Here is a 57,166-nt window from a genome sequence, read left to right as displayed (position 1 = left end):
TAACTAACCTAACCTAACCCTATACCACCCTAACTACCTACCACCTAACCAACACCTAACCTAACCTAAACCTAACCTAACCTAACCTAACCTAACCTACCCTACCAACCTAACCTAACCTAACCTAACCTAATACCTAACCTATCCAACCTAACCTAACCTACCTAACCTACCTAACCTAACCTACCAACCTAACACTAACCTAACTACCTAACCTACCTAACCTAACCTAACATAACTTACCTAACCTAACCAACCTAACCGAACATACCTAACCAACCTAACCTAACCTAACCTAACCTAACCTAACCTAACTCCTACACCTAACCTACCTAACCACCACCTAACCTAACCTAACCTAAACCTAACCTAACCTAACCATCCTAACCTAACCTAACCTTACCTAACCTACCTAACCTAACCTAACCTAACCTCCTAACCTAACCTAACCTAACCTAACTAACCTTCATAACCTAACCTAACCTAACCTAACCTAACCTACCTAACTAACCTAACCTAACCTAACCTACCTACCAACCTAACCTAACTAACCTAACCTAACCTAACCTATCCTAAACCTAACCCTAACCAAACTAACCTAACCTTAACCTAACCTAACCTAACCTAACTAACCTAACCTAACCTAACCTAACCTAACCTAACCTAACTAACTAACCTAACCTAACAACTAACCTACCTAACCTAACCTAACCTAACCTAACCTAACCTAACCTAACCTAACCTAACCTAACCTAACCGAACTACCTAACCTAACCTAACCTAACCTAACCTAACCTAACCTAACCTAACCTAACCTAACCTATCCTAACCTAACCTAACCTAACCTAACTAACCTAACCTAACTAACCTAACCTAACCTACCTAACCTAACCTAACCTAACCTAACCTAACCTAACCTAACCTAACCTAACCTAACCTAACCTAACCTAACCTAACCTAACCTAACCTAACCTAACCTAACCTAACCTAACCTAACCTAACCTAACCTAACCTAACCTAACCTAACCTAACCTAACCTAACCTAACCTAACCTAACCTAACCTAACCTAACCTAACCTAACCTAACCTAACCTAACCTAACCTAACCTAACCTAACCTAACCTAACCTAACCTAACCTAACCTAACCTAACCTAACCTAACCTAACCTAACCTAACCTAACCTAACCTAACCTAACCTAACCTAACCTAACCTAACCTAACCTAACCTAACCTAACCTAACCTAACCTAACCTAACCTAACCTAACCTAACCTTAACCTAACCTAACCTAACCTAACCTAACCTAACCTAACCTAACCTAACCTAACCTAACCTAACCTAACCTAACCTAACCTAACCTAACCTAACCTAACCTAACCTAACCTTTTTTTTTTTTTTTTTTTTTTCTCGCTGGAAAAACGCGTTACGCGCTTCCCCCACGTGATGGAAGGTGGGGGGGTGTGTGGGACTCCCCGGAGCCCTGGACGCCGAGTGCGCCCAGGTACGCCGGGTTTACCCACTAAAAAACCAGCGGTACCCTCTCCGTCTTTCGGTGGGCGCCACGGGATCGCTTGCGCATGCTACCGTGACGCCCTGACGGTCGGCCCGCCTATGCGGGCCTCCAACACCTAGAGGGGGTTCTCGAGGTACTGAGACCCCCCCTAGTCCCTGCGACGCCTATTGAGGCGGGGGGAGAAGGTGCGCGTAGCGCTTCTTCCTCCTCCCCGGTCGTCTTCGGCGGAGCGGGTCTGCAGCGGTATCCTCTTCCCGCTCCCGCTCCGCGGCTTCCTTCTGCGACATCACGTTTTCGCAGAAGGAGCGCATCTCCGACCAACACGTCTCGCTACCGAGCATTTCGTTGACGATGCTCGGCAGCGAGAGGTCTCCGCCCATAGTCGCCGCAAGGGTGTGCCTCTGGGGCCCCCACGCGGCACACTCACTCAGGGTGTGGAGCGCCGTGTCGACTGGCGCACCACACTCGTGGCAGGAGGGTGACACCTCCCGCCGCGCTATCCCGTGCAGGTACTTACCGAAGCATCCGTGCCCGGTAAGTACCTGCGTCATCCTGAAGGTGAGTGTGCCCTTCTTCCTCTCGACCCAGCGACTCAAGTGGGGGCGGATCGCCTCCACTGTCGCCAGGCCCGCCGTGGGTGACCCCAGGTCCTCCTGCCATCGGGCGATCAGGGCTCGCTGGGCTAGAGCCCTGATCCGCCCGACCTCCGCCGACCCTGGACGGTCGCCGCGGTTCCTCGCCTCGACCCGGAACCGGTACACTTCCGCGAGCACCTCCGCCTGGAGCTCCCAGGGCGGATCGCCCGCGAGAAGTGTCGCCGCAGCCCACGACACCGTACGGTACCCTCTGACGCCTCTCACCGCTATGACCCTCTGCGGCTTTCGCAGCAGGGCCCGGTTGTCAGCGGTGAGAGCGTCGACCCAGATCGGGGCACCGTACAGCGCCATCGACCTCACTACGCCGGAGTAGAGACGCCGGCATAGCGATCCCGGCCCCCCCACATTCGGAAGGAGGCGGCCGAGAGCGGCGGCGGCGTTGATGAGCCTCGGGCCGAGATGGACAAAATGCTGCCCGAAGCTCCATCGACCGTCCAGGATGAGGCCCAGGTACTTCATCTGGGCCTGCACCTTGATCACCGTCCCCTGGACGGTGATACTCGCCCCTCGTGGGGGTCCTTTCCGTGGACCGTGGAAGAGGAGGGCCTCCGTTTTGGATATGGAGACCCTCAAGCCCAGCATTCCCATACGGTCCACGGTGAGAGCCGTTCCGACCTCGGCGAGGCGAGCCGCCTCCCGAAAGTCCCGCCCAGTCGCCGTGACGAGGGTGTCGTCAGCGTAGCACAACACCCCCATCCCGGGAAGGACGGGAGCTCGCAGGAGCCAGTCGAAACCGACGTTCCACAGAATTGGGCCGAGAACCGACCCCTGTGGAACGCCGCAGCCTACCCGACGCCGGACCAGCCTCCCATCGACCCCCGCCCAGAGGACCTCCCTGTCCTGGAGGTACGCCTCCAGCAGCCTCCTGAGATAGGTCGGCACCCCATGGTATCGGAGTGCCTCCCGTATCGTCTCGAAAGGGAGACTGTTGAAGGCGTTCGCCACGTCGAGCGACACCGCCAGGACGACTTGCCCCCGGGCCACCGCTTCCGTCGTCCGAGTCTTCAGGGCGTCCAGGGCGTCGACCGTCGACCGGCCCGCCCTGAACCCGTACTGAGCCTCTGAGAGACCCGGACCGACCTCCTCGAGGTGCTGAACGAGACGGGCTGCGAGGACCTTCTCGAAGAGTTTGCCCGTCTCGTTCAGCAGCACTATTGGCCTGTATGCCGAAGGGGAATCCATCGGCCGACCTTCCTTCGGCAACAGGACCAACTTCCCCTCTTTCCAAGGCTTCGGAAACTGCCCGCTGCACAGACACACGTCGAACAGCTCCCGAAGCCTTGCACCCAGGAATTCCAGGGCGTCGCACAGAACACGCCCTGGAACCCCGTCCGGACCCGGCGCCGTGTTCTTGGCCCTCAAGCGGCCGAGGGCCATCTCCATCTCCCGCTCCGTGATCAGTGGTGGAGCCACTGCGTCTTCGATCACGGAGCGGGGGGCCATCTGCGGAGGGACATGCTCGCCTGGATGGGGAAAGAGTTCCCCGACCAGGCGCAGGAGGAGTTCCGGCGGCAGCGTCTCAGTGACGGGGGCGCCTTGGGTGCGGAACTTCCCGCGTACGCCGCGGTACGGGCGCCCCCACGGGTCTCGATTGAGACCCGCCAGAAGCTCCTCCCTGGCCTTTTCCTTGGCCTTGCTTATCGCCAGCTGCAGATCTTTTTTCAGCTGGCGATAAGCGTCCAGCATCTGTCCCTCCAGGTCCGTGTCGAGGCCGTTGCGCCTTCGACAGCGGACATAGGCCCTCCGCGCCCGGCAGCACGTCGCCCGAAGGTCGGCGATTTCGGGCGACCACCAATAGACGTGCCGGCGCGGAACCCTGCGCCGGGTCCGAGGCATGGCCGCATCGCAGACCTCCTTGAGCGAACTGCGCATGCGGCCCGCCAGCTCCTCTGCGCTGGCGCCCTCCGTCCTCCCCGCGGAACCCCACCGCTGCACGATGGCGGCCTCCTTGACCAGCTCTCGATCGACCTGGCCGAGAGACCACCTCGGCAGCGTAGTCGGCACCCTCTGGGGTTCCGCCGGCCTGCGAGAGGTGGAGATCTCGAATCGGATGTACCGGTGATCCGATAGAGTCTCCACCTCTTCCTCCACTCTCCAATCGACCACTCTGCGTGCTACGACAGGGGTGGCGAACGAAACGTCCACCACGGAACCCCCCTGATGTCGCACGCAGGTGTGAACCTGCCCCCTGTTGAGAAGGGACAGGTCGGAGAGCAGGGCCCACACCTGGACGGCCCTCCCTCGCGGATTCGTGGCGGGGTTGCCCCAGGCACGCGACTTCGCGTTTAAGTCGCCGAGAACCATTATCGGTTTCGGCGACTGCCTGGCCACCGCAGCTCTGACTAAGCCGAGATAAGTCTCGAACTCAGCCAGGCTGCGGTTAGGGGAGAAGTACGTACCGACGACGACGTACTCCCCCCACCCCACCACTACGTAGCCCGAGCCCCTCTCGATGAGTGAGAGGGGAGGGCCCGTTCCGCTCCTCGTGAGGACCGCCACGGTGTCGTCCGAGTCCCCCAGCCAGTGAGGTAGGGGAGGGACGAAATAGGGCTCGCAGGCCACCGCCAGGTCTACCTGCCACTCCGCCATGGACTGCAGCAGTAGGTCCTGCGCTCCGGCGGAGTGGTTAACGTTCGTTTGGAGGAAGCTTATTTGTTCTGGCATCCTTGAGTCGAACTAGCTCCCTCCGTAGCCTGGCGGCTTTCCTCGCGCGGGGCGGTCTTGGCTCCTAGAGCCGCCTTACCCTTCGTGATGGGGGGGTTGCAGTCCCTCGCCCCCATCAGATGCCCGGAGGGCTTCCCGGCCTCCGCGCAGACCGCGCAGCGCATCTTGGCCGTGCATACCGCTGACTTGTGGCCGTCCGAGCCACAGCGGTAGCACAGGCCACCCCTCTCCGCCTTCGACGGGCAGAGCGCCCTCGTGTGGCCAAGGCCCATACATTTGTAGCAGCGCATAGGGCGCTGCTCCACGACGGCCACCTTGGCCGAGCTCCACCCGACGAGGAGGCGACCGGCAGCGGCCAGCTTCTTCGCTGCCGTGAGGGGGCAGGTGACGCGGACCATCCCCATGTAGCCGGGTCCGCGCTGCATCACGCCGCACTTCACTGCCTCGGCGGAGCAATCACCTGCGCGCGCGATCGCCGCGGCCAGTTTCTCCGAGGTGACGGAGTCGTCGAGCCCCGTCACCTTCAGGTCGGCCTTTTTAACTGGCCGCACTACGTCTGCGACCCCGTCGAGCACTGTGCGGAGCTTCTCCGCCAACATCTCGGCCTGCTCCGCTTGGGCTCTCGGCAACTCGAGAACCCTGGCCCCGGTCGCCGTGCGTCGCACCTTCAGCCCACCACTGATCCCAAGGTCCTGGAGCTTGACGCCTTGTTCAACCTAACCTAACCTAACCTAACCTAACCTAACCTAACCTAACCTAACCTAACCTAACCTAACCTAACCTAACCTAACCTAACCTAACCTAACCTAACCTAACCTAACCTAACCTAACCTAACCTAACCTAACCTAACCTAACCTAACCTAACCTAACCTAACCTAACCTAACCTAACCTAACCTAACCTAACCTAACCTAACCTAACCTAACCTAACCTAACCTAACCTAACCTAACCTAACCTAACCTAACCTAACCTAACCTAACCTAACCTAACCTAACCTAACCTAACCTAACCTAACCTAACCTAACCTAACCTAACCTAACCTAACCTAACCTAACCTAACCTAACCTAACCTAACCTAACCTAACCTAACCTAACCTAACCTAACCTAACCTAACCTAACCTAACCTAACCTAACCTAACCTAACCTAACCTAACCTAACCTAACCTAACCTAACCTAACCTAACCTAACCTAACCTAACCTAACCTAACCTAACCTAACCTAACCTAACCTAACCTAACCTAACCTAACCTAACCTAACCTAACCTAACCTAACCTAACCTAACCTAACCTAACCTAACCTAACCTAACCTAACCTAACCTAACCTAACCTAACCTAACCTAACCTAACCTAACCTAACCTAACCTAACCTAACCTAACCTAACCTAACCTAACCTAACCTAACCTAACCTAACCTAACCTAACCTAACCTAACCTAACCTAACCTAACCTAACCTAACCTAACCTAACCTAACCTAACCTAACCTAACCTAACCTAACCTAACCTAACCTAACCTAACCTAACCTAACCTAACCTAACCTAACCTAACCTAACCTAACCTAACCTAACCTAACCTAACCTAACCTAACCTAACCTAACCTAACCTAACCTAACCTAACCTAACCTAACCTAACCTAACCTAACCTAACCTAACCTAACCTAACCTAACCTAACCTAACCTAACCTAACCTAACCTAACCTAACCTAACCTAACCTAACCTAACCTAACCTAACCTAACCTAACCTAACCTAACCTAACCTAACCTAACCTAACCTAACCTAACCTAACCTAACCTAACCTAACCTAACCTAACCTAACCTAACCTAACCTAACCTAACCTAACCTAACCTAACCTAACCTAACCTAACCTAACCTAACCTAACCTAACCTAACCTAACCTAACCTAACCTAACCTAACCTAACCTAACCTAACCTAACCTAACCTAACCTAACCTAACCTAACCTAACCTAACCTAACCTAACCTAACCTAACCTAACCTAACCTAACCTAACCTAACCTAACCTAACCTAACCTAACCTAACCTAACCTAACCTAACCTAACCTAACCTAACCTAACCTAACCTAACCTAACCTAACCTAACCTAACCTAACCTAACCTAACCTAACCTAACCTAACCTAACCTAACCTAACCTAACCTAACCTAACCTAACCTAACCTAACCTAACCTAACCTAACCTAACCTAACCTAACCTAACCTAACCTAACCTAACCTAACCTAACCTAACCTAACCTAACCTAACCTAACCTAACCTAACCTAACCTAACCTAACCTAACCTAACCTAACCTAACCTAACCTAACCTAACCTAACCTAACCTAACCTAACCTAACCTAACCTAACCTAACCTAACCTAACCTAACCTAACCTAACCTAACCTAACCTAACCTAACCTAACCTAACCTAACCTAACCTAACCTAACCTAACCTAACCTAACCTAACCTAACCTAACCTAACCTAACCTAACCTAACCTAACCTAACCTAACCTAACCTAACCTAACCTAACCTAACCTAACCTAACCTAACCTAACCTAACCTAACCTAACCTAACCTAACCTAACCTAACCTAACCTAACCTAACCTAACCTAACCTAACCTAACCTAACCTAACCTAACCTAACCTAACCTAACCTAACCTAACCTAACCTAACCTAACCTAACCTAACCTAACCTAACCTAACCTAACCTAACCTAACCTAACCTAACCTAACCTAACCTAACCTAACCTAACCTAACCTAACCTAACCTAACCTAACCTAACCTAACCTAACCTAACCTAACCTAACCTAACCTAACCTAACCTAACCTAACCTAACCTAACCTAACCTAACCTAACCTAACCTAACCTAACCTAACCTAACCTAACCTAACCTAACCTAACCTAACCTAACCTAACCTAACCTAACCTAACCTAACCTAACCTAACCTAACCTAACCTAACCTAACCTAACCTAACCTAACCTAACCTAACCTAACCTAACCTAACCTAACCTAACCTAACCTAACCTAACCTAACCTAACCTAACCTAACCTAACCTAACCTAACCTAACCTAACCTAACCTAACCTAACCTAACCTAACCTAACCTAACCTAACCTAACCTAACCTAACCTAACCTAACCTAACCTAACCTAACCTAACCTAACCTAACCTAACCTAACCTAACCTAACCTAACCTAACCTAACCTAACCTAACCTAACCTAACCTAACCTAACCTAACCTAACCTAACCTAACCTAACCTAACCTAACCTAACCTAACCTAACCTAACCTAACCTAACCTAACCTAACCTAACCTAACCTAACCTAACCTAACCTAACCTAACCTAACCTAACCTAACCTAACCTAACCTAACCTAACCTAACCTAACCTAACCTAACCTAACCTAACCTAACCTAACCTAACCTAACCTAACCTAACCTAACCTAACCTAACCTAACCTAACCTAACCTAACCTAACCTAACCTAACCTAACCTAACCTAACCTAACCTAACCTAACCTAACCTAACCTAACCTAACCTAACCTAACCTAACCTAACCTAACCTAACCTAACCTAACCTAACCTAACCTAACCTAACCTAACCTAACCTAACCTAACCTAACCTAACCTAACCTAACCTAACCTAACCTAACCTAACCTAACCTAACCTAACCTAACCTAACCTAACCTAACCTAACCTAACCTAACCTAACCTAACCTAACCTAACCTAACCTAACCTAACCTAACCTAACCTAACCTAACCTAACCTAACCTAACCTAACCTAACCTAACCTAACCTAACCTAACCTAACCTAACCTAACCTAACCTAACCTAACCTAACCTAACCTAACCTAACCTAACCTAACCTAACCTAACCTAACCTAACCTAACCTAACCTAACCTAACCTAACCTAACCTAACCTAACCTAACCTAACCTAACCTAACCTAACCTAACCTAACCTAACCTAACCTAACCTAACCTAACCTAACCTAACCTAACCTAACCTAACCTAACCTAACCTAACCTAACCTAACCTAACCTAACCTAACCTAACCTAACCTAACCTAACCTAACCTAACCTAACCTAACCTAACCTAACCTAACCTAACCTAACCTAACCTAACCTAACCTAACCTAACCTAACCTAACCTAACCTAACCTAACCTAACCTAACCTAACCTAACCTAACCTAACCTAACCTAACCTAACCTAACCTAACCTAACCTAACCTAACCTAACCTAACCTAACCTAACCTAACCTAACCTAACCTAACCTAACCTAACCTAACCTAACCTAACCTAACCTAACCTAACCTAACCTAACCTAACCTAACCTAACCTAACCTAACCTAACCTAACCTAACCTAACCTAACCTAACCTAACCTAACCTAACCTAACCTAACCTAACCTAACCTAACCTAACCTAACCTAACCTAACCTAACCTAACCTAACCTAACCTAACCTAACCTAACCTAACCTAACCTAACCTAACCTAACCTAACCTAACCTAACCTAACCTAACCTAACCTAACCTAACCTAACCTAACCTAACCTAACCTAACCTAACCTAACCTAACCTAACCTAACCTAACCTAACCTTTTTTTTTTTTTTTTTTTTTTTTTTTCGGTTGGAAAATCCTCGATGGAGTCCCTCCGCCCCGGGGGAGGGGCGAAGGGGACTGTCAGACTCCTACTGACTAAAAACCAACCCGTGTCCTCCAGGTACCCGTGCGTCGGAAGGGCGGGAATCGCCGAAGCATTCGTCGCTACCCCCCCGACGGGTATTGGCTCGCCAGGTGGTCGGGCGAGCCCCGTCACCCACTGCGGCTGTCACCCCGGCCGCAGGACTCCATCACGAGGCGCGCGTGCGGAACACGACGCCGCCGCCTCGAGGCCTGCTGCTGATCGGACGACGAGACGCCCCGAGTCTGTCGTCCGCAGGCCACGCCCTAGGGTGGTCGAAGGTCGGCCACCCTACGACGCCCAGTTCGTCTGCTGCGAGAGGGGAGAGAGGAGGCAGCCTCTCTCTCCCTTTCCGCCGCCTCCTTTGCGAGCATCACGCCCTCGCAGAAGGTGGCGACGGCACTCCACCCTGCCTCGCTCCGAACCATCGTTGAGACGACAGCCGGAAGCGAGAGGTTTCCCGCAGCACCTACGGCCGCGACGAGATCGCGGCGCTGCTCAGCCCAAGCTGGGCACTCCGCCAACGTGTGCAACGCCGTATCGTCGCGACAATCGCCACAATGGTGGCACTGGGACGTCGGCTCCCGGCCTATGCGACACAGGTACTTCCCGAAGCACCCATGTCCGGTAAGCACCTGCGTCAGCCGGAAGCTGAGGGCGCCGTGGCTCCTGTTGAGCCACTCCTTCATAACGGGCCTCACCGCCGCTACGGCGGCGGCTTGCCCCGCCGTGGGTAGCGCCAGACGCGTCTGCCATTCCGCTACTAGGACCTGGCGAAGCTCTGCCCTGCGTGCCTCGATCTGTCGAGGCACCAGGCGCTCGCCTCGCTCGGCCGCCTCCGCGCGCCGCCAATAGAGCGACGCGAGGAGCTTTGCCTCGAGGTCCCAGGGCGGGGATCCGGCCAGGAGACTCGCTGCCTCGAAGGAGATCGTACGGTATCCCCTTATCATCCTGACGGCCATCGCGCGCTGCGGTCTTCTCAGCACGGCGATGTTTCGGGCCGTCAGGGCATCCGTCCACACTGGCGCGGCGTATAGCGCCATCGACCGTACGACCCCCATATAGAGCCTCCTGCACGAGGAGTTGGGTCCCCCGAGGTTGGGCAGCAAGCGCGAGAGCGCTGAAGCGGCGCCCAACAAACGGGGGGCGAGCCGTGTAAAGTGCGGCCCGAAGTTCCACCGACTGTCGAGGACGAGTCCTAGATATTTCATCGTCGACTCTACAGCGATGGATACCCCTCCCACGATGATGCTGGAACCGGGAGGCGGCTTCGTCCTCGGCCCGTGAAAACACAGGGCCTCCGACTTGTGCAATGCCACCTCCAAGCCCAGCCGCCGGATCCTACCCACGACGTGCGCGACACCAGCAGTCGCGCGTATGGCCGCCTGCCGGTACGTTTTCCCTCTCGCTGTGACGAGCGTGTCGTCGGCGTAACAAATGACGCCGACGCCGTGGAGAAACGCACCGCGCAGAGCCCAGTCGTACCCCACGTTCCACAGGAGTGGTCCCAGAACGGAACCCTGCGGAACGCCGCACGACGTCTCTCTCCGACCCCATCCTTCTCGACCCGGGTACACGACCGCTCGCCCCGACAGGTAAGCCGCGACCACGCGTTGGAGGTAGCGCGGCACTCCATGGTACCGGAGTGCCTCCCTGATGGTATTCCAGGGCAAGGTGTTGAAAGCGTTGGCGATGTCGAGCGACACCGCCAAGACCACCTCACCCCGGGCGACTGCCTCCTCCGCGAGGGCCTTCACGCGCATGATCGCGTCCACCGTCGAGCGCCCCTGGCGGAAACCGAATTGGTTATTCGCCAAATCCGGTCCCACCCTGGTCATGTGCTGAACGAGGCGACTGGCGATGATGCGCTCGAAGATCTTGCACACCTCGTCCAGCAACACGATCGGTCGGTATGCAGATGGTGAGTCCGCGGGCCGCCCCTCCTTCCTGATCAAGACCAGTTTCCCCGTCTTCCATCGGCTTGGAAACTGGCCTCGCTCCAGGCAGGCGCTCAGGAGCCCAGATAGACGTGGCCCGAGGTGCCTCATGGCGAGGACCCATGCACGGCCCGGGATGCCGTCGGGGCCTGGGGCGGTGTTTTTGATGCGAGCCGCCGCGACTCTCATCTCCGCCAGGGTCACCTCGGGCACGTCGTCGTTGTCGTCGTCGTCTTCCGCGTCGGGCACGTTCCGAGGCGGAACCATAGCCGGTGGTGTGTGCTCCGGTCTTGTTGGAAATAATACACTCACTACTTCCTCCAGCAGCTGTGGCTGGAGACTCCGGGACAGTGGGGGAGCCCACTGGCGCAACTTGCCCCTCACCATCAGGTAGGGGCGTCCCCATGGATCTAGGTCCAGAGTCTCCAGTAACTCGCCGTTGGCCTGGGCCTTGGCCTGGACGATGGCCAGCTGGAAACCTAACCTAACCTAACCTAACCTAACCTAACCTAACCTAACCTAACCTAACCTAACCTAACCTAACCTAACCTAACCTAACCTAACCTAACCTAACCTAACCTAACCTAACCTAACCTAACCTAACCTAACCTAACCTAACCTAACCTAACCTAACCTAACCTAACCTAACCTAACCTAACCTAACCTAACCTAACCTAACCTAACCTAACCTAACCTAACCTAACCTAACCTAACCTAACCTAACCTAACCTAACCTAACCTAACCTAACCTAACCTAACCTAACCTAACCTAACCTAACCTAACCTAACCTAACCTAACCTAACCTAACCTAACCTAACCTAACCTAACCTAACCTAACCTAACCTAACCTAACCTAACCTAACCTAACCTAACCTAACCTAACCTAACCTAACCTAACCTAACCTAACCTAACCTAACCTAACCTAACCTAACCTAACCTAACCTAACCTAACCTAACCTAACCTAACCTAACCTAACCTAACCTAACCTAACCTAACCTAACCTAACCTAACCTAACCTAACCTAACCTAACCTAACCTAACCTAACCTAACCTTTTTTTTTTTTTTTTTTTTTTTTTTTTTTTTTTTTTTTTTTTTGTTTTACTAGGAGGAAATGCATTTACGCATTCCGCCCGGCCGAAGGGGGACCGGGACGGATATGTGGGACTCCCGGGGCAGAAGGCCCCGTCCTACCCACTAAAACCTCCTAGAATTTCCGCCTCACCGCAGGCGACAGGGCTACGGGAACGCGCGTGGCTCACCACCGCGGCCCTGCCAGCGGCCGTCGCTGTAAAGGGGCGACTCGCCGCGAAAGGCGCGCCAGGTGTTGTGGCGCACCTTCCGTCTCCGCCTCCGTCAGAACCGCGACGGACTCCCCCCGAGTCCGCCGCTGGAGGCTAGGCGGCAGCGGATGTAAAGTTCCGCCGCCGTCCACACTGTGTCACGTCCGGGTTAATGCGTCCGGCCCAGATGGTCACGGCGCCGCCGACCAGGTCTCCGTCGGCGCAGCGGAAGCGAATCGGGATCGTCTTCCCGCCGTCGCTCCGCCTCCTCCTTCGCGGACATTACGGCTTCGCTGAAGACCCGTAATGCCGCCCACGCCTCTTCGCTCGTGACCACCTTTCGAATAAGGGCCGGAAGCGAAATGTCAGGTCCGATTGCCGTGGACAGGGCTGCGCGAGGCTCCGCCCAGGCTGGGCACTCTGCGCGCGTGTGCTCGGCCGTGTCCACGGCTCCGTCGTCGCAGTGAAGACACACCACCGACGGCTCTCTCCCGACCACTTCGCACAGGTATTTTGCGAAGCAGCCGTGCCCGGATATGAGCTGCGTCAGGTGGTACGTCAGTGGGCCGTGCTTACGCTCGACCCACTCTCTCAAGACCGGGCGGATCGCCGCCACGAGTTCCCCACCGGCATCCGGAACTCGTAGCCGATCCTCCCACTTCTCCATGAGGCGGCGTTTTCCCTCCTCCCTCCACTGCTGGACTACTCGCGGGACGAGTCGAGTCCCTCCCGCCCTTGCAGCCTTGGCCCGCCAGTAGACACTCGAGTTGATCTCGGCCTCGAGGTCCCATGGCGGGCTTCCGGACAGCAAGCCGGCCGCGGTGTATGACACCGTCCGGTACGCCCGAGCCGCCCTGAGCGCCATCGCCCGCTGCGGACGTCGCAGCGAGGCGACGTTGCGAGCGCTCAGAGCGTCCGCCCATATCGGCGCACCGTAGAGTGCCATCGAACGCACCACGCCGGAGTACAACCGCCTGCAGGAACTACCCGGTCCCCCGACGTTGGGCAATATGCGGCCCAACGCTCCGGCTGCAGCCACCAGTCTTGGGGCCAAGCGCCGGAAGTGCTCCTCGAACTTCCACCTGCCATCGAGGACGAGTCCCAGGTACTTCATCGTCGACCCGATGGTGATGGAAGTTCCGCCGACAGTGATCGTCAGCCCTTGAGGTGGCGCGTTCCGAGGTCCATGGAAGATCAGGGCCTCGGACTTGTGCAAGGCCACCTCAAGGCCCAGAGCACGAATGCGGTGGACCGCATGCGCCACTCCCGCCGTGGCGAGATACGCCGCCTCACGATGGGTGCTGCCGCGGGCCGACACGAGGGTGTCGTCAGCGTAGCAGGTCACGCTGACCCCCCGCAACGTGGCCCCGCGAAGCACCCAATCGTAGCCGATGTTCCACAGTAACGGCCCCAAAACCGAGCCCTGTGGAACACCGCACGTCATGTCCCTCCTGCTAAATCCCTCCGTCGTCGGGAACGCAACCGCCCTGCCGGAGAAGTAGTCGGCGACGGTTCGCTGCAGATATCCTGGAACGTTGTGGTACTTCAGGCTCTCGAGTACCACTTCCCAGGGCAGAGTGTTGAAGGCGTTGGAAATATCCAACGACACTGCCAGCAACACCCCACCCCGAGAGACCTCCTCCTCTGCTAGCTCCCTCAGCCTGGCGACTGCGTCGAGAGTAGAGCGGCCCCGGCGAAAGCCGAACTGCGACTCGCTCAGGCCCGGCTCCATGCTGTCGACTAGACGGGCTAACCTAACCTAACCTAACCTAACCTAACCTAACCTAACCTAACCTAACCTAACCTAACCTAACCTAACCTAACCTAACCTTTTTTTTTTTTTTTTTTTTTTTTTTTTCGGTTGGAAAATCCTCGATGGAGTCCCTCCGCCCCGGGGGAGGGGCGAAGGGGACTGTCAGACTCCTACTGACTAAAAACCAACCCGTGTCCTCCAGGTACCCGTGCGTCGGAAGGGCGGGAATCGCCGAAGCATTCGTCGCTACCCCCCCGACGGGTATTGGCTCGCCAGGTGGTCGGGCGAGCCCCGTCACCCACTGCGGCTGTCACCCCGGCCGCAGGACTCCATCACGAGGCGCGCGTGCGGAACACGACGACGCCGCCGCCTCGAGGCCTGCTGCTGATCGGACGACGAGACGCCCCGAGTCTGTCGTCCGCAGGCCACGCCCTAGGGTGGTCGAAGGTCGGCCACCCTACGACGCCCAGTTCGTCTGCTGCGAGAGGGGAGAGAGGAGGCAGCCTCTCTCTCCCTTTCCGCCGCCTCCTTTGCGAGCATCACGCCCTCGCAGAAGGTGGCGACGGCACTCCACCCTGCCTCGCTCCGAACCATCGTTGAGACGACAGCCGGAAGCGAGAGGTTTCCCGCAGCACCTACGGCCGCGACGAGATCGCGGCGCTGCTCAGCCCAAGCTGGGCACTCCGCCAACGTGTGCAACGCCGTATCGTCGCGACAATCGCCACAATGGTGGCACTGGGACGTCGGCTCCCGGCCTATGCGACACAGGTACTTCCCGAAGCACCCGTGTCCGGTAAGCACCTGCGTCAGCCGGAAGCTGAGGGCGCCGTGGCTCCTGTTGAGCCACTCCTTCATAACGGGCCTCACCGCCGCTACGGCGGCGGCTTGCCCCGCCGTGGGTAGCGCCAGACGCGTCTGCCACTCCGCTACTAGGACCTGGCGAAGCTCTGCCCTGCGTGCCTCGATCTGTCGAGGCACCAGGCGCTGGCCTCGCTCGGCCGCCTCCGCGCGCCGCCAATAGAGCGACGCGAGGAGCTTTGCCTCGAGGTCCCAGGGCGGGGATCCGGCCAGGAGACTCGCTGCCTCGAAGGAGATCGTACGGTATCCCCTTATCATCCTGACGGCCATCGCGCGCTGCGGTCTTCTCAGCACGGCGATGTTTCGGGCCGTCAGGGCATCCGTCCACACTGGCGCGGCGTATAGCGCCATCGACCGTACGACCCCCATATAGAGCCTCCTGCACGAGGAGTTGGGTCCCCCGAGGTTGGGCAGCAAGCGCGAGAGCGCTGAAGCGGCGCCCAACAAACGGGGGGCGAGCCGTGTAAAGTGCGGCCCGAAGTTCCACCGACTGTCGAGGACGAGTCCTAGATATTTCATCGTCGACTCTACAGCGATGGATACCCCTCCCACGATGATGCTGGAACCGGGAGGCGGCTTCGTCCTCGGCCCGTGAAAACACAGGGCCTCCGACTTGTGCAATGCCACCTCCAAGCCCAGCCGCCGGATCCTACCCACGACGTGCGCGACACCAGCAGTCGCGCGTATGGCCGCCTGCCGGTACGTTTTCCCTCTCGCTGTGACGAGCGTGTCGTCGGCGTAACAAATGACGCCGACGCCGTGGAGAAACGCACCGCGCAGAGCCCAGTCGTACCCCACGTTCCACAGGAGTGGTCCCAGAACGGAACCCTGCGGAACGCCGCACGACGTCTCTCTCCGACCCCATCCTTCTCGACCCGGGTACACGACCGCTCGCCCCGACAGGTAAGCCGCGACCATGCGTTGGAGGTAGCGCGGCACTCCATGGTACCGGAGTGCCTCCCTGATGGTATTCCAGGGCAAGGTGTTGAAAGCGTTGGCGATGTCGAGCGACACCGCCAAGACCACCTCACCCCGGGCGACTGCCTCCTCCGCGAGGGCCTTCACGCGCATGATCGCGTCCACCGTCGAGCGCCCCTGGCGGAAACCGAATTGGTTATTCGCCAAATCCGGTCCCACCCTGGTCATGTGCTGAACGAGGCGACTGGCGATGATGCGCTCGAAGATCTTGCACACCTCGTCCAGCAACACGATCGGTCGGTATGCAGATGGTGAGTCCGCGGGCCGCCCCTCCTTCCTGATCAAGACCAGTTTCCCCGTCTTCCATCGGCTTGGAAACTGGCCTCGCTCCAGACAGGCGCTCAGGAGCCCAGATAGACGTGGCCCGAGGTGCCTCATGGCGAGGACCCATGCACGGCCCGGGATGCCGTCGGGGCCTGGGGCGGTGTTCTTGATGCGAGCCGCCGCGACTCTCATCTCCGCCAGGGTCACCTCGGGCACGTCGTCGTTGTCGTCGTCGTCTTCCGCGTCGGGCACGTTCCGAGGCGGAACCATAGCCGGTGGTGTGTGCTCCGGTCTTGTTGGAAATAATACACTCACTACTTCCTCCAGCAGCTGTGGCTGGAGACTCCGGGACAGTGGGGGAGCCCACTGGCGCAACTTGCCCCTCACCATCAGGTAGGGGCGTCCCCATGGATCTAGGTCCAGAGTCTCCAGTAACTCGCCGTTGGCCTGGGCCTTGGCCTGGACGATGGCCAGCTGGAGTGCGCTCTTCGCCTCCCTGTAGCGAGTGTATAGTTCCGCCTCTTCTCTCTCCTGTTCGACCGCCGCTGTAAAGGGGCGGCGGCGACTTCTTCGTCGTCGGCGGCACCTTGCGTACCGGCGTCGCACCTGTACACAATTGATGCGCAGCTGCGCTATCGACTGCGCCCACCAGTATACTTGGCGCCTGGATGGTATCGGCCGGACTCGGGGCATGCCAGCGTCGCAGATGTGCGACATGCTCTCCTGGAACCACTCCGCCTCCTCGTCGATGTCTGTAGGTCTGCCTGGAGCATCCAGCCAGGCCTTGACGATTGAGGCCTCCAGGAGAGCCTCCCTGTCGAGCCGTTTCAGCGCCCAACGCGGACCGTCTCCGGCGCCTGCCGGGGCCGCTTGAACCGGCCCGATCGAGGTTCGGGCGGAGACGCTTAGTTGGATGTATCGGTGGTCGGATAGCGTCTCGACGTCCTCCAGGACGCGCCAGTCGTGGACGGTGCGCGCGAGAGCGGGGCTAGCGAACGTGAGGTCCACTATTGACCCACCCCGCTGCCGCACGCACGTCTGCACCGAACCTCGATTCAGGAGAAGCAGGCCCTGCTCGACCGCCCACTCCTCCACTAACTCACCCCGCGCGTCCGTAGACGGGGAACCCCAAGCCGCAGACTTGGCGTTGAAGTCCCCCAGGACGATCACGGGACGAGGACAGCTGCGACGGACGACCGTGCTCAACTCCAGGGTGATACTCTCCAGATCTGCGAGAGAAAGGCTGGGGGCGAAATATACCCCCACGACCATGATATCACCCCAGATTGCCGCGACGTAGCCCCGCCCTCGGGTGACGGCCTCGAAGGGAAGGGTGTCGGCGGTAGACCTCCGAATGAGCGCTACCGAGCGGTTGTTGTCGCACACCCAGTCATCCCTGGGTGGCACGAAGAACGGCTCGGCGACGGCGGCCACATCGATCGACCACTGCGCCATGCTCTGGAGCAAGAGATCCTGAGCCCTGGCACAGTGGTTTATGTTGGCTTGGAGGAAACGACGTAGGGCCATTATAAGGTGTCCATGGCCGTCGCCTCCTCCCCAGTCCTCGGCTGATCTTGTGCCGCAGCCGGTGGGTGAACCGGCTGCGAGGAGCTGGTTGCCTTCTTCTTTTCTTTTCTGGCCTTAGCCGGCGGATGAGCCGGCTGTGTCCTGGTAGTGGACCTCGTAGTGGACCTCGCGCAGGCCTTCGACCCGATCTGGTGGTCGGCTGGCTTGTTGGACGCCGCACAGATGACGCAGTGCGGCGATTTGGCAGGACAAGTGCCAGCCTTGTGACCGGGTTGACCGCAGCGGAAGCACATTTGGCTGCGGTCTACCCCAGCGGTGCACCGTGCCCCCGCATGTCCTCCTTCTAGACAGCGGTAACACCGATAGGGTTTGGGTGGTAAAAGCGCGACCTGCGCCGAGACCCAACCGACTAATATCCTGCCGTCCTTCAGCTTGTTGGCCGCCGCTACGGGACAGGTGACGTGTGTCGTCCCGAGACCGGAGACACCCCGACGTATCGTGCCCGCCTTCACTTGATCCGTCGGGCATCCTCCGGTCCTGGAGATGGCAGCGACGACCTCATCCGCCGTCACCGAGTCATCCAGGCCCGAAATACGCAAAACCACGCATTTAGTAGGCCTGGACACTCGGACGTCGTCTGGTCCTAGTGACGCCCTGAGCTTCTCCGCTAGGGCGTCCGCTTTGGGACCGCTGGTGGTCCCCGAGATCTCCAGGAGGCGACCCCCGGTGGCAGTTGTTTTGCACCGGAGGCCCGTTATGCCGAGATCACTCAACGAGATCTCGGCTTTTGCTTTGGCCAGGATGCCAGCGTACGAGAGACCCCGCTCCTCCGCCCCCGGCTGCAGAGTGAGAGCCACTGCGGTAGAGCGAGGGGTCCTGAGCCTCGCTGTCTGGCGCTTGGCCGCCGCTTTCTCCTTCTGGCGCGCCTTCTTCGATTTTCTGGCAGCGCCCGCAACCGTCCACTCCGCCTCTTTCGCCTCACCGGCCTTTCCTCGAGTGCGCGGCGCCCGTGCCGGTTGGGCGGCACGGGGCGCTGCGGCCTGGGCCACATCTGTCTTTTTGGCCACTTTTCCCCTTTTTTTGATGTTCGTAGTTGCTGCAGCAGCCGGTTGTGCCGGTTGGGCGGCACGGGGCGTTGCGACTTGGGCCGCATACGTCGGCGGCGCCGGTGCGCTGCGATGGTCTGCAGCTAGGGGAGGACGTAGAATCCTCCCCTCGAGCACCGAGAAACGGGCGTTGAAGCTCGCCATCTCCTGACGGATCAGGCGAGTCAACTCCGTCTCCTGCGACGACTGTTGCAGTTGCGGTTGTGGCGTGTCCCTCAGAAGGCCCACCTCCCGCCTGAGGTGTTCGCGGCGGAAGTTGGCCATCTCGGCCTTGAGCTCTTCGTGTTCCTTTCTGAGGACATCCACCTGAGCTGCGAGCTTGGTGTTCTGGGCTCGCAGCAACTCCGTCTCCTCCGTGTTGGTGCGGGTGAGTAGCACCTGGGCGCATTCCAGTATCGAGGCCGTGGCCTCTTTGAGCGCCTTCTGGCTGCAGCCGCTAAGGCCCTTCGAGACCTTGCCCACTCTTCTAATGGCCGCAACCGCGTCTGTCATTTTCCTATTGAGGTCAGAGGCAGGAAGCTCATCTGCCTCGACCCCTGAGAGGGCAGCCTCTCTCGACTCCGACAGGGGGGTGGCTCTGCCTTCCACCACCCTTTTCGTCAGAGCCGCGATCTGCCGCTCGTCCTCTTTGAGTTTATCGGCGGCTGCTGCGGCCTTCGTTGCAGCCGCAGCCTCTCGCCTGGATAGGCCGATACCGGCATACTTGCCGGTAGTAGCGGGCCTCTCTTTCCGTCTCCTCTCCGTGTCGCTCAGTGCCGAATCGGACCCTGAGTCTGCGCTCTCTCTCACGCGTTTGCGTGAGCGTTTGTTGATGCTCACCGCGCTCGCCACGCTCATGCGGCTCGACACGCTATCGGTGTCCGAAAGCGCGCCCAGCCTCTCCAGTCGTACCACAGGTACCCTCTTCAGATCGGTGTCCAGTATGCTCGCGGTATGGTCGTCAATGGAAATCGGTAGTGCGACTTTGTCCCCCTCATATTTCGATATGGGACTGCCCGATCCGTGAAGCGGATCGGGGAGGGATTGACACCCTCTTGAGGAATAATTTTTTTCGGTAGCACTCATTTTACAAATTTTGCCGGGGCTGCCGGCGGGATAGAGAAAGGATAGGAGGAGGAAGGAATAAGGATGAGGAAGGGTGGGAAAGGAAATGCAGTCGGGACCGATCTACCCCTCGGCCATGCATCCCATCGCGCTGCGAAGCCACTTGGGATTGGGTGGTTTTTTATCTGAGAGGTGTCCTTCCTCTGGGGCCGGGCGGTTAAGCCCAGCCCCCCGACGGCGGCATTGAATCATGCCTCCGTCCGCTGTCCGGCCAACCCGACTCAGCGGACCCGCCGAAAGGTCTGCTCCTCAGTGAACGAGAAGACAGACGAACGAATCCCGCTTAGATGCGCCTGCATCTAAGCAGGTGCGGTCGCGTTTCGACCCCACTACAGAAGTAGGAACAAGAATATTTACAAAGCAAAATGTACAAACAAAACAAAACACAGCAAACGAAACAAAAGACAAAATAATAACGAAAACAGAACAAAACAAAACAAATAAGTAAAAGCAAACTCAAATAAGAGGAAAACAAAAGAAAATAAAAGAAAATAAAATTTACAAAAGAAAAACTCCCCCTTCTTTGCCACGAAGCCGCTCCACAGTCCACACTCTGTTAATAGAGATGTACCGGGAGCGACCCCTGACCCGCCGCGTCAGTCTTAGCCGTGGCCGGCGAGCAAGCTCAAGCCGGCCCCGTTGCCCAGGGTACGCCACGAGGAGGCGACTGACATGTACCCCAACCTAACCTAACCTAACCTAACCTAACCTAACCTAACCTAACCTAACCTAACCTAACCTAACCTAACCTAACCTAACCTAACCTAACCTAACCTAACCTAACCTAACCTAACCTAACCTAACCTAACCTAACCTAACCTTTTTTTTTTTTTTTTTTTTTTTTTTTTTTTTTTTTTTTTTTTTTTTTTTTTTTTTTTTTTTTTTTTTTTTTTGTTTTACTAGGAGGAAATGCATTTACGCATTCCGCCCGGCCGAAGGGGGACCGGGACGGATATGTGGGGCTCCCGGGGCAGAAGGCCCCGTCCTACCCACTAAAACCTCCTAGAATTTCCGCCTCACCGCAGGCGACAGGGCTACGGGAACGCGCGTGGCTCACCACCGCGGCCCTGCCAGCGGCCGTCGCTGTAAAGGGGCGACTCGCCGCGAAAGGCGCGCCAGGTGTTGCGGCGCACCTTCCGTCTCCGCCTCCGTCAGAACCGCGACGGACTCCCCCCGAGTCCGCCGCTGGAGGCCAGGCGGCAGCGGATGTAAAGTTCCGCCGCCGTCCACTCTGTGTCACGTCCGGGTTAATGCATCCGGCCCAGATGGTCACGGCGCCGCCGACCAGGTCTCCGTCGGCGCAGCGGAAGCGAATCGGGATCGTCCTCCCGCCGTCGCTCCGCCTCCTCCTTCGCGGACATTACGGCTTCGCTGAAGACCCGTAATGCCGCCCACGCCTCTTCGCTCGTGACCACCTTTCGAATGAGGGCCGGAAGCGAGATGTCAAATCCGATTATCGTGGACAGGGCTGCGCGAGGCTCCGCCCAAGCTGGGCACTCTGCGCGCGTGTGCTCGGCCGTGTCCACGGCTCCGTCGTCGCAATGTAAACATACCACCGACGGCTCTCTCCCGACCACTTCGCACAGGTATTTTGCGAAGCAGCCGTGCCCGGATATGAGCTGCGTCAGGTGGTACGTCAGTGGGCCGTGCTTACGCTCGACCCACTCTCTCAAAACCGGGCGGATCGCCGCCACGAGTTCCCCACCGGCATCCGGAACTCGTAGCCGATCCTCCCACTTCTCCATGAGGCGGCGTCTTCCCTCCTCCCTCCACTGCTGGACTACTCGCGGGACGAGTCGAGTCCCTCCCGCCCTTGCAGCCTTGGCCCGCCAGTAGACACTCGAGTTGATCTCGGCCTCGAGGTCCCATGGCGGGCTTCCGGACAGCAAGCCGGCCGCGGTGTATGACACCGTCCGGTACGCCCGAGCCGCCCTGAGCGCCATCGCCCGCTGCGGACGTCGCAGCGAGGCGACGTTGCGAGCGCTCAGAGCGTCCGCCCATATCGGCGCACCGTAGAGTGCCATCGAACGCACCACGCCGGAGTACAACCGCCTGCAGGAACCACCCGGTCCCCCGACGTTGGGCAATATGCGGCCCAACGCTCCGGCTGCAGCCACCAGTCTTGGGGCCAAGCGCCGGAAGTGCTCCTCGAACTTCCACCTGCCATCGAGGACGAGTCCCAGGTACTTCATCGTCGACCCGATGGTGATGGAAGTTCCGCCGACAGTGATCGTCAGCCCTTGAGGTGGCGCGTTCCGAGGTCCGTGGAAGATCAGGGCCTCGGACTTGTGCAAGGCCACCTCAAGGCCCAGAGCACGAATGCGGTGGACCGCATGCGCCACTCCCGCCGTGGCGAGATACGCCGCCTCACGATGGGTGCTGCCGCGGGCCGACACGAGGGTGTCGTCAGCGTAGCAGGTCACGCTGACCCCCCGCAACGTGGCCCCGCGAAGCACCCAATCGTAGCCGATGTTCCACAGTAACGGCCCCAAAACCGAGCCCTGTGGAACACCGCACGTCATGTCCCTCCTGCTAAATCCCTCCATCGTCGGGAACGCAACCGCCCTGCCGGAGAAGTAGTCGGCGACGGTTCGCTGCAGATATTCTGGAACGTTGTGGTATCTCAGACTCTCGAGTACCACTTCCCAGGGCAGAGTGTTGAAGGCGTTGGAAATATCCAACGACACTGCCAGCAACACCCCACCCCGAGAGACCTCCTCCTCTGCTAGCTCCCTCAGCCTGGCGACTGCGTCCAGAGTAGAGCGGCCCCGGCGAAAGCCGAACTGCGACTCGCTCAGGCCCGGCTCCATGCTGTCGACTAGACGGGCTGCGATGATACGCTCAAAGAGCTTGCCCGCTTCGTCGAGCAGCACGATGGGTCGGTAGGCCGACGGCTGATCGGGGGCTCGTCCCTCCTTGCGGATGAGTACGAGCCTTCCCGTTTTCCACCGATTCGGAAACCTACCCTGAGCCAGGCAGGCGGAAAACAGCCGGCACGTGCCATCGCCCAACTCCTCCAACGCGATCGCCAGCGCGCGTCCCGGTATTCCGTCAGGCCCGGGGGCTGTCCTTTTCGAACGGAGCTTCAGGACAGCCGCACCCAACTCCGCCTCGGTAACCGGGGACGCATGACCCGCCACCTCCCCGACGTACTCGGGCTCCATCGCCGGTGGGACGAACGCTTCTCTCTCCGGGAAAAGCTCCTCCGCGATTCGTCCCAGAAGCTGCGGCTGGATGGTCGTGGTGAGCGGGGGTGTCCAGGGTCGGAGCTTCTGTCTCACGACCCGATACGGTCTCCCCCACGGATCTGCCTCGAGTGAGGCGAGCCACTCCACCCACGCCGCTTCCTTCGCCTGTGCGATCGCCGTCCGGAGTGATACGCAAGCCTCCCTGTAGGAGGTGTAAAGAGCCTCCTCCAGGTTGTGGTCGCGTATCCGTCTCCTCCTCGACCTGGCGTATCGGCGGCGGGCCGCAACGCACGCTCTCCGCAGCGTCCGCAGTTCCGGGCGCCACCAGTAGACTCGACGACGTGGAGTCTGAGACTGCACCCTCGGCATCGCCACATCGCAAATGCGGAACAGGGCGGCACCGAGTCGGTCAGCCTCTCGGTCGACCTGGACGACCGGGTCGGAACCGGCGCACCAGGCCTCCACGATGGCCGCCTCTTTCGCCAACTGGCTGTCGAGGCGGCCCAGACTCCACCGCGGACCTTCTGACCGCTCAACAGCGGGCTGGATGACGGGAACCGCGGAGACATCGAATCGGATATATCTATGATCCGACAGAGTCTCCACCCCCGTCTCCACCCTCCAATCCCGAACACGGCGGGCTAGGGCGATGGACGCGAACGTTAAGTCCACGATCGACTCGCCCCGCTGCCGCACGCACGTGCTCTCCGATCCGCTGTTGATCGTCGCGAGCCCCAGTGACACGGCCCACTCCTCTAGCACCTCTCCTCGGGCATCGGTCGCAGGGGAACCCCAAGCCGTGGATTTGGCATTGAAGTCCCCCGCGACTATCACCGGTCTCGGTGAAACCTGCCCGACCAGAGCCCCGACCTCAACCAGAAGTTGTTCGAACTCGGCGAGACTCCGGTTGGGAGAGGCGTAGACTCCCACGAACGCGCTGCCATGGACGATGGCGGCCACGCACCCTCTGCCTTTGGCGACCCAATCGATCGCAGGGGCGCCGGCGATAGCGGGAGCGACGATGGAAATCACTCCCTCGTGGTCGGATACCCAGTCGTCCCGTAAATGAACGACGTAGGGCTCCGCCACCACTGCCACTCCGATTTGCCACTCCGCCATGCTCTGGACTAGGAGGTCCTGGGCTCTGGCGGAGTGGTTCAAGTTGGCCTGGAGACAACGCAGGGCCATTAGTGTGCGGTCTCCATAGGCTCCTCAGTCCTTAGGGACACGGTGACGGGCCCTTTCGTCACCGCACCTCCCGTTCTTTTGACAGGGCGAGCTTTGCTGCCCTGGCACGCCTTACTGCCCAAGGCGTGCGTCGCTGGCTTACCGGCCGCTGAGCACAGGATGCAGTTCGCATCAGCGGCGGTGCATTCGCGGGCCTTGTGGTCGGGTTTGCCGCAGCGGAAGCACAAACGGCTGCGGTCCACGCCCCTATCACAAACGGCCCCCATGTGGCCTCCCTCCAAACATTTATAACAGCGGAGCGGCCTCGGCTCGAGCAAAAGCACCCGCGCCGAGATCCACCCCACTCTGACTCTGCCGGTTACGAGGATTTTCTTGGCCGCCGCGACTGGACAGCTGAGCCACAGCGACCTGCAGCCGTTGGCGCTCCGGACAACCACGCCCGGCCTAATAGCGCCCTCGGAGCATCCTCCTTCTGTGGCCACCGCTGCCACCACCTCCTCCGGCGTCACTGAGTCGTCCAGATCCACGACCCTGACCTCGACGCATTTCGTCGGTCGATGGATCTGGACCTCGTCCGGACTCAGGACGTCGCGGAGCTTCGCCGCAAGGGCATCCGCCGACTTCTCCGCGTCGACGGTGCCCGGCGGGATTTCGAGCATCCGCGCTCCAGTGGCCGCCGTCCTGAACCGCACCGCAGTCAAGCCGACCTCGCTCAGCTTGATGCGGCTCTTCGCTTGTTGCAGGACGGTTTCGTACTTCAAGCCTTTCTCCTCGGCACCGGGCTTCAGGGTGATGGTGATCACCGCGGTGCGAGGAGAGCGGAGTTTCCTTCCTGGACGCTTCTCCTTCTTCCCTTTTTTGGTCGCCGTTGTCAATCCCGCTGCCGCCTTAGGCTTCTTGGGCGGCTTGCTCGGCTGTTGGCGAACAACAGCCGCCCAAGATGTTCCGGAGGTACCCGGCCGCGACGCTGGCGGAGGTGCGGGTTTCTTAGCCGCAGCCGCTGCCGCCTCCTGGGCAGCCATGCTGGGCCGTTTTCCCTTCTTTTGGCGTCGGGCCGTGGCAGAGCTCGCAACCGTGTCCGCGGCTTTGGCAGTGGGCGGCTCGACCGGTGCCGTCGCCCGTGCTGCCGCAGTCGCAGCTTCTGCCGCCTTGCGGTCTGCAGCCAGCGGAGGCCGCAGCTGAGGCTCCGGAAGGAGGCGACGCTCGATGCCCTCCATCCGGGCGTTCAGCATGTTGCTGAACTGCTCCCGGCTGCACCGCAGCGCCTCCTCCATTATGCGCTTAAGGCCTTCCTCGTTCGTGTCCTGTGGCTTCCTGCGCATCTCGGTCACCTCCCTGCGGAGTTCGGCCAACTGGCCCGAAAGCTGTGCGTTGGCAGCTTCCAGGCGGGCCACCTCCTCAGACATGGTCAGAGCCCTGAGTTCCGCCACCGCACCTTTGATGGTGTCGGCGGCAGTCTTCAGAGCCTTGACGAACGTACCCTTCAGGTTGCCCGATTTGTCGGCAACCTGGAGCACCACGTCGAGCGCCTGCTGGACGGTCGCGTCCAAAGCGGCGGACGTCTTCGGTGCATCCTCGGTATGTGTTTCTGCCTGTCGGTTCCTAGAGCGGGCCGCTCTCTCCTCTAACGCCAGCTTGGCCGCCTCATTATAAGCGGCCAACGCGTCCTCCGTTTGGAAGCGATCCGTCTTAGTCTGCAACTTCGCTTTGCGGAGCTCCTCCTGCGACTTCCCTATGCCCACGTATCTTCCGTGGGTGGGCGGTCGGCCACGCCCCCTCTTAGTGGCGGGTTTCAGCCACCTCGCTGAGGATTCTGAGTTTTCACTCAGCTGCCCGCTCGCGTCACTCTCGGAGCCAGAGCAGCTTTCCCCAGCGTGGGTCCGCTTCTCACCCTTCCTCTTCTTCTGTGTCGCCTCCTTAGGTGGTATGTCTCCCGACTCCACCGTCATCATGCTGCAGACCGACGAGTCCGACTCGGAGAGTCGCACAGGCCGGGCAGCCAGTCCTTCGTTCAAGCCAGGGTCATCGGTTTCAGCGCGCGCCATCGGGGCGCCCACCTCCACCGCCATATCGTCAGTTTCCAATCGTTGAGCACTTCGTTGTCCGTTGTGAGTTTTTGATTTTTGAGCTTCCATATAAAATCCCACGAGTATGGGGGAAGTGAAGGTCCGTCCAGGTGGTGCCCCCTGCACCTGGATAAGCCTAGCGTAACTCGTCGAGGGTGTCGGCCGGTACCCTGACGAGGATCGCAGTCACGACTGAACCTCCCATCAGCCATGCATCCCCTCGCGCTGCGTCGCCACTTGGGATTCGGGGTAATTTTTATAGAGGTTTTCTTCCTCGCAGTCCGGCCGGTTAAGGCAAGACCCGCGGTCCTGCACGAAGCCGCGAGACATGTCCACGACACCTCACTGTGCAGGATTACGCGCTACTCCTTCGGTCTCCGAAGGCCAAAAGACCTCGAAGACTCAGCACAAACAATGCTATGTACACGATATTTACAAATTTTAAAATAAAATTACCCTACACCACAACAAACTTACTCCCTAATATATACAAATTAAAATGTATTTACACCAAAACACGTAACGAAAAGTATCAAAATCAAAATAAAACGAAACAAGACGTTACAACACTAACCCCCCCTTTGCCACGAAGCCGCTCGCACAGTCCACTCTGCCAAACAGAGAAGCACCAGGAGCGGTCCGTGGCATCCCTCCGCGTCAGTCTTAGCCGTGGCCGACGAGCAAGCTCAAGCCGGCCCCGTTGCCCAGGGTACGCCACGAGGAGGCGACTGACATGTACCCCAACCTAACCTAACCTAACCTAACCTAACCTAACCTAACCTAACCTAACCTAACCTAACCTAACCTAACCTAACCTAACCTTTTTTTTTTTTTTTTTTTTTTTTTTTTTTTTTTTTTTTTTTTTCTCGCTGGAAAAACGCGTTACGCGCTTCCCCCACGTGATGGAAGGTGGGGGGGTGTGTGGGACTCCCCGGAGCCCTGGACGCCGAGTGCGCCCAGGTACGCCGGGTTTACCCACTAAAAAAACCAGCGGTACCCTCTCCGTCTTTCGGTGGGCGCCACGGGATCGCTTGCGCATGCTACCGTGACGCCCTGACGGTCGGCCCGCCTATGCGGGCCTCCAACACCTAGAGGGGGTTCTCGGGGTACTGAGACCCCCCCTAGTCCCTGCGACGCCTATTGAGGCGGGGGGAGAAGGTGCGCGTAGCGCTTCTTCCTCCTCCCCGGTCGTCTTCGGCGGAGCGGGTCTGCAGCGGCATCCTCTTCCCGCTCCCGCTCCGCGGCTTCCTTCTGCGACATCACGTTTTCGCAGAAGGAGCGCATCTCTGACCAACACGTCTCGCTACCGAGCATTTCGTTGACGATGCTCGGCAGCGAGAGGTCTCCGCCCATAGTCGCCGCAAGGGTGTGCCTCTGGGGCCCCCACGCGGCACACTCACTCAGGGTGTGGAGCGCCGTGTCGACTGGCGCACCACACTCGTGGCAGGAGGGTGACACCTCCCGCCGCGCTATCCCGTGCAGGTACTTACCGAAGCATCCGTGCCCGGTAAGTACCTGCGTCATCCTGAAGGTGAGACCTAACCTAACCTAACCTAACCTAACCTAACCTAACCTAACCTAACCTAACCTAACCTAACCTAACCTAACCTAACCTAACCTAACCTAACCTAACCTAACCTAACCTAACCTAACCTAACCTAACCTAACCTAACCTAACCTAACCTAACCTAACCTAACCTAACCTAACCTAACCTAACCTAACCTAACCTAACCTAACCTAACCTAACCTAACCTAACCTAACCTAACCTAACCTAACCTAACCTAACCTAACCTAACCTAACCTAACCTAACCTAACCTAACCTAACCTAACCTAACCTAACCTAACCTAACCTAACCTAACCTAACCTAACCTAACCTAACCTAACCTAACCTAACCTAACCTAACCTAACCTAACCTAACCTAACCTAACCTAACCTAACCTAACCTAACCTAACCTAACCTAACCTAACCTAACCTAACCTAACCTAACCTAACCTAACCTAACCTAACCTAACCTAACCTAACCTAACCTAACCTAACCTAACCTAACCTAACCTAACCTAACCTAACCTAACCTAACCTAACCTAACCTAACCTAACCTAACCTAACCTAACCTAACCTAACCTAACCTAACCTAACCTAACCTAACCTAACCTAACCTAACCTAACCTAACCTAACCTAACCTAACCTAACCTAACCTAACCTAACCTAACCTAACCTAACCTAACCTAACCTAACCTAACCTAACCTAACCTAACCTAACCTAACCTAACCTAACCTAACCTAACCTAACCTAACCTAACCTAACCTAACCTAACCTAACCTAACCTAACCTAACCTAACCTAACCTAACCTAACCTAACCTAACCTAACCTAACCTAACCTAACCTAACCTAACCTAACCTAACCTAACCTAACCTAACCTAACCTAACCTAACCTAACCTAACCTAACCTAACCTAACCTAACCTAACCTAACCTAACCTACCTACCTACCTACCTACCTACCTACCTACCTACCTACCTACCTACCTACCTACCTACCTACCTACCTACCTACCTACCTACCTACCTACCTACCTACCTACCTACCTACCTACCTACCTACCTACCTACCTACCTACCTACCTACCTACCTACCTACCTACCTACCTACCTACCTACCTACCTACCTACCTACCTACCTACCTACCTACCTACCTACCTACCTACCTACCTACCTACCTACCTACCTACCTACCTACCTACCTACCTACCTACCTACCTACCTACCTACCTACCTACCTACCTACCTACCTACCTACCTACCTACCTACCTACCTACCTACCTACCTACCTACCTACCTACCTACCTACCTACCTACCTACCTACCTACCTACCTACCTACCTACCCGCCTTAAATTTTTACTATCGCAAATGTAGTGACTTTCGTTGGCCGACGTGGACCGACTACTAGCCGGAAAATTAGCTGGTCACGATTGTCCATTTTCTATTTTAGAAATAACTTAAGTATATATAAGTGTATTTTCTTAAGTGATTGTTGAAACATTCTTTTGTATAAACATTTTTATTTTTTTATTCAATTCTTTATATCTCTTTTTTTATTTTTTTTTTTATTTTTTTAATTGAATTTACGAGGCTAGGGTTTACACTTCTGAAGACTATGCTGGATGCCATTGGAACTGATGTTTATAGGACAAAATAATATGCAGGATAGGTTTCATAAAAAAAAGAATTTTTGTTTTTAAGGCAAAAATATCAAAAAAAAAAAAAATATATATTGAAATAATTTATATATTTTATGTCTCGCATTTTTAAATTTGGACCAAGCTTTATTGTTTTAATATTAATAAATATCCAGTATTTAATTTTTTTTATAAATCAGAAGAAAAAAAAAATTAAATTTAAAATGTTACATACATTTTTTTCAACTACAACTTTTTTGCCTAATTTTTGTCGATTTAGAAATTGAAATGAGAAAAAAAAAAAAAAGTTGTTTAATTTTTCAAGTTGTATTTTATTATTAGTACTAAACAATTCTTGAATATTATTATTGAGAGGAATTATTTGATTATTTGGCGTTTATTTCATCATTATAGTTTGTAGCTATTTTGAAAAAAATAGTAAAAAAATAAATAAATAGCAATTTTATAAGCTTCCATCATATCACATAGAAGATTTATAAACATCATTACATCTACCTTTATTTGTAGATAGACAAATAAAAGAGTAAATAGAAACTCAGTAGTTTCTTGCCGGTCTTCCGCTTTGGAATCTACATTCCAAACGTACATACACAACGGTCAACTTTGATAAACTGTTAAACGGTTAAACTCTGAGAGTGTTCGTAAGCGTACTTGAATAAAATATATTTTGATTTTCAAGGATCTTTGTTTAGCTTGTATCGAAGCGACTCGTTAGTATTAATTAGTAGCGGCCTGCAATAAATAAAGACAAATATTTGATTTTAGAACCATTTATTTATTTAAGAGGTCTTTTTTTCCAACAACACGTCGTCGTCTGTGAGACGTGGATAAGAGGGGTGAGTGAGAACGCCGCAGGTGTTCGCACGCGCCTGCACACGCACGTACCCACCCTCGCCCCACGCCTCCGACCACGAGTTCTTCAATATAAAGTAAGGCTCGCCTTTCTTCTGGCCCCAACCCACCGCTAAGACTGCGTGTTTTGAACTTTTCTTTAAACTGAAATTGTAAAGCAGATTTTACAGAAATACAAATGAAAGAAAAAAAAAATGTATTATTCGGATTGCATATCAAATTGTATAGAATCCAATTCACTATTTCGGCTTAAAAGCACATAAGCCTGTTTGTGTCCGAGCAAATTACTAATTGTAAATGTCTACCGCTCGTTATACTAACCAACGGTCATCATATAAAACTCCTTTCTTATAAAATTGGAAACTCTTCGCTGACGAGTCTACGATGACCACGGCCGGGCCGTACTCCTTAATGGCCACCTGTGAAATGTTGTTCATATTAAAATATCTTTATTCAACATAGAAGCATAACACTCTCTTATTGATCATCATAATTCTACCACCGGTTCGGTAAGAAACACCTCAGACGGGATTTTTTTGTCGGAAAAGTGTGTTGACCATAGTAAATTATTTATTTTTGTGTTTCATTCCTAAGACATGCTATCGTCTATGAAGTTAAGGATTAATCTTATAAAAACCACACATAAGTTATTTGACGGTTCTTTTTAACCTTACAATCGAAAGATTTAGAAAGTTTTCTGGCGTCTTGTTGTAAAACCATATACGAGTACATTGCCACATATCAATTACAAACGCTGTGTTCGGGTAACTGAAGTAACAAAATTATGTTTGTTTCTTGTATTGTGCGTGCAAAGTTTCTAGAAAATTCATTTATATTTTTACGAACATACATTACAATAAAAAGTATGTATTAAGAAGCGACAGTCTTTACTCTTATTTCCTTAAATTTGCGCGATTGCCCTTTTCTGTAGGACGCAAATCATATGTATATCGACTGCATTACTCCCAAAGTAAAATGGCGTAAGACATTATACTGTGAATATTTTATCCACATCGATTGACATACTAACTAATTTTGCCGCGAATGCCGCAGAATTGAGTCTACTAGTCAACTTACTAATATGAGGGGCCCATTGTAGTTTACTACTTAAAGTTAAACCAAGAAATGACGTTGTGTCAATAATGTCTAATGCTTCCTTATCTTAAATACATTAATTTTGATAAATCGTACTTTATTTGTAGTGAATTAAATACATTTTGTTATTTAAAAGTAGATAATTGTTGTGAAACCAATTAACTATATCTCTCTACTTATTCCACGAACCACGTCGTGGTCTTCCTCGAGGGGCGTGTATATGAATGTAATAGTCAACGCCCAAATGAGGTATCTGGACCTGATACTGGAGGACAGATTGAGTTTCAGGCCGCACTTTGTCCAACTGGGCCCAAAGCTCCACGATCAGCGATGCTACCACCGAAGACCGTATCCCGGAAACCCCTCTACATTTGAGGGCACGACAGTATAAGCAAGCGATCCCGTTACCCCCGAAAAGACGCTGGGCGCCGCTGGTTATTTTGTATCCCGGCACTGTCGGCGCCAGTTAGTCCCACAAACCACTCATTTCAAAACCGGTGCATTTACCGGTTTCCCCCGGCCTACGATATCAAAAAAAGACTAGATCCTATTGAGATATGTGAGACCTACACCAGATCTTTAGTGACTAAACAACTCATTTATTTGTAACAAGTATATCTATCTATAATCTGAAAGGAGGACCACTGACCCTACCCGAGTACGTACAGATTCAAAACTTTGAATAATGTATAAAATATTAATAAATAAGCGACGCATCATAACAATGAACCTGTAACGCCGGAACACTGTATTTAGTGACATTGACGTGTGCACTGATGCGCGTGACGGGCTGAGCGATATCCGTGTTGCACTGCTGCACCTGGTGACGGAAAATAATATTATTTCATATTTATATACAATTTAATTCTAAAAATGAGTTTTGCCATTTATTGACACGATGAAATAGTACTTTCTTTTTATTTCATTATTTACTACTTTTTGTTGTGTGGACAACCCTAACAATACGATAAGTGTTACAACCTCCCCCTTGTAGGGCGTGTACTCCTCCAGGGCTGGCAAACCTCGATGTTGGATGTAGTCGTATGCGTAGCTCGGCCATGTACCATTGCAGCCTCTTCCACCAAATCTAAAAATGATTTTATTAAATGAGTCAGCCCAATGGATGGTTTGATGTTTAGATTTGATTTAGAGAATAGTGCTCGCTACTGAATTCTTTGAACAGCATAATAATATTCGTATGCTTTAGGAAAACCGGTGAAGTCGCGTTTATATAATTATAATACGATAAGTAGTCGAAAGGGAATAAAGACAAAGGAGTTCGAGAGAGTCGAAAAATCTGATAACAGTAAATATTTATCTTCGAGAGTAACAGATTATAAAACACTCACGGGCCCGCGCAGTCCACGAGATTCTGTTCGGAAAGCGGCACGAGGCGCCTTGTGCGACGGAACAGTGCGCCCTCCACCGCGCCCGCCACCGCCACCGCCCAGCACGACGAGCACGTGGTGCCCTGGACTGTACCGTTTAAACCACATATAGAAGCTCATTTTCATGTTCAGTACGAAAAACACTATACGCATTTGGAGATACTAACATCGCACATGAGATACGCCGCCCAGCGCTCGCCAGTCAAACTTTTCCGGTAGGCGCCGCTCTTGTGCCGCTAGCGAAGAGCGCACGTGCGGGAACTTCTCTGCGCTCTCGCGCTCCCCTCCCCGCGCCACTCCCGTCATGTCGCTCATCTCTTCGTCGAGGCGATCAGCGAGGAAGTTCAGTCCCAACTGTACGGTCGCGCCGGCGCGGTTTGCGGACGATATGAGCCTTGAACTCTGAATCAGAATATTCTTTCGCACTGCGCCCTCGACGTCGTTGGCGAACTTACGTGCATAATTTTTCTTGAACCTGTCGACATGTTTCAGAGAATACAATATGTAGACTTTATGTATGAGCTTGAATTAATATTACTTTCTTTCGTGGTAATACTCAAACACCGTATTTAGTCAAAAAAGAGTAGATAAGTCAAATAAGAGTCAAAAAAAAGATTCTACCTAGAAGAACCGGCAAGCAAGGCAATAGTGACTCTTTTCCACCATTTCATTTACTGAGTACATAATATGTTAGTGAAGAAATATTATTTTTTTATTAGTTTGACGTTAAAATAATCAATACTGTATGCAGTAAGATCACAAAATAAGGCATTCATTAGGTATTACGGAAAAATAACAGTTATATGGGAAAAGTCAAAAGCAAAAGCTTTCATATTCACATTATATGGTGAACTGTTATTTGTTGCGTTGTGTGTATAAGTCATTACTTCTCTAAGACCGCATCGTAACGGGGGTCGCGTCCCGGCATTGTAAATTCTCGCAGCGGCTCAAGTCTCGCGATGTCGTCCGGCGACGATGCGTTCAACTGCTGCACTTCATCGCAAAATTCATCTAGGAATAAGGCCAACAGATATTATATTCTAGATTACACCACACTTTAAAACATCTCGCGATCTAATGAGTCCTTAAATTCATTTAAAATTGTTCTATCGTAGTTGCGTTACGTTAGCCAGTGACGATGATCTCGAGGCAAGCATGAATTTGAAGATTGTGTTTTCTTGTATTTGATGGAAAATACTCCAAACGGAAGGGTTTACTCAGCAGAGGAACACTTACACACTGTTACATTTTTAACTTACTAGTATTTTTATGGAAAAGCGTCAAGTCACTTTGCGTAACGAGTAATTATTAAATATGTATATACCCATTTATCTTTACTCGAGTAAGATGGTTTTGATACATACTTATATCTGCTTCAAAAAACTGAGGTTTACGGTTGTGAGGGCATGCATCATAGTAAAAGTGCTCGTAAGTGTCACAATCCGATCCCAGCAGAGTACTGTTCACCGACACACGGTACCTATAAGGAAATGTCAATGTCATATGTCAGTGAATTAGAAATGTCGACCTAATGAAGTTAAGCTGAACTTCTTCATCCCATTTATGACAATCTCCCTCCTAAAGTCCCTCGTCCTATAAATGTTGAATGTTTGTTGACGTTTGTGTTTAATACATTTTGTTCTTTTTTGTGTAGATATATTAAATGTAATAAAATTAAGTTGTGAATAGTCTAATTGACTGTTATATCTTATTGTATATAGTTTAGGGTACTAACAATAATTATTAATTTACTTTTATTACTAAACCCTTAATGTTTGTGTTGTTCTAGGTTAAGGATTACTACTATGCTAGTCTTCAAAATTTAATTGAGTCTGTTAGCTCAGCCGTACCGATCAATCTCTTTCGTGTCTTCTCCATCCTACGTGACATTGGCGAAATAATCTGTGTCCTATCGGCACAACTAAAAGCCATTAAACTAAGAATTGAATTGAATTGCAGTTAAGCTGTCCCACTATACTGAAAACAAGTGCGGAACCTCGAGCTAGATGTGTTCGGAGTGTACGTAAGGGCTGCGAGGACGACTCTCGCTTACGACGTAGTCGTTGGGAAAAAACAAAACGTCAAATTAAAGCATTTATTTCAATTGTTATCAAATCAAATCAAATCAAAAATCTTTATTCAATATAGAAGTGTTTACACTTGCTTATTGATTGTCAAAAATCTACCACCGGTTCGGAATTTAGCACCTCGGACCTGAGAAGAACCGGCGAAAGAAACTCAGCGGGATATTTTTTTTTTTTTTTTCATTTTGCATGTACAATAATTATTATATTTTAGTTATTTGAAACAGCCTGGAGGCGATCATTTCATTCCCAAGGTGTGCAGTCAACTAAAAAGTCATTAGTGTTGTAATATCCTTTAGCACACAAACGCTCTTTAACTATGACTATGACTGTTATGACTGTCAAATGGTGACATTCTCAAGGACGGTTCAAGTGAAGGCGTTGTAGACGTTAAAGTTGGTGAAACTAAGTGCAGTGGTCACTGCATGAGTTTATATAATTACCGTACAGGTCGTACAAAGTCTTGCTCGGTACGAGTCAGGAACAGCTCGTGTCGCGTGGTGACCGTCTCTCCACTGGCGTCACCACGACCGGACACCGTGTGCTGCCATCGCTCCACCAAACCATTCTCAGTGCGCTCATAGCCTATTTCGTGAAATAATAATTACGTGACAACTGACAACTTTTGTAAAAAACACTAAAATGTTCTTGAAATAATTATGATTGTGTCGCTATGACTTTCGATGTAAACCGATGTAGATAAAAAATCAAAATGAAAATTTTCTTTATTCAAGTGCTTTATGAGCACTCTGGAATCGTCACGTTACAGTGTTGAATTAAATGTAAAGCTACCACCGGTTAGGAAAGTAAATTCTACCGAGTAGAACCGGCGAGGAACTGCTTAGAAACTAGTTACTTTTTTCCACCATTTTAAATACAAAATATATCAGTAAAAGTACAATAAAATTTATATAAATCAATAAACGCTAAGTCACCGCTTTTTCATCTTTAATATAATCTTGTATTGAGTAATATGTCTAATTTATTAATATTTTTTTGACTACATTGGATCATACAAAAATTGGATTTATACAAAGTTAAAGATTTACCAGAGAAAGTAAAAAGTTGCATATCTGGCAGAGCCGGGTTGGCGCGATCAGCGGCTGAGGCGACAGTGGTGGCCACACCGCAGCTAACCACACGCTCTCCAGAACGGTCTACGTGCATCTGTAAACAACATTTTAATAATGCGCCAAATGTGCAGTGGCGACCACTCATCATCGGGTGGCACATTTGTCAGACAGTCTGTTAATGTTTATTAACTAATGACTAACTGCAGTTCCATACAAGATTTAAGTTGTAAAAACTAATACAAATATAATTCGTACGTTTTATTAATTATAATTAATAATTATTAGTTCGTGAACAACTCTGAAAACGTGGTAAAGTCAAATATCCTACCTCTACTTTTTTAACTAATCCATCAGGTAGCATTTTCCGAAAAGTCACTGTGGATCCATCTTGAAAATGAATGCGCGAATCACCTTTAACAGGATCCCACCTGGAAGTGAAGGCACTTTTATCTATAGTTGTGCTCCGAAAACAGGAACAAAATCTTTATGTTTAATTGTGTTCATCACCGTCGTCCCTCTGGAGAATAGTAGAAACGCCCCATTTCAAGCAATTACTAATAATACTATTTACCCCTGAAAAAACCTAAAGTTTGTACTAGGAGTATGGACGACATTAAATCAGGATCAGGACCGCTGGGGCCGATTAAATCGCTTGAAAGCTCGTAGACCATTGCACTATTGACACTTCGAAGGTTCTTTAAGGTCTATTACAACAACTTACCCGCCTTTCAAACCAGAACATGCCAATGCAATGTATATTTGGTGAGTGCGAGGTATTCACGTAGACAAGGCAATGACAAATCTCTATCACTAGTAACACATCGGTTTAAAACATAATAAAAAAATTTAGAAAAAAATAGCGAATTTATACATACTTTTTTTCAAATTACAGTGGAACGAAACAGGAAGTATCCCAAACAAAAAAAAAAATATTTTTCCAAATCGGTTCATAATAGATGAAGGTCTGACGTAAAAAACATGAAAATATTCTACTTAAACATGTATTATGTATATTAAACAAGCACTCACCAAGCCGTATAAGACTCGGAGTAGTCAGCGCGAGGCACGCTCAGCACGGCGCGAAGTTTCAAGGGCTTAGTAAAACTAGGACGTGATGGGGTGATTTCTTCGGGTTTTGCCCTGTTAGTCGTGAATATAGCTCGTGTATTTCTTACACCAGTAGTCGCCTTGTGTGTCTCTTCCAGCTCTCCGTCATCTTCATCGTCAGGTAAAATTATGCGTTCACTGATATCGAATTCAGATTGCACGAAAGCCGGCATACCGAATGCTTTAGGAGTCTGAGCACGGAATTTCTCTACAAGTTGCGATGACGGAACTGTTAAATAACAAGACATTTAAAACATCAAGGGAGCTGAAGCAAATTAATATCAATCTTTTCTTCGCGACTATATGAATGCTTAATTATTCAACCTATAGTAATATTATAAAGAGGAAAAATTTGTTTGTTTGTATGTCCGGGGAATCGCGGAATCTAATGATGCAACTCAAAAAAATCTTCACTGCTCGAAAGTTATTTACTGCGTGCATATTTATATCAGATTTAATTTTCTTTATTAATTGCAGCCGTTTGTCGCTAAGGTCGCTTACAAAGTATATATGATTAAAATAAAATTCGTACCACTGGAGACAATATTTGGGTTAGCGTGGGGTTCAGATGAATAAGAGTAAGCGGGGATGTTCGGGTCTCTGAGAACAGGTCGCTGTGGGCGCTTCTTGTATTGAAATTCTGGGAATTCATCGTCTGATGGTTGGTCTTCTCGTATGTAGGAAGGCCGCCGTTTATTCTGCCGCCGGTCTCCATGATTAACTTGCCAAGTACTTTCCTCGTCTTCTTCATAATCGTAATTCATGCGTCGTTGGGTCAGCCTACTGTTGCTTTCTGTAATCATATTTTTGTATAAAAGAATGTATCAAAATAAAAGGGAAGTTACAGCGTCTTGATAAAATATCTAATACTCTATATTTTTAATTAAGGTTTCGTCTGATTTGAAAGTCAATAAAAAAACAAAAATGTTTATTACATTTGAGCATTACTATATATTTTTGTTAAATAGGAACTGCTATAAATCTACTAAATATAAAGAACCAGTTCAACGCTCAGAGGATAACGTATATAATATGTGAACAAAAAAATAAATTAATCCTTAACTACTCAAATAAATAAAACTAAATCAAACTATATACCGCGTCGCAGAGGCACCTCGACGGGTAGGACTAGCAACGGCAAACTGGTCGCTCGGAGCCTGTTGCTACGGTCTATAAATCAAAACAAAATCCTTTATTCAATATAGAAGCATTACAATTATTTATTTATTGTTAAATTAAAAACCACCGGTTCGGAAAAGAAAATACCGGGACCTAAGAAGAACCGACAAAAGAGCGGGAGTGCCTCGCATGGATGATATGAGGAATACATTTTCTCAGAAAATTATTTATATTTTATTTATATTTATTATACATACGCAACATCAAAGAATATAATATACTGAGCAGCAACAATGAATATCTTTATTTCTGTAATTTTGTGGATAAAGATGGGTAGCGGCTGCATTACCCCGAAGCATAATACCGTAAGACCTTATACAATGAAAGTAACTGAAATAGTCTTATATGGCATCCACAGTTAGGCCAAGAAATCTAGCAGACGCCACTGGATCTATCCACTCCCCACAACACAAAACATACTCATCATCAAAATAAATAATCATACCTGGGTACAACAGAGACTGCAGCCAATCATAGTCCTCATCGTAGCCTTAAACCAAAACGACAGTATTATTTAATGTTATATGCAAATGCAAAAGTTGGCCGAAACGTGTCTTGAATTTTTCTCTTTCAAAGTCAAGGCCACGCTGTTTGGAGGCAGATGAGCCGGATGAATGTGCCGGTTAGATTGAATAATAATTAAATATTATTTATTTATACTTTTTTCCACACAACAGAATGGCGAAATGTTATTGCGTTTACACCAGCTATATTTATAAATACAGCTTATAGTTTGATTAGTTTCCTTAACTATTTGTTTATTGATCCCATAAAATCAAATAATAATAATGTACCTATTTGATTTTATATCTGTTAAGTCTTTGTTAAATTTAATAATTGTGTAATTAGTATCAGTGGAACTTAGCTGATGTATGTACTATTGTATATTATTATGCCATAAGTGTTATCTCATCTCATCTCATCTCATCTCTTTGCTTCCTTTAAAGGCGACTTCAGTTACTCGACTCGAGAGTTGCAGATTATTTATCACAGCAACATGTTTCATACCTGATATCACCTGCAAGAAACGCTGACTTGCAGAGCGCGCGACTCGACTACTACCATCCCGTACGAAGACCTCCGAGTCGTCTGACTGATCCGATCCTGCTTGAGCTGTGACGACTAGAAATCCTAGAAGGTACATTTTTATTTAGTATAATAAATGTTTTTATAACTTTATATTGTTTGATATTTCTAAGTCGAAACTGTTGACATTATAGCACGGCGTAACATCTTTGACTTTTGAAGTATTTATACATCAGCGATAAAAAATTAATGTTAAAAAATCTGAGACAAGAATTTACAAACAAAATGGTATTTCTCTTTAACATATAAATCCTTTACCTAACTTATATAAAGTCGATTACTGGCTAACGGTTACGAGAATCAGAGAAAACCGCACACAATATTTACACTATTAGCTCACTCGTTGAGAACAAATCGTCGTATTTAAATATCCGAATGTCCTTGTAAGCCAATAATTATTTTATAAATTGTCGTTAGCTTTCGTACAAACATGAACATGCATTTAAATTCGACTTAATAGACCATTAATGACATTAAGGCGGACGTATTAAATACGAAACTTAGTGAAACGACGATAAATAAAGTAGATTTAGTCATCTCCATCCATCTTAAAGCCTAACGCTTGAGGCTCCAGCAGTAATGGGCACTCGAGTATCTCATTTACACGTAGAGGAGCGGATGAGTCAGTCACTCCAGCGACAGGTCTGTTGTCGAGCGCACTCAAGCTGGATAAGAGCTCTCAATCAAAATTAATTCGATGAACTTCTATCGACAATAATGTTCATACTTTATTATATTCATTATGTTCACACATTATTATATTTATTGTCATTGTCAACCGATGACAAGTAAATCGGAATTCCAATTACACGGGGAAATGCAGCAGCTTCGTTGCAGCCTTCGCACGCATGATTTGTGCACGTGACAGATTTAGTAAGAAATAAATAAATAATCAGACGATTACAAACAAGGCTTACGTTATGTATTGCATGATTTAATCAATTCTGAAATAATAATAATTGAATTTAAGTTATTTTTGAATTGTATTGATAACATTGATACTAAATAAGAGGATACTTTAACTTTTCTGTTCAATATTGTGAGTCATGTGATTTGTAGTGAGGCTTATATAGGTGATAGAAGCTCGGCACAGAACGACTATATTCTTAGCTCTTTCCTGGAGCAGCAAGGTGTTAACATTTAAGGTGTGATAACATTTCGTAATAAAGTATAATTGTTATTGCTTGATGATATATGAAAATATGAATTGTGTCAATTATCAAGATACAAAGTTAGTATTAAGGTAATTGGTGTTAATGTAAATATTAATAAATACAATATCACGACCACTAGAGCTATTATAATGGTTAAATAGATATTTGTGTTTCATATATTATAATCTTGTATTGTCTTATAACCTTAAAATATAATAAAGTAATATAAATTATTCTTAAAATATCCTGACATCATTTATTGCCTATAAAAAATCTAACGCACGCATTCATTTTTAATCTGCATACATTTAGTTAAATATCTAATATAAATCATTCCTCATTTATAATATATATCATTCCTCATTGATAATACTAATATAAATACCAACCTCGATATCATAATATAATTTTAACGACTTTGATGCGAATATTTACATAACATTTCATTGTTTTTGAATTTGAGCTCCCTTTACATGTTCATGACCTTGACTCTGTCCTCTCGCTGAGAACAAGTTAGCGAATATAAACCATATTCATAAACATCATCTGCCTAAACGTTTATCGAATGTCACTTCGCGGCCACACTCGCTATCCAAACGGGTTTCGGAGCTAATTTTCTATTTATAGGACAATCGTTTCAATTTTTATTCTTGAAAATAAACCTAAAATTAAAAACCAAATATACGTTATTCGAGTAGGATCGTCGTGTCAATTAATGTATCAATTCATTTATTCACAGCAAAAGCATAACTTAAGGCAAAAAGATTTTTGACAGTAAATTGTTTTTATTACTATTGAAATTTAAAGTACAAAGCGGTAATCGAAAATACCTGTGTAGAAGAGGCCCGGTGAGGAAAGAAACATTCTTTTACAACTTTCAATGCTATAAAGAAAATGCTAGTGTCTAATGCCATCGATTCATTCCCGAGGCGCTTTTATCAATAAACTTAATTAATATGTTTTGCACACAAACGTTCGCTTACAAGTTATTGATTATTCCATTGCATCGTCTGTAAGTTACCGTCTTGTTATTATTGTTTGTTCGATTCGGTTCACAAGTTGGTTCGCTCTGGGTCGAGTTATCGGTTTCTGCGATGTCTTCGCGGTCAGGAAAAGGTAATAAACATAACGAATGCGAACCAAATGCACGCGCGTTTATGTTAATGTTGCTGGATATATTTAACATGTCCAATATTAAAATAAAAACTAATAATCCCTATTTGTAATTCTAAACATTTCAAACATTAAATATTATTTTACAAACGAAGACGGAAAGACATTCTCGACGAAAAAGTTAAAAAAAAATTGTAATTATAGATTCACTTTGTTATTGATTTAGTTGTAAGTTTGATTCTTTATAAATTAAGATATTTTAAGTTGCGATTATTAAGCTTTAAGTTTGCAAATCTTATGTCTTCCGTTCAATATTACTTTTTTGACTCGTGAAACTATTCTTCTGTCGTTATCTTTTCACAAATTTCACCACAAGGCGTTGTTTAATAAACTCTGGTCTAAGCATTCATATCAATCACTTAGAACTGTATTTTATAAATTAATTAAAAAAAATATATTTTTAGTGCAACATGGCGATTTAATTTTAATTGATATTGTTGTTAGTTCATTTTACTACGTAATATGTAAACTTTTACCCATAATTTTTGTAATTTAACTCCCTACTTCTAAACTATGATAAATTTAATCTACGTACCGATAATCAAAATCAGATTAACCACATAAATATGTCATATTATGGAGACAAAAATAGTCAAAAAATATTATTTAATAGAGATTTCGAAACAATACTTTGAAATTTGTTATTTATATCAGCGTCATGAACGTAGATTTTCTTGTCACTGAAATATATATATTAGACTTTGAAATATCTTAATATAAAATTAAGGACTTTTCCTCACCACAAGACAAGAGCAGCAGCGTCACAGGGAGCCGGGCCGCGCCCGTGGAAGCGTTCACGAGGGACATGTTGCAGCTGCGCGTGCGCATCGCTACTAGTGGCGGCGGCTCGTGAACCCGATGTAATTATACGGTAGGGTGACCCGTGCCTTATGACATTTACGTCTGTTATTAACGGGTGAGTCGGCGATTTTGAGAAGTCTGTTCGAAGGAAAAACAAATAAATCGTCGAAAAAAGACGAGACGACGATAGAAGAGAAACATTTATTGTAATTAAACTGTATAGCTGCGACGCTGAATCTATATTCTATGTTACGAAGAAACAAGTCGATAGGTATGTAGGTAAAAAGTTTATTACTGCTCGACTGGGGGAATTTATCTTTTTTTGAATAACATCTAACAGGTTTAGAAGCGGCGGATCTATTCGCCGTAGTCCGCATTATGATTTCGGTGTACCAATACATCTCACAGACGCACCTACAAATGGGATATCTTTTCTGAGCCACTTCTAGAGAAACCAGGAACTCAAATAAAATCACTTATTGGTTATTATTATTATTATTACACATGACAGCAATGACAGGAAATATTGTTTGTTCGTCCGTATATAATACACGAAAGCTCTCGAACGTACATATAGTATCAATACTCGCGGCTACGCGACTGTACGCTCGTATAGTGTCATTCGTATTATCTTCTATTACATAATTAACAAAAATTTGGAATGATGATGGTATTTTTCAGTTAAATAAAGCAATTATATTATTATATAATAAATGAAGTTTATAAAATATAAGCGTTTAAAATAACTGCGAACAGGACGGACCCACCCGCGCAATTACTACCCTTTCCTCGCATACTCAAAGTGAAAAATCTTTATTCAATATGGAAGTGATTAGACTTGCTTATTGATAGTCAAAAGTCTACCACCGGTTCGGAAATTAACACCTCGGACCTGAGAAGAACCGGTGAAAGAAACTCAGCGGGATATATATATATTTTTTAATTTAATTTTTACAAGTGTAGATTTCATGTTTTCATGTACAATAATAATAAACATAACATTTTCGTTATTTGAAACAGCCTGGAAGCGATCATCTCATTCCCAAGGTGTGCAATCAAATAAAAAGTTATTAGTGTTGAAATCTCCTTTAACACACAAACGCTCTTTAACGATACTTTTAAATTATACAAGTGAATATTTTTTAAACGTTCTGGAATCCTGTTGCAAAACGTAAACATTGCCTCAAAAAAGAGTTACTAACCTGTGTATTCGGGTATTTAGAGTAACAAGTTTATTCTTGTTGCTAGTATTAATAGAATGTACGTCACAATTTCTGGAAAAAATATTTATGTTTTTGGCTACATACATAACATTATCAAAAACAAATTGAGAAGCGACAGTCATTATTTTAATTTCTTTATATTTACATCTTAACGAATCTTCTGGGCCCAGGTTAGAGATTGCACGAATAGCAACCTCTTCTGCAATACAAAAATTGTATTAATATCAGCTGCATTACCCCAGAGTAGGATGCCATAAGACATTATACTGTGGAAATAACTAAAATACACTAGGCGAGTGGTATGTACATCAGCCAATATCAGGCAATAGGCCGAGGTATTACACCGAATGAGTTTTTATGATTATATATCCGAAACGTTCTTCATTCAGATACCTACATGGCGCGTCTGCTACGCTACAATGCTGGTCTTCTTTGAGAATGAGACAAATCCAATCCTTTTACATATTCGAAGAGCAGGAAAAGCAGAAACAACTTAACGATGTTGACTCTGAATTTATTGGTATGTTGTGTTTGGTCTAGTAGTATACCACATCCGCTATATTATAATAAAACTGTAGTGTTATTATAAAAAAATATAATAACTTTAAGGTATTTCAGTTCTTGATATAGAACGAAGCCAATTACGTAATCGAAAACAATAATAAAATAAATTAAAATTCGTTGTCTCCTCACCGATCTGGGTCATGATCCCCATTCTCAATAGAGATTAGTTAATGGCACAGATACACAAGCGTGTTCACGACAAAAGTACCCGTATTCCTTTCCTTTCATTATGCTATAAAATCAAAATCAAAATATACTTTATTCAAGTAGGCTTTTACAAGCACTTTTGAAACGTCATTTAACAAACTATATTAAGTGAAGCTACCACCGGTTCGGAATGTAGATTCTACCGCGAGGAGTCGGAGTCGGAAACTTGGCATTCTAAGCTTATCCTTACTTCTTGTGCACATACAATGATTATCACGATTTTATCAAAGTGATCAATGCTCCTGTGAATATAAATAATATTGTTGTAAATATATTGTGACGTATCAGTGAGTATTCCTACTTTGTTAAAAACATCCCGGAGAGAGTCTCTAGCTCCAAGATTATAAATAGACCGGATTGTTCTCTTTTGTAAAATAAAAACAGGTTCAATATCTGTAACATTACCCCAAAGTAATATGCCATGTGACATAATACTGTGAAAATAACCAAAATATACTAGACGAGCGGTATCAATATCAGTTAGTTGTCTAACTGTTCTAACCGCGTATGCTGCGGAGCTGAGTCTTTCTGTCAGGGACGGTAAATGAGGACTCCACTGAAGTTTGGAATCCAATGCTTTTCCCAAAAAAACCGTAGTATCGGGTAAAAACTACACATTTTGTTTTTTGAATATTCAAAACTAAATTATTTACTCTAAACCAATCTTGTATCTGTGATAATCCACCGTTCACATCGTCATTTTCAGTATTTTTCTGTCTACCTTAAAAATCAGTGAAGTATCGTCAGCAAACAACACTATATGACAAATACCTTTAACATACAAAGGAAGATCATTTATGTATACAAGAAATAGAAAGGGCCCCAAAATTGATCCTTGTGGAACACCCATTTTTAACTTAGATACTGCTGCATCTAATGGAATGTTATTTTATTAGGTATGTTATTAAAAAATATTTCAAAGAAAATTGTAACTTCTAATTCAGAATTTGTGTATCTACTACCTGTGTTCAATTTGATTGGTATCATTTCCTTTTTAGGTTTTCCACAAACACTTCCAATAACATCCCATGTGGCCTTTATTCTATCATCGGAATTTAAGATTTTGTTCTTTATGTATAAAGACGTAGCATAAATGCATACTGTTTTAAAAATTTTGTAATATTTATTGACGTATTGCTTCATACCATATAGGTCGTATAATTTATTTCTACTTTTATATATAACAATAGTGGCCCAGTCACTAAACTTTAATTTTGAATATTTATAAAACTATTTCATTTTAAATATTGTATTAAATTCTATTAATATTAATTCAAAAAATGAATTATAACGTTCATTCGGATCTTGTGTCGTTAGATCTAAATGAGATTATTTACATGCCACAATATCTTTAAAACAATTTAATTTTTAGGCTGTTATTGGCGTGTATATATATATTGCATGAATAATTTAAATGAGTCAGTCAGGACTATAGATATAGATAAAATAAAAATGCGTGAAATATTAAACGTTATTTTTTTAATCGGTTAACAATAGTCACACAATTCAAAAACATCCAATGACGTCACAACAAATATAATAATCATAATAATTCCCTATATGTACAGTATACGTATGATGTAATATTTATAGCTATTAACATATGAATGTAATAATGTATGTAAATAGTTTGTAAGCACGAGCAAACATTACAAGCGATATAAACATAAACACTCGTAGTTTAAGACTTAGGGCCGATCTCGATTTGCAATTAGCATAGCATAGACCCGTCAAACGTGTACATTTGCTTAGAAATTTCACTATTATGAAAGTCAGGTCACACACACACCCTAGTCCTGGTCGTCGTAGTCCGCGTCCGGCGCGCCGGCCCGAGCGCCGCGGGCGCGGGGCGCGTCCTCGTAGTCGTCGGTCTCGCGCGGGCGGACGCGGATGGAGCCCTGCGGGTCGCGCAGGATGTCGTCGCCCTGGATGCGCGGGTACGAGGGCCGCGCGAGCACGCCGCACGTGTTGGCGCGCGCTTGGACGCGCACGTACCCGCGCTCGCCCCACGCCTCCGACCAGGAATTCTTCAGTATGAAGTGCGGCTCGCCCTTGCGCTGGCCCCATCCTACTGCTAGCACCGCGTGGTTCAGCTTCTTGGGTGTCTTCGCGCTACGGTTACATACAGACGTTAAAATTGCCACAAACTTTATTTTTAAAACCATAGAGTAGTAACTGTAGTATTCATATATATTTTATTGTATAAGGTCGACCGCATTCTATGAACGTACTTTGGGATTTCAATAAATTACAACATGGTGTAACGACGTACGAGACGGGTACATGGATTCTTCACACGCTCGGCGTTACAATGAGGCACAATCAAGAGTAATTATTAAATTGTATACTGACCATCTATCGTCGTACAAAACGCCTTTCTTGTAGAAGACAAAACTTTTAGCTTTAGCGTCGATGATGACGACTGACGGCGCGTGTTGTCGAATAGCAACCTGTCGATAAAACAGTTCAACTATAATTCACGTTGACGACACTATTTTGAATCACACTATGAACATAGACTGGTCGAAAAGCCATAAGATATTAATTTATTAAAGTTCCTTTAAAAAAATTTGGTGTACTTACTAAATTGTATTTAAAATAATATCGAAAGTGTGTACAAAATTAAGCTCTATTGATTGTAGTAAATAAAAACCAAACCCTAATTAGTTGACCGAGTCTCAGAAACCGGAGGTAGCCCTCCATTGACATTATTTAGCAATTATTATAGATATCATTCTAAGTTCATAAAAACAATAGAGCCGATATTGAACTGTTGACAGTAAGAACCACACTCTCATCATACATTCCACCGCCAAGCAACAATACTTAAAAGGGGCGCACTGGTGGTGTAAGGAATGGTTACATTTTTACGGCGCCATAGTCTATAGGACCGTGCAATGAAAATACCTTCACATCTACATCATTTAAAAATACAAGTTTTGAAATACGTTTCCTGAAACACACCTTAAGAGCAGTCACGCTGTTGGCGGTGACGTTGACGTGACCGCTGATGCGTGTGACGGGACGGACGCTCTTCTCCTGGCACGTGTCCACCTGCGATGCAGACAGTTATTTATTACACATTCAGTGGTTGTGGTAACAATTGCAGAAAATTTAGTAGACCAGTGACCAATCGAAGAACGTTTTAGTTAATTTAACTGTATCCGACTCATCCGATGGTTTACTTGCAATAAATTGTATTCGCTCATTAATTGTGTCCATTTAATGTCATCCACGAAACAAAAGGTCTCGTTGTTGTTGTACCCTACCTACGAATGAAATGAATACCTTATCCTTGTACTCTGGATATTCCTCAAGAGCCGGCAGTCCGCGGTTCTGAACGTAATCATAAGCGTGACTCGGCCACGTCCCTTTGCAGCCGTTCCCACCAAACCTTTAGAAACGAGGAAAATATCATTCAATTGTCAGTAAGGAAATTGATATACCTACATATATTTTTTTAGCGTGCCTGATACAAACATCGACTTACACTTGATTTTTGTTGACAGTTAGATCTTTAAAACTACACCATTATTTTTAGTTGACTTTTTCATGTGAAGTTTCATTGGACAAAATTGCACTGTGACGTAAACACGTTTGTAATGTGATTTTCACGTCAGACTTTTGATAGAATAATGCTCTGCACGCATTGTTATTTTAGTGAGGAATAAGAATAGGGTTACGGATGAGCGCAGTCGACGAGGCACTTCTCCGAGAGCGGCACGAGGCGGCGCGTGCGCACGAACAGCGCGCCCTCCACCGCGCCCGCCACCGCGAACGCCCAGCACGACGCGCACGAGCCTTGGTCTACGAATGAAATACGACCCGTAAGGATCTCAACTCTCACTACGTAAGCGAACGATGTCATTATATTATATCGGTTTCATATTTAAAAATGAAAGTAATTTTCCTCGTAGAACATAATAGAAAGTAAATGTGACGTACATCTGACCGGCGAGACGGCTCCGCGCGGCCGCCAGTCGAACCTGTCGGGCAGGTTCGCCTCCTCCTTCTGCAAGGAGTCCCTCGTGTGCGGAAACGTCTCCGCGCGCGTGTTCTCGGGGGACAGCTGCAGTCCGCGCAGCTCCTCCAGCTCTTCGTCGAGGCGGTCCGCGAGGTAGTTGGGCGCCAACTCGAAGGTCGCTCCCTCCCGGTTGCCCGAGCGTATGAATCGGAGATGCTGCATCAGGAGATTTTTCCGAACCGCCTCTTCTGTATTATCTGCATATTGTCGGTTGTACTCCGTTTTAAACCTGTAATCAGTATTTCAAATTAAATAGACAATAGGTATTTATCGCTGAAGGTAAAATTGCTTAAAACCAAACGATGTACCGAAACCTATGCCTACGTACGTTTTCATTTACATTATTTACGACATTTTATTTAAGTAATCGAGCATTTTTGAAAAGTTTACTTGAAAATAGATTTAATTTAATTTATTATTAGTAGACTAAAAATACCGAGAAATGCGATTATATTGTTCCAATCTTTTACTTGATGCATTAAGAACCGCTTGTACTACAATGGTAACGCTGCGTAATAATCAACTGCACCTCGAACCAGTTAAAAGGGGTTTCATTTTATTTAGTCAAAGAGGTTCCCACTATAAACAAAATTATTTAGGACCCATTTTTGCAAATTTCAGCGATGTAACATTTTGTAATGACTTGTTACCTTCATTGTCTGAGTAGATTTAATTCGATTCAAATTGAAGTTTAATCACTACCAATATGAAATACGAACATTTGTATTTGGATTTATTTGCCATTAGTGTAACCACTGTACCAATGTACAAGACATTAAGATTCAAACAAACTTCTTAATCGATTTCTTTTGGTTCCCTGACTAAATATAAATGACAAACTCTCTTTTTGTTTTTTTTTTAAATCACTTATATTCTTACCGCTGTAAGGCCTCGTCGTATCGAAGATCGCGGTGAGGAAGCGTGAACTCAAGTAAAGGTTCGAGACGCGCCAAATGCTCTGCCGACGAAGCGTTCAGAGGCTGAACGAAATCACATAACTCGTCTGCAAAATAGAATAATATTATTTCATTAAGACGAGATACGACTAATGTAAATCATCCTTACACCACCGACCACGGGATCTCGTCGAACTCTTCGAACCAAATTACATAGATCCTTAGATGAAAACGTCGATTGAGCGAAACATCGATAGCTGTGGCGAAATAGTTGTTAAAATAGCTATTGAGTAAAACTTACCTATATTCGGCGTGAAAAAGACGCTGTCCGGGTCGATCTCGCGCGCATCCAGGTATAGATGTTGGTAACCGTCGCAGTCAGCGCCCAGCACCGAGCTGTCGATGTTCACGGTGTACCTGAAACACAATATCCACTCCTGATCCGTATCCTTGCGTTACGCGCGACCCTAAAATACTGAAAAAGCCAAAAATATGTTATCGCGCCCCTTTACGGAACAAATGAGCTGATAGACGTCGCCGTCGACACAAATAAGATGGTAAATAAGGCGTGAGTACCGCAGCGGGCGCGCGGAGTCGCCCTGCGCGCGCAGCAGCAGCAGCTCGTGGCGCAGAGTGAGCGCCTCGCCGCGCGCGCCGCCGCGCTCGCCCGCGCGCGGCGTCTCCGTGAGGCGCCAGCGCTCCGCTCGGCCGCCCTCCGTCTGCTCGTAGCCTACGGTGTGTTTAAAATCGAATTAATCTTTATTACATATCGAAACAAACTTCCTCGTTGAAACTCAAAGCATAAACTACTACCAGTTCCAGTAAACAACTGATTTTAATTGTTGTGGTAATTAATAAATAGTAACTTAAGTTTAATGTAATGTAGACGTACAAATGAACGGACTTATAATAAAAGGCCAACCCAGTTCTGATTTGATGTCATAAAGGCGAGACAAGGCCCAATAGGCCAATGATCGAATTTATTACCAGCAAAAGTGAACAGCTCTAAGTCAGGCAAGGCGGGAGGCGCGCGGTCGACCTGCGTGCTCTGCTGCGACACGGCCTTACCGCAGCGGCGCACCTGACCTTCGCCTGAACGATCGACGCGCATCTAAGAAGAAAGTCATAAATCACAATAAATGACTTGTTCGTTATAATTTATACGTCTTTAGTATATAATAGTATCATATAAGTACTTCAAGACGCTGGACGCTTCCATCGGGCATCATGGTGCGGTATGTGGAAGTAGACCCGCCATAGAAATTAACTCGCGCCGATCCGCTCTTGGCATCGTACCTGCAAAACATTTAACGCGTATACAACTTTTATAGACGTCAGTTTCAGCAGCGAAAACATAGTTTTCATCAATAAATACAAACAAACGTAAATCAAAAACAGATAGTTATGAAGTCTCTAATGAAGGCGCCGACGCCAACTACTTAACTTAACCTACCAAGACGTGTACGTTTCGGTGAAATCAGCTCGCGGCACGGTGAGCTGGCCTTGCAACACGAGCGAGCGGTTGAAGTGTGGACGCATTGGTTCTCGGCTCCGAACACCCGTTCCAAACGAAGTTGTGTAGTAATTCTGTTGTGTTTGAAAGGAATTCCTACTCGTCGTAGAATTATTTGTCACGGAATGTGAAGGCGCCACCACTTGTACTTCATCGGTATTATCAGTTTGCGGCACACGCTCACTACCATCGTACTCGGAGAAGAGAGCAGGCGGTGATCCAGGAGATTCCGGAGCTTGGGCACGAAACTTTTCAACTAAATCCTTAGAAGATGCTGAAAGATAAATTTTAATACAGATGTTTAAAAAATGGTAATTGTAAACTGGTGAGTTGCACCGTGTATGGAATAGAGAAACAAAAGTTTCACCAACGCAGGCAAGTCTTCCATACCGCAATACAACAGACTCATTATCGTATCGTACTATATATCCACTATGGTATGCTATCACAACCGATAAGTTCTGCTCGTGACGTTGCGATAGCTAACAAACAAGCATTCATATATGTATAAACAAACCTGTTTTGCCGAATGAAGGTTTGGCCGCCGTTTGATCGAGTTGATCGACACGAATGTAAGATGGGTATTGAGGCTTCTTGGGTCGTGTTTTAGAAGGTTTTCTTGGAGGCGGCGATGTGGCATCGTCGGAACCGCTACATATTTTATCAGGTTTCGCAGACTGATGATCTCTATCGACTGGCCGTCTTATTGGAGGTCTAGAAGTCGGTCTCCGTGGTCTTTGAGTCGGTGATTCTTCGTAATAATTCTCGTTGTCTTGGTCCGGGCGGTCGTCATACTCTGTATTCGTATAACAAAAGATACCGTCAGTGTACTTCGCTAATGATTGATTAGAGAAGAGTTAAACACGGACAAATATGGAAAGCAAGTTATTGTTTATTAACGTCATCGATATAAGAAACTTTGGTGCTTTTGATGTGTTAAAGTCATAAATGAAGTAAAATTAGGAAAAACAAAAGTAACTATTGTATAATAAATCAGTAAAATATTATAAAAAGGAGATTTCTACGACTGTAAGATTTTTCGTTAATCAAACACCCATAGCCTGTGAACCTCATATTGTTAGCACACAAGAAAAGATACCGCAAGGTTGTTAAATAGATTTTGATAATTATAGTCTAATTAGTAACTTACTTTAATACAAACAAACACACAGGTTACAAACTTTGGCTTTTAATAATGACCTTTGAGATGTGAAGTGCGGTGAAACGCTCCGGCCGAGAACGGCAAGACCAGTAGTGGTAGAATGCGTCCACGTGATCTCGATCCGCCTTCCGACAACAATATATTTAGACTAATGCTGTGAAGTGAATTCACTTGACAACAATTTCATATGGTCATTAAGAAAGTTTTAGAGGAGAATGTAAGTCCGGGTATCTCGGATTTTGGAACATATCATTTTACACTCGTAAAAAAAGGACATAAGCCGCCCTGTCCGGCGCCTCCAATGCCTTGCAGGACGTTAATGCAAATATCAATTTAATTAATGTTTGCTACTAATACTACTCTTTCATCGAGTCACGGTAACGCATAAAAATGTTTACCTATAGGTAGTTCAAGGGGAAGGTACAGAGGCCGGTCCGCTGCATGTCCATGTTTTCGTCGAGGTTTATCATCTTCCTCATCGTCGTCTTCACCGCTATCGTACGCTGAGAGTGATATCTTTATTTGTTAAATCGAACTTTTTATAAAATAATTGGACGAGAAAGATTAATAGTATATTATAATATGTCAGAATGTGTTACCGGTCAGAACTTGCACCCAACTTCGCCCGGGAGTTCGCTTTTCTCGCAATTCCACCTGATCTGATGCATATGGGACCTCTACCGGATTCAAATTCGCACCTGAATTTAGTTCAGTAGGGCCGGCAATCGCTACACCTGTGACATAACATTTCCAATCTCAATGTAAAAGCTTATATTTATTGTTTTGAGCTGGATTTTTCTATATAAATCCAGTTCGATCACAATAAATCAACAAAATATTTATATAGATATATTTTTTTGATTGATGTGCTGTTGATATCATATACATATATCATATATATGTAGGCAAATTGTACACGCTTATGTAGGCATGTTATCAGTATTCCCACTAGTCTAACTCCACTCGCCGTTTTCCTGTACTTTGTGAGGGAAACAAAACAGCTAGACGATATCAAATATCTATATAAGATTTTAAATTAACATGCTTATTTTTATTACTATAAGTATTTAAAACGAAAATATCGAGCCCCACAAAATAAAAAAATGGTAAATATCTAGTTTTATACGATGACGTAATTATATATCATTAAACAATTTTCAACGAATAACGTCATACTGTATATTTATGGTACGACACATACATTTGCGTATTGGTTTCCGCAATCCCGCTAAGCCAGGACAATAAAATCAATTTACTATAGGTTACGACCGATATTTGACAATAAAATTAATATAAAATTCCTATCCAAAATATATCAACGTAATTATGAATGATTTAATAAACTACAAACGCTTTGTAAGTGTGAGCTGGACATATCTGTGTACACGTGTAAGTCGGGATATCTCCTGAATGAATTTCCCATTACACGTATTATCTATGTTGTCTAGAAGACGAAAATTTAAATCAAACCCTTATAATGACAAGAATCTTTAAACAGCGCACTAATATATTAGAATATATTACTGCGATGTCATCAGCGTCCTTGGAATCTCCTTCAAGGGTACTACTATTTACGTGGAACGCAACATCCGTCACTGCGCGACGCTCTTGACCTTCCTCCGATGAGGCTCGACCACTTACCTCAAGAGACCTCAAGAGAGGTTGTGATGGCTATAGCTTAATATGTTTGTTATTTATAATTAGAACGTTATTTTTTTCGTAAATATCGAATTCAGCCTTGTCACATAAATTATGGTTAAAGTACACTTTCAATTCAATTTCAATTCAATCATTTTCGTGTGCTACTTTAAGGACTGGTCTTTTTAGAATTTAATACGCTAAGAGCAAACCACTAAGAAAGGAAAAATATGATATCAGCCCGACTGCGTCGTGCGGGATACGTTGTATGCTTTGGACACCATTCCTCGCAATTGATTTGAGCGCTAACCATATTTATTTTTCAAAAATCCAATCGTTTAAGCTAAATATAATTATTATGATGAACTTTTGTTTAGTGGCTTGCACAAAGCCCATTTCGGTAGGTACCATTCACTCGTGAGAAAACGCCAGTGTCACTGCTCGCACAGAGGGTCACCATCTTAATTCCCGGTATTTCCTCATATTGGGCTTAATGGCTGTCTTATGTGGCCCTGTATTTTTTCTTTGCTCACCCGCGTTCTTATGAACAATAAAAAAAAATGTATATTAAAAGAAATCAATGTCTGACGTTAAGGCATTTTAAACAATTAATAATTTAAATGTGTGCCATTATTATTATTATTAGTAGTTTTTAGATTTCACAAGCTCTTAACCTTGTTCTGCGGTAGTACTTCATTCCGGCAAGATATTATTGACAAAACATGTTCGTATCTACGGGATTAATCTACGAGTTTCTCATCGCATGTAGTTTTTAGTTTTTAGATTGCGACCGTGTGTGATTACTTTGTCTACGCTTTATGAGATAACCATATTTCAAAATCCAATCTGCCTATCCTCTGACCCGTGGCATTTGTATCAATAAACACTTACTCATATCCATTCATTAGCAATTTACCCGCTAGAGAACATATTATTATGATTAAATTAGGCGCACAATGCTCGTCACCACCACAGTCATTCTTTTCAGAATGGCTTAAAATATAATAATTTGAAATAAGTAATTATAATATTAATTTACAGAGTTTATGTAAAGTTAATATAAAGAGAAACGGAATAAATAACAAAGTTGAATAAAGTAAGTTTGATAATGCAAACAATACTAAAGAAAATTATTATAAATGATATATCTACAACAACAATGACTACAAGCCAAGTCCAACCTAAGCCTTCGAGCATGAACACTCGGGCTTCGAACTCTCATCTTAGCAGAAGTAAGTCTTGTTTAAATATTCCATCCGCTTAAAGTAAATTAGATGATTTATTCATGATTCTAGGTACACGGGTGTATTTGTATTTACTCGTAAAAAATATATTTCTCAATTAAACCGATGTATGTTTTATTGATATGACCATGATGAATTAATAATACGCGTGGTCCGTCGTAGAGATTGAGACACGACAACAAAAGCTCCCACTCACCGAGGCAGGCGAGCGCCACCAGCGCGCTGACCCACATGGTACCACACACGCACTAGTCTCACGGCACCGAACCAAGTCACTTCCACCGGCAGAGCAAGACCTCGCGACCGTCGCTACTCGCGTGCCAGAGTAATGTAACACGGGTGGTAGCCGAGCGTCTTCACGAGTCCCCACCAAATATTAGCTGTCTTACCTTTAACCTTTCAACTCTTGTCGAACATTTGAAGTTACACGAAATATACTCATGTCGTAATAGGTATAAAAATGTACGTTAGTCGGGTATTGCACACAATTTCTGTTCCATTGGAGACATGAACACATGAAGAGATTCTACCGAAAATGAGAACAATTTAGCAGATGATACGGAAATATATATGTATTTCCATGTCTCCTAAATGGTTATACATAATGTTGTATAAGCAAAAAAATTAAAATATTTTCATAATTATATTTCAGCACCAACGTTGGTTTCAGTGAGAAACATCACACAAACCAAACTCAACATCAACATTTCTATACCTAACATATAATATTCTTTAAGTTAAAGCAGATAAATGATGCATTTAGTCAATAAATAGATTTTGGTTGTAAAGCGAAATCGATTATATTCATTGGTTGGTTAGACACGTACGTGTTAATGTTGATTCAACTGAGACTAAGATCGATAACGAGATAAGATTCCAAGCTAATAAAATTGAGTTTTGAGAGTTAAAAAAAAAGCGACCAAATGCGACTCAGACCCGCCCATTAAGGTTTCCGTAGCAGCACATAATATAAAAGTTCTTGTAGTTCGTCGTAACTTTTGAATGAAATGTAAATTGCGGTTTACGATTTATGACGTATTAAAAAAACTACTTACTAGATCTTGTTCAAACCAATTTTGGGTGGAAGTTTGCATGGTAATGTACATCAATTTTTTTTTTAGTTTAACATTCTCTTATTTTACAAGTTACAAAGGGAGGGACACACATTTTACCACTTTGGAAGTGTCTCTCGCGCAAACTTTTCGGTTTAGAAAAAAATGATATCAGAAACTTCAATATCATTTTTGAAGACCATAGAAACGCATGGGTTTGATGAAAAAAACCTTTTTGAGTTTCAGTTTTAAGTATGGGGTACCCCCAAAGTTTATTGTTTTTTTTTCATTTTTGTGTGAAAATCTTAATGTGGTTCACAGAATACATCTACTTACTAAGTTTCAACAGTATAGTTTTATAGTTTCGGAAAAAATTGGCTGTGACATACGGACGGACAGACAGACAGACATGACGAATCTATAAGGGTTCCGTTTTTTTCCGTTTGGCTACGGAACACTAAAAACCCGCTGAGTGTCTGCCGTCGATTCCTCTCAGAGTATTTCCTTTTGCAAACCGGGAGTTGTTTAATTTTTTACTATGAATGAATAAGTGTTCGAAATCGAAAAAAGGTATTGCAATTAAAAAATATGAAGATTTCGTAACTATATATCTTTAGAATATTTGTAGTTGATACTGAATTAAGTATAATTCATGAT

At 47.6% G+C, this 57,166-nt stretch overlaps 3 protein-coding genes across 4 annotated transcripts; all 3 read right to left on the bottom strand.

Moving 5' to 3' along the window:
* Positions 1-4,225: 4,225 nt before the first annotated feature.
* LOC135194147 (uncharacterized) lies at positions 4,226-4,758 on the bottom strand (the record flags this gene model as incomplete). The annotated part of the gene is made up of 1 exon (XM_064219018.1): positions 4,226-4,758. A coding segment is annotated over exon 1 (533 nt), but the record flags the coding sequence as incomplete, so codon positions are not given.
* A 25,996-nt stretch (positions 4,759-30,754) lies between these two features.
* LOC113401299 (uncharacterized) lies at positions 30,755-43,053 on the bottom strand. The gene is made up of 17 exons (XM_064218984.1): positions 42,926-43,053; positions 39,781-39,903; positions 39,218-39,262; positions 38,692-38,763; positions 38,126-38,386; positions 37,516-37,822; positions 36,815-36,914; positions 36,463-36,580; positions 35,857-35,998; positions 34,694-34,809; positions 34,217-34,340; positions 33,497-33,804; positions 33,291-33,417; positions 32,923-33,028; positions 32,672-32,761; positions 31,168-31,265; positions 30,755-30,990 (listed from the first exon to the last, which is right to left on the bottom strand). The coding sequence occupies exons 1-17, from the start codon at positions 43,011-43,013 to the stop codon at positions 30,774-30,776; spliced, it is 2,442 nt and encodes an 813-aa protein (XP_064075054.1). The 5' UTR covers positions 43,014-43,053; the 3' UTR covers positions 30,755-30,773.
* Positions 43,054-46,507: 3,454 nt separating this feature from the next.
* LOC113401290 (uncharacterized) lies at positions 46,508-55,778 on the bottom strand. Of its 2 annotated transcripts, XM_026641146.2 has the most exons (17): positions 55,654-55,778; positions 53,175-53,309; positions 52,974-53,078; positions 52,614-52,700; positions 51,931-52,209; positions 51,354-51,687; positions 51,097-51,196; positions 50,888-51,011; positions 50,477-50,630; positions 50,202-50,317; positions 49,884-50,007; positions 48,926-49,233; positions 48,664-48,787; positions 48,269-48,374; positions 47,945-48,034; positions 47,333-47,430; positions 46,509-47,092 (listed from the first exon to the last, which is right to left on the bottom strand). In XM_026641146.2, exons 1-17 carry the CDS (start codon positions 55,688-55,690, stop codon positions 46,771-46,773), a joined length of 2,643 nt encoding a protein of 880 aa, XP_026496931.2. In that variant the 5' UTR covers positions 55,691-55,778; the 3' UTR covers positions 46,509-46,770. The 2 variants fall into 2 exon arrangements, with proteins under 2 accessions (XP_064075053.1, XP_026496931.2); XM_064218983.1 differs by lacking the exon at positions 52,614-52,700 and having other exon boundaries at positions 46,508-47,092.
* Positions 55,779-57,166: the final 1,388 nt, after the last annotated feature.

Source organism: Vanessa tameamea, chromosome 25 (assembly GCF_037043105.1).
Source record: "Vanessa tameamea isolate UH-Manoa-2023 chromosome 25, ilVanTame1 primary haplotype, whole genome shotgun sequence".
NCBI classification, from domain to species: domain Eukaryota; kingdom Metazoa; phylum Arthropoda; class Insecta; order Lepidoptera; family Nymphalidae; genus Vanessa; species Vanessa tameamea.
Note: the sequence above shows the minus strand (reverse complement) of the source record. Positions and strands in the feature narration are given on the sequence as shown.

Coding starts and splice junctions, on each gene's coding strand:
- LOC113401290 (XM_026641146.2), bottom strand. CDS start 55,690: ATGTGGGTCAGCGCGCTGGTGGCGCTCGCCTGCCTCG. Junction 50,631..50,887: donor AGAGCTGTTCACTTTTGCTG/GTAATAAATTCG, acceptor AACACACCGTAG/GCTACGAGCAGACGGAGGGC. Junction 48,788..48,925: donor AGCCGTCTCGCCGGTCAGAT/GTACGTCACATT, acceptor TTTCATTCGTAG/ACCAAGGCTCGTGCGCGTCG.
- LOC113401299 (XM_064218984.1), bottom strand. CDS start 43,013: ATGCGCACGCGCAGCTGCAACATGTCCCTCGTGAACGCTTCCACGGGC. Junction 36,915..37,515: donor TCCGAGTCTTATACGGCTTG/GTGAGTGCTTGT, acceptor CTTCACTTCCAG/GTGGGATCCTGTTAAAGGTG. Junction 35,999..36,462: donor GCAACTTTTTACTTTCTCTG/GTAAATCTTTAA, acceptor TTCACGAAATAG/GCTATGAGCGCACTGAGAAT.